The sequence below is a fragment of the Rhinichthys klamathensis genome, unplaced genomic scaffold, assembly GCF_029890125.1.
Source record: "Rhinichthys klamathensis goyatoka isolate OS25496 unplaced genomic scaffold, OSU_Roscu_1.1 h1tg000157l_1, whole genome shotgun sequence".
NCBI classification, from domain to species: domain Eukaryota; kingdom Metazoa; phylum Chordata; class Actinopteri; order Cypriniformes; family Leuciscidae; genus Rhinichthys; species Rhinichthys klamathensis.
In genome coordinates this window covers 5,567,996-5,640,084 of record NW_026606692.1, presented here as the reverse complement: position 1 = coordinate 5,640,084, position 72,089 = coordinate 5,567,996, and the positions used below count along the sequence as shown (strand labels likewise).

The 72,089-nt window shown below is 38.9% G+C and overlaps 2 protein-coding genes across 2 annotated transcripts; one reads left to right on the top strand and one right to left on the bottom strand.

Annotated features, from left to right (window-relative positions):
- Positions 1–13,812: 13,812 nt before the first annotated feature.
- On the bottom strand, positions 13,813–59,456 carry LOC130090965 (interferon-induced protein 44-like). The gene is made up of 7 exons (XM_056258610.1): positions 59,402–59,456; positions 59,176–59,209; positions 15,103–15,307; positions 14,806–14,952; positions 14,543–14,714; positions 14,178–14,278; positions 13,813–14,048 (listed from the first exon to the last, which is right to left on the bottom strand). The coding sequence occupies exons 1-7, from the start codon at positions 59,454–59,456 to the stop codon at positions 13,878–13,880; spliced, it is 885 nt and encodes a 294-aa protein (XP_056114585.1). The 3' UTR covers positions 13,813–13,877.
- Positions 59,457–62,704: 3,248 nt separating this feature from the next.
- Positions 62,705–71,253, top strand: LOC130091055 (F-box/LRR-repeat protein 18-like). The gene is made up of 5 exons (XM_056258742.1): positions 62,705–62,979; positions 63,525–63,722; positions 64,779–66,355; positions 70,595–70,813; positions 71,044–71,253. Exons 1-5 carry the CDS (start codon positions 62,959–62,961, stop codon positions 71,198–71,200), a joined length of 2,172 nt encoding a protein of 723 aa, XP_056114717.1. The 5' UTR covers positions 62,705–62,958; the 3' UTR covers positions 71,201–71,253.
- The last annotated feature ends 836 nt before the right edge of the window (positions 71,254–72,089 follow it).

Genomic DNA, 72,089 nt, shown 5'->3' with positions numbered 1-72,089 from the left:
CTCTTTGTTAAATTGCAGCCATGTGCTAAAATCATTTAAGTTCATTTTTTCCTTATTGTACACACAGCACCCCATATTGACAGAAAAACACAGAATTGTTGACATTTTTGCACATTTATTAAAAAAGAAAAACTGAAATATCACATGGTCCTAAGTATTCAGACCCTTTGCTCAGTATTTAGTAAAAGCACCATTTTGATCTAATACAGCCATGAGTCTTTTTGGGAAAGATGCAACAAGTTTTTCACATCTGGATTTTGGTATTGTCACGGTACACACACACAAACAGGTAAGTTCCAATAGCAGTAATTTATTTGGATAATCCATACTCACAACAGTTCAGGCAGGGGGTCAAAGTCCATAATATCAATCCAAGACAGAACAAAACAGAAACAGGCAGACTACTAGGTGGTGTGACGAATAACAATGACTCCGTAACAAACACTAAACAGGCAGGGTATATATACACACAGACCATGACAATCATGATGGGGAACAGCTGGGTGCAATGAACAATGATGAGAACAGACAAGGATTGTGGGAAATGCAATTTCTAATGTGACTGACACCGTGGGAGAAGGGGACCTCTAGTGGTGAACCAGGGAAACACAAACCCATACTGTGATAGGTATCCTCTGCCATTCCTCCTTGCAGATCCTCTCCAGTTCTGTCAGGTTGGATGGTAAACGTTGGTGGACAGCCATTTTCAGGTCTCTCCAGAGATGCTCAATTGGGTTTAAGTCAGGCCTCTGGCTGGGCCATTCAAGGACAGTAACGGAGTTGTTGTGAAGCCACTCCTTCGTTATTTAAGCGGTGTGCTTAGGGTCATTGTCTTGTTGGAAGGTGAATCTTCGGCCCAGTCTGAGGTCCAGAGCACTCTGGAGAAGGTTTTCGTCCAGGATATCCCTGTACTTGGCCGCATTCATCTTTCCCTCGATTGCAACCAGTCATCCTGTCCCTGCAGCTGAAAAACACCCCCACAGCATGAGGTTGCCACCACCATGCTTCACTGTTGAGACTGTATTGGACAGGTGATGAGCAGTGCCTGGTTTTCTCCACACATACCGCTTAGAATTAAGGCCTAAAAGTTCTATCTTGGTCTCATCAGACCAGAGAATCTTATTTATCACCATCTTGGAGTCCTTCAGGTGTTTTTTTAGCAAACTCCATGCGGGCTTTCATGTGTCTTGCACTGAGGAGAGGCTTCCGTCGGGCCACTCTGCCATAAAGCCCAGACTGGTGGATGGCTGCAGTGATGGTTGACTTACTACAACTTTCTCCCATCTCCCGACTGCATCTCTGGAGCTCAGCCACAGTGATCTTCTCCCCCGATAGCTCAGTTTGGCCGGACAGCCAGCTCTAGGAAGGGTTCTGGTCGTCCCAAACGTCTTCCATTTAAGGATTATGGTGGCCACTGTGCTCTTAGGAACCTTAAGTGCAGCAGAAATTTTTTTTGTAACCTTGGCCAGATCTGTGCCTTGCCACAATTCTGTCTCTGAGCTCTTCAAATGAACATTAGTAAAAGCATTTTTTTTTTTCAGAATTATATTATCCATTTCGGGTCAGAGTGATTCGCTGATTGTATATCCTTGCGTTGACTTAGAGCTTCAATCAAGTTGATTAAAAGCTGCTAGTTCACCAACCGGACCAAACCGGATTTTTTACCTCAGTCACTTCATCTGTTGCAGACAAGGGGGTAATCCATCAGCCGGAAACTGAAGCCTCCTGGGTGCCGCCATTGTAGCAGACCATCACCTGCTGTTAGCATTCCATTGACTCCCATTCATTTTGGCGTCACTTTGACAGCGAATAACTTTACATCTGAGGCATCCAAAGACTTAATTTGTCCATTATTTATTTCTAAAGAAACACGACAATGTATAAAAGGCTCCATTACTTTGTATCTTACGTTATGGCCCCGTAGAAGCCGTTTTTGTAAAAATAGGCTAACGATTGTGTCACAACCACGCGACTATCTTTCGCATAGTAGAGAAATTACCATATAGACAGGAGGAGAAGCTCGCAGGCAATCTTTTCTATCTATGAGGCAATTGGGGGGACATAGAGGCATAAAGTCAAGGGAGAAGCCCATAGATAGAGAGTCCATAAAAGCAACAGGACAAATATATTTCAACAACGTTTTTGAGGAATTAGGTGATTCAGATTTGTCTTGGCACAGCTACTAGAAGATTTACAACTGTCAGACAGGTTGCTCATGTCACATCTACGTCGTCAAGCTCAGTTTGAGCCTGTGCAGTACCCTCAGCCATCAGGAAGTGAGTGCATCTAATCGGGCTTCACATTTCTCCGTTGAAATCAAGGGGGTCGCTGTGTCCATTTATTTTACTGTCTATGGTTGCTGAGCGCCAGATATTCGTTCGGGTCACATGACGTCAATGTAGCTTTGCGTCGGCATCTTGGCTGCAACAACAGCCGAAAGAGGAACCCCGAACTGGTATTTTATTCTATACCAAAAGAAAAGGATATGAACAAAGAAGTGGTTAGCTGTCATTCGAAGAGATCATTGGACACCCACGTCTCATTGTATCATGTCTAGGGGTGTAACGATTCACTCGTTTTCTCGATGCATCGATTACAAATCCTGACGATGCATATGCATCGATCTTGAAACATGTATTTTGAATCGTGACCGTTTATTTCGGTCAATAATCGATTTAAAATGCTAAGAATCGAATAATTTGCGATTCTATAGCGATTCAGTGCTTTACAATATATAAACATTAAATGACTATGCGCAAATTAATGGAAGTGTTGAGCGGCGTCATTTGGCATCCTCACAGCTCTCCTTCACAGATACTCGCTGCACTCTTTATCATCTTTCACATTTCGCTCGCGCTCGGTCCGATATAGCTCACATCTACAGCTTTTTGAGCAGTCCATGTTTGAGCTCTCCTCAGGACAGCCACTGATGTTCACATGAGCAGATGACAGCTCTCTATCGAGAAAGCAAGTCTTGAGTCAAACCGCTCAAGCCATTGATAAAGCTCAGCTGCCATGTCGTTGCGCGGGCACTGCTATGAAACAACGCGTTCGTTGCGTGGAAACATCGCCGTTATTTTCTTTAAAATAAGATAGGCCTACTGAAGTTTTACGGAAATGGGTCATACCCGTCCTGAGCAGTTGAAGTAAAACCCCACTTATTCAAGGGTGCGCATTTATTACATGGAAAGAGCAAACACATAACAGACCTAAAATGCACACGCTTCCTATGAATCATGAATGATGAATGAAATGAAACTTTATGTCGTTAAACTGAATGTACGAAGGAAACTGCTGAAATAACTACAATATTAATTACACTAAAAATAAAAGCGCGTGGTTTATCCATCAATCAGATGCGCATTAAAGTTCGCATTTGTAATCGTTACTAGCCTATAGCAAAAGTAGACACCCGGCGCGTTTCCTTTCAGAATCATAGGAAAATATTCAGTATAAAGAGAACAAAGAGTATTCCATGAGCAATACTTACTATTCCAAGAGGAAAAGTTAGTTAAGGTTTAGATTTTAGTCTCACAATGGAAGGATGTACCAGGAACACTTTAAGGTTGTGTATCCATTAACATATCCTACAAAATAGTTAGCATGATGAACTAACAATACTTTTAAAGCCTTTTTTAAATCTTGGCTTACATTTCTACAAATGCTAATTTATAGGCTTTTGAAATATTTTTAATAACAATATAGATTCATTAAAAACTAGCATTAACTAACATTAACAATAGACAAAATGTCGTTTTTTTTTTTTTGTCCCCACTCTCTGACCCCCGAAGGCCGCTGTGTAATTCACACCCTGACTTAGACCCATTTGGGGAAGAATTTAAATAATCCTACAAATGCATAGAAAAAATGAAGAATCGAATCGAATTAATCGAATCGCATCGAATTTTAATGTGAATCGCATCAAATCGAATCTTTCTGAATTTCCAAAATCGTTCTTGAATTGAATTGAAAACCTATGAATCGTGAATCGAATCGATTCGCTGCCTACCCAAAGATTCAAAGCCCTAATCATGTCTCATCTTTCTGTGCGCACACACCCGACCCGAAGCGTGCAGCCATAGACCCCTATACAGCGCGCGAGTAATGAATTGAGCTCTGTTTCGTGTCTGAATGGACAAATACACACAACATTATGTTTAAATGTCCGTTTTGGAGAGTATTCACTTAAAATATGTCGGTAATGTCTTAAACAAAGTTGTCATCCAGTCTCTTTGGTAGAGAGAGAGAGAGAGAGAGAGAGAGAGAGAGAGAGAGAGAGAGAGAGAGAGAGAGAGAGAGACGAGGAAAACAAACAAGCATGCAAATGGAAATTATCGTGGCCGGAAAAATTATCAAGCTAATTTTTTTCATCATGTGATTAATTGATTTATTGACTATCACGACAGGCCTAATCCAGATTAGTGACAGCTAGCCATGAGCCGTGGCTAACAGCTGGTTTTTGAGCCGTATTCATTCTGTATTATTTTATCCCATCCTCATCTAGCTTCACAAAGAAATATGTGAAATGCTTATAGACCATTAAAGTATATTTTCATAATGACACATCCCAATAGCATTGAAAAAAACAACAACAAAATTTGTGTGTCTGTGTGTGTGTGTTTGTAAGCATAATGTCTACATATGAGTGCAAAAGCACCTGTGAAAACTTTTTATTACCGTATTTTCCGCACTATACGGCGCACCGGATTATAAGGCGCACCTTCAATGAATGACCTATTTTAGAACATTTTTCATATATAAGGCGCACCGGATTATAAGGCGCATAAGATACTGCAGTCAAACATTTGACTGGGTTTGCGTTATGCATCCACTAGATGTCAACAAATATCAACAAAACAGTCAGATAAAGTCTAACTTTATTAAGCTTTCTGACAACTCTGTTCACTCCCATGGTAACGTTGTTCAAACGTTAAAGGAAAACTCCGGTCAATTTTAACATTGAGCTCATTTTTTTGTACATTTGGAGTGCTGTCAGTACAGATAACAACGACAAAACCGGTGTTGTCTACACCGTGTTATCCTCTTTTTAAAATTTGCACCCTGTTGACTTAAACGGGACAAGTTTTAAACCTGCTTTTAGCCTCTTAACAACCTTAATGTGTCATTACAAGTGCACAGCCATGTGAGTGAACACGGTGAATCTGACTGCACATACCCGTATTTTCTTCCTGTTTTCGGTCGAAGTCCACAGTAGGCGATTGTCGAGTGCGCGCGCGCGATCATTGGTAACTAAGCAACAGTGGAGACTCATGGTGCGTTCACACCGGACGCGAATAGCGCGTCAGGCGCGAGTGATTTCAATGTTAAGTCAATGCAAAGACGCGTTACGCGCGTAAAAAATTCCTGCGGCGCGAATGAGGCGTAGAGCGCGGCGCGGTAGACGCGAATACGCCTCATTCGCGCGTCAAGTTCGCGCGAATGGCGCGAATTGAGCGTCTGGCGCGTTAAGCGCGAATGATTTAGTTAGTGCTATTTGTGCATTCACGCGTTTGACGCGAATTCGCGTCTGCCGCCCGAGTTGAAAAATCTGAACTTCTGCGTCAATTCGCGCCGCGTTAACCAATCAGGAGCCTAGCTGCTTGCTGCTGTCACGTGGTGAAGTATCTGGATGCTTCAATAAATTATTTTGTAATATATGACTGTGGTTCTAATGCACAACAAAGCAAATATTTTATCACATAAAACTTGATTTCAATATATGAGACATATTCATTTTGCATTGAATGCTATTTATTCCATATCTAGATTATATGAAATATTATTATAATGTAAAGACAACCAACATATAAGTTCGTGTCTGGACAGTGATGTGTGAGAGAGAGAGAAAAATCACAGGACAGATTAATCACTTTTGGAGGCTGGCTTCATTTATTATCAAAACAAAAATAAATGACAGATTAGGTGGATGCGGGCGAGGGTGAACCTCGCGCCGGGCTGTAGAGAGCGGGCTCGACAGGCATAGCTAGACCACTCGAGGCCGAGGGCTTATACGGCCTACGCTGTCCTCGTCGGCGTCCTCACCATTAGGTCCACCAAACCTGGCTCCTGGAGCAAATTGTGAAACTCCTGAAACCCTCCGGAGGTTCTGGTGGACCCGAGTACAGCGACGATGTCCCCTACGGAGCTGCTTCTGCTCTCCAGAGCATATACGAGCGGTGACTCTCTCGAATAATGCTAATGCTAATGCTCGATAAACATCTAAAAAGATGGCCGCCAACGGGTTTCGAAACTTTCGCCTCCGGATTTCGCCTCTGACGCGCGTAAATTTCGCTTCAAACTTTTGTTTTTACGCGCGTCAATTTCGCCATTGACACGCGAATTAACACAAAGTGGTCAAGCGTCAAACTAGACGCGGTAGACGCGAATTTGACGCGCTATTCGCGTCCGGTGTGAACGCACAGTCAGACTGTCAGCCGATGACGGTGCTGTGTGGTGTTCAGAGAATATCAGCTCAAATGGATAGTTCATCCGAATCAGATGTTGAACACACGGAGGAGGTTTGATCGCGCGCGCGCGCGCGAACTCGACAATCAACTACTGTGGACTTCGGCCGAAAACAGGAAGTAAATACGGGTATGTGAGCCGGCTGAATAAATAGATTATTCCTGCCTTCGTGAAAGCTCCGATCACAGTTGAGACTGATATATCAGCCCAGGCATCCACGATCCATTGGCAGATAGTGGCGTTAGTCGCCCGGCGCTGTCTCCCCGTCTTGGTGAGCGCGTGTTCACCATCCATATATAAGGCGCTCTGGATTATAAGGCGCACTGTCGTTTTTTGAGAAAATTAAAGGCTTTTAAGTGCGCCTTATAGTGCGGAAAATACGGTAATAAGTATAATGGCCAGCAGAGGGCAGTAGAAGACCACTTATTGGCTCACTTTCATTTTGACAGACCTGATTTTCACCAGTATTCTGCACTAAAGCAAACCAATTTTCCCATGTTAACTATTATAAGACAATAATTTTTATCAAAGTGTATCAATTCATTGCTATTGACACTTCACATCAATGCTAGCAATGTGGTAAATCACGATAGAAACATGGCAAATCATAGTAAATAATACTATTACATGGTGTATCATGGCAAATAATGCTAGCAATGTGTAGCCTGGTCCCACCAAACTCTCGTACATTTCATTTTGAGTCTGGCACCGCTCCATTGACAAGCGTTAACTTCCTTGTAGGCGGGTACTCTATTGAAGTCTAAAACTATTGGATCTGCCCAGAGTCACTCTATCTGCAATAACCAATCGCTAACGTCTGGTCGTGACGTATGCCTAGCGTTCGCCTTAGCCAACTCATTCACCACTAACGGAGCGAGCTGGAAAATCAAACTTTTCCCGAACTCTGTGGGGAGGAGGGCCACAACATCATGGCCACCAACAAAACTAAGCAAAGATTGTTCTTGCTCCGGCTTTAACTTCTTGATATTCGGCAGCGTTGCCATAACGGACCGAATGGCTTCGCTTGCAACTTTCTCAAACTGCCATTACTGAACTACAACTCAAAATAACGCACGACATCAACGTCATCGTTCTCAGCCACTCCCTCTGTTCGCTGATTGGCCCGGTAAAAAATTGATCGGAGAAAACCATAGACGGTAAAAGAAATGGACACAGCGACCCCATTGATTTTGTCACAGGTCGGGGTGAGCGCCAGCGGACAGCCCCAAGGAGCAGACCGTGGAAACACATGAGGCAGACAGGAGGTTAAAATAAATCACAATGTTTCTTTATTGGATTATAAAAAGTCTTAAAAGTTGGCTCCGTGGTTCTTTCCTGGCGACAGAGACGGCTCAATGGTTCCTCCATTCCTGGCGACAGAGAGGGCTCAATGGTTCCTCCATTCCTGGCGACAGAGACGGCTCAATGGTTCCTCCAGCTCTGAACATCAGAGGGTCAGTAACAGCTCATAGCTTCTCATTCGCTCACCGGCTCAGTGATTCTTCATTCCTGGTGACAGAGACTGAACAACAGAGGATCAGCAACAGCTCTTAGCTTCTCATTCGCTCACCAGCTCAGTGGTTCCTCCAGCTCTGAACATCAGAGGGTCAGTAACAGCTCTTAGCTTCACATTCGCTCACCAGCTCAGTGGTTCCTCCAGCTCTGAACATCAGAGGGTCAGTAACAGCTCCCAACTTCACATTCGCTCACCGGCTCAATGGTTCTTCATTCCGGCTCAGTGATTCTTCATTCCGGCTCAATGGTTCCTCCAGCTCTGAACATCAGAGGGTCAGTAACAGCTCACAACTTCACATTCGCTCACTGGCTCAATGGTTCTTCATTTCTGGCGACAGAGACTGAACAACAGAGGATCAGCAACAGCTCTTAGCTTCACATTCGCTCACTGGCTCAATGGTTCTTCATTCCTGGCGACAGAGACTGAACAACAGAGGATCAGCAACAGCTCTTAGCTTCTCATTTGCTCACCGGCTCAATGGTTCCTCCAGCTCTGAACATCAGAGGGTCAGTAACAGCTCATAGCTTCTCATTCGCTCACCAGCTCAGTGATTCTTCATTTCTGGCAACAGAGACTGAACAGAGGATCAGCAACAGCTCTTAGCTTCTCATTTGCTCACCGGCTCAGTGGTTCCTCCAGCTCTGAACATCAGAGGGTCAGTAACAGCTCATACACTGTAAAAAAAATCCCGTTGTTTTTACGGAAAAAAACTGGCAGCTGTGGTTACCAGAACTTTACCGTCAAAAATACGGTATCAACGTTTTTGGTTTTACAGACTTAACGTAAAATTTACAGTATTAAACCGTAATTCATTTTCTGATATAATGATAAGTTACCAACCTATTGAAGTATTAATATCTGCTTTTTACCATTGTAATACACTGACAACCATCAACCATCACAGCAGTGATGAGTCACATGATAAATCAAAGCTCATCACAAGCAATCTTCATCAAGAAAGTTAATACTATTATAATGAAGCTGCACAGTGTTATTCGCACAAACATTAAACACCAAAATGGTAACACACATGAAATTTAAAAAATACAATAAACATTAATTTAACAACATTAAATGTAACATAAAACCCTAATGTACAACTGATTAGAAAAGAACTAAGAAAGCTAAGAAGAAACATAGTTATTTCAACAAAAATAAATTAAATGTGAAGTGTCACGCAGGGAATTGTGGGAATGTCAATTTACGTTTTTTCACTGTAAATTATACAATGAGTTGTTCTTTTCACTTTCAAAGACTGTAAATTTAACGGTATTTTACAGTAAAATTACATTAAATGTACCGTTAGATCTATCACAGTTATTTACCGTATATAGTAAGGAAACTTTCTGTTAACCAATTAACAGTTTTGCACTGTAGCATTTTTACAGTCTTTTACCGTTAAAATCACGATCATTTTTTACAGTGTAGCTTATCATTCGCTCACCGGCTTGGTGATTCTTCATTCCTGGCGACAGAGACTGAACAGCAGAGGATCAGTAACAGCTGACACTACGAGTGGAAGTAGAATTTAGACTTTACCGCACTCGTGCAATCAGTAAAACACTCGAGACTTCAAACGTGCTTGTTTCCACACTAGACACTGCAATCCACAATACCTCCCAGTGAATTAAGCCTCCACTCATATCTCCACCGGGTTCCTTCATGCCGCTGGCTTGGGGTTCTCCAGACTTTGTGAGGAATAAACATACCACAAATTCTTTTCATTCGCGGCTTCCCTCCGCTGCCTTTGTGCCTCTCTCCCTGTGTCTTCACTCGACGTGTCTCTGCCTGTCTCTCCTCAAAATGGCCCTTTTTTTATACTCCACTTTGGGAGCATGTGTCCCAATCACCACTCCCTCCACACCTGCCGCTCATTTACTCAATCACCCGGTGACAATTTCAACGGAGAAAACTGAAGTCCGATTATTGCACTTCCTGTCTGATGGCTGAGCGACTGCGCAGGCTCAAACTGAGCGTGACGACAGTCTGACAGTTGTACATCTTCTAGTAGCGCTGGCAAGACAAATCTGAATCACCTAATTCCTCAAAAACGCTGTTGAAATATTTTGTCCCGTTGTTTTCATGGACTCTCTATCTATGGGCTTCTCCCTTGACTTTATGCCTCCATGTCCCCCCGATTGCCTCATTGACAGTAAAAGATTGCCTGCGAGCTTCTCCTCCTGTCTATACGGTAATGTCTCTATTGTGCGACATAAAGTCGCTTGGTTATGACGCAATCGTTAGCCTGTTTTGAACAAAAATGGCTTCTACGGGGTCATAACGTGAGATACAAAGTAATGGAGCCTTTCATACATTGTCGTGTTTATTTAGAAATAAATAATTGACAAATGAAGTCTTTGGACGCCTCAGATGTAAAGTTATTCGCTGTCAAAGTGACGCCAAAATGAATGGGAGTCAATGGAATGCTAACAGCAGGTGAAGTTCTGCTACAATGACGGCTCCCGCGAGGCTTCAACTTCCGGCTGATGGATTACCCCCTTGGAGAAAACCTAGTGCTGTAGACTACAGCACTATCCCAGACCTAGTACTGAAGGAAAATGAAAATTGAGCGGAAGTACGTAGGAGGGCGGAGCCAGGCTAAGCAATGTGATGAAACATGGTAAATCATACTACAATCCTGGTAAATCATTCTAGAATGTGGTATATCATGATAAATCATCCTATAACATGGTAAATCATGGTAAACTGGTAAATCATGCTAGAATCATATTAAATCATACTGGAATGTGTTCAATTGTGGTAAACCATGCTAGAACGCAGAGGGTAAATCATGGTGAATCATACTGGAACTTGGTAGGCTATATCATGGTAAACTATGGTAAATTATGCTAGATTCATAGTAAATCATACTGGAACATGGTATATCATGCTAAAACATGGTCTATTCCATCTATGATGTCAGTGGTTAAATGCTTGCTACATAAAACTTAATGTCTTTTGATGCTTGTGTGGTTAAAAATCTTAAATGCCTTAACTGCTTGAACACCGCTAAATGCTGCTTGCAGCTTTAATTTTATTTTTATCATTGTATAAAGAACTACTTCAGCTCTATGAAAATGTATGGTGTTTATATATATATATATATATACTGTATATATATAATTTTGTATTTATGTATATTAGCTAAAACTATGTTTAAATTAACATATTTGTTATTATTCATTGAATTATATATTTTATTTATAATCATTTTATTTAAAAATAGTGATTAGTTAATTTTATGGAACCAACTCTGTGTTTGTGAGTGTGCGTGCAAAAGAGCTTAGAAATTGTATTCAATGATTTATTTTTATTTATTTATTTTTGAAAATGTAAAAATGCCGTTTTCTGTGATGGTCGTGTTTAGGTGACCTTATAAGCATCCCATCAACGGGGGCGGCCTGAGGCATCACAGGTTCTAAATGTTTCATTGTTGCTCTCTCTCTCTCTCTCTCTCTCTCTCTTTGAAAACAGGCCTATATTTAAATGCACCCTTATTAATAAAAAATATACTTCAAGTTTAAGTCAAGTTTTTTTTAAGTCAAGTCAAAAACAAGCTCAAAATCTTCAAAAATGAATCAAAGGGCATACTCTCCCCTGGAGGTCATAGGCAGCATTGGCATTCCAATTTTCCAATGGTCATAGGTCATTTTCATCCCTGGAGGATAATCAGGGTCAAAGGTGACACCGGCCTGGGTGGTCAAGGTCAGTAGGGCACAACTTGGGTGATTCGGTGGGGGAGGGGAATTGGGCGTGGCAAGGTCAAGAGGTCACCACCAATAATTTTTGCATTCTGTGGACCTTAATAACTATGCTCATTCTGTGCAATATATAGTTTGTGTCAACTCAATATTTTGTCAAATCGTCAGCAAAAAATAGATTCGATGCCAAAATAGACAACACTGAAACGCTTTATTATTATTTTTTTCGTGCTCAACTGACAAACTTCACATAGGCTGAAAGTAGCAAGCTATCGTCAACTGTGGGGCTGCTGCTCTGTATAATAGTTTTTAAGAACATTGTGTAAATTGGTAAACTATTTAGCCTAGGCTACTAAAACGAACACCAAAACTTAACATGAACTGTTAAAAATTATAGCAATTTATGCAAAAATATATGGAAAGCTTGTAGCCTGCACATTTTTTACCTTGACCCCCTTCTTCTATATGGATCAAATTTCTGTTCTGATCTTAACGAGTCTGGGCAAACTAGTGTAACAGACACCAGCCCGTTACTTAGTTTAAACTGCAAGTACACTCCTCACCACTAGGGGTAGTAGGTAAACTCTGTGCTTAGATAAAGAAGCAGGTGAGCAGTAGAAGAAATTAGAAAATTAAAAATGATCGGAATAGCAGGTAGGATATATAATTGGATTAAGGAATTCTTGTTTAAGAGAATTATACATTGGGACAGCTGTATCAGGAAGATATATGGTAGAGAATGGTACTCCTCAGGGCAGTGTCATTAGTGCCCTACTCTTTTCCATTATGATTAATGATGTTTTTTCTCAAGTTCAGAGGGATATCAGACAGTCACTATTTGCTGATGACGGAGCCTTGTGGAAAAGGGGAAAGAACATTATTCATATTAAATTTAAAATACAAGAGGCAATTAATGTGGTGGAAAGATGGTCAATTGCATGGGGATTCAAGTTTGCAATTGAAACAACTAAGACAGTAGTCTTCACTAAAAAGAGAGGGGTCAATGCTCAGGTAAAGACGTATGGACAAAAGATAGAGCAAGTAAAAGTCTTTAGGTTTTTGGGTATGTGGTTTGATGAAAAGTTAACATGGAACGAACATATCAGTAAGATGAATACCAAGTGTAAAAGCACAAAAAGAACTACAAAATTCGACTGCTTTTTGGCATACATAGTTTTTCTTCGTTTGTGAAGTCTTTCATAAAATCATGCATCATACTCTACCTTGTCTGTGGCCATTGTTGATTCCAAAGCCGGTGCTGGATAAACAGCGAGCGTGCGCGTTCGACAGTAGGCTGTGGTAGGCTAAATTATTTACGACAGCGGTAATGGACAATTCCGCTTCCAACCTGTAGGGCGACCGCAGAGGAAAAGTTCCTTGGTGTTGCTTTAAAGAAGTTGGAGGTGGTGCAAGCTCAAGTCTTGAGACTCTGCTGTGGGACTGTAAAAACAACTCCTGTGTTTGCTCTTCAGGTTGAGGTGGGGGAAATGCCACTGCATATTAGATGTAAACAGTTAATGATGCACTACTGGGTAAATCTACAAGGGCATTCTGAGGATCGACATCACAACAAAGATACTTCTCCAATGTTGGGAGAGTGAAAGGACCAAACGGGGGTGCTTTGCATGGAAATGTGAGGAAATAGCTGGAGACATGACATTAAAGGGATACTTCAGCTCTGGGAAGATGAATGTGTACTTAATAGTGGTCATTTATATAGTAGAAATGTGAAATTATTTTTGAAATTGAAGCATTCTAGACTGAGAAAAGGCAGAAAATGTATTTTTACTCATGTGGCTGAAAGACAACAACTCCCAGAATGCACTTGCTTTGCTGCCCTTACGAGGCCAAGCCACTCCCTAACCACACCTACCGGTTACAGGCGGCAGTATCCGAAAAATTTCTCCACACATTCTCTAGGCTAATACATACTCTAGCAACAGTAAAGGTTTATAAAAAGAACCACAACCAATGTGAGTTATAACTTTTAATTAAACACAAAACATAATCCTCTATAGTGATTTTAATCCACAATGCAGCGTATGCAGATAGCTGCTGATAATACTGAAAGAGCTTATATGAATACAGTGGTATGCTTCGTATCCCTATAGGTAGACGTGGATCAGCTGAGAGTCAGCTGATGTGAGCTTGACTACCATGACTAGCCAGAACTGATGCTATACGCTTGATTTTTGTCAGTAGCTTTCATTGTCCACCAATCTATCATTGGCATTATAAACAATCTGTTCAAGTGCCTTTAGTATCAGAGCATCAATGTCATCCTCTGTGTCAATCTCATCATGGTAGTTCTTCACTGGGAAGATGTTTGTCAATGGCACACCAATTTTTTCACTGCACATATGAATCTGGACAGGAACAGAATGTTAGGTCAGAAAATTAGATGTGGCTATTAGACAGAATCAGATCAACATGGGCAATATATAGTTGCAATATATAAAATTGAAATGTGTATGTCTTTGGATGACATCACATACCTTCTCTTTGATCTTCTTGCTAGTGTAGATCTTCCTTAGATCCTTGTTGACCAGTGGACATGCTTCATCCACTTTGGTCATGACAATCACTTGAGGAATCCCTACAGCAAATGCAGAGGCAATACAGGTTCTAAAACAAGTTTTTGTCCTCAAAAAATTGAGTACATGGCAATTTGTTGTACATATATACATAACTGACCCACATATATTGTCTGGGTCATAAAAATAATTAAGCAGGATTTTGTCCACCTACGCATTGAAAAAAAAAAAAACACAAACCCCAACCCACTTTATGCCCACTTCTCTCTCATGTATGTGAACTCATGAATGAAAATCATAATCGAATATTCAGGGGTCAGATTTACCCTTATCACTGATTGCCTGGCGGATGATCTTCAACTTGTCAATAAGTTTATCATCTGTGAATTGGACTGCATTTGCGGCTACGACGTACACCAGGCAGAAAATCTGATCGGAGAGGGTAGGGTTATCGGTGTAATGTTGATCCTTATGAGTGAGTGCCTGCTCCTCATTGAACTAAGATTGGAAATTCAGCAAAATATGTTAAGCGTCAAACCTATTGCACACACACAAATTTTGTTAAAATGTTAATGTAGTGGTTTATTACTTTATAGCCGTCATTCACGTGGCCAAATACAGCATTGATGATGTCCTCTGTTTTTGACCCAGCCAATGCATCAGCTTCTAAGCCCATTACGTCCTTGAAGACGAACGGCAAAGATTTTGTCTCATTTCTGATGGTGAATCCTTTGAGCTAGTGAAAACCAAAAATATAGAGGCATAAATATTTGTAAACAATTTCCAAGAAATCCTAATTTGATTAACTAAAATGTTCAATGCTCAAGAGTAGGTCAATTTACATTTTTAGATCTTTTAGAAAACCGTATAGATGACAAATGCTTACATTTCTTGTGAAACTATGACTACCACCAGCAGATGAATTCACTAGCGCTCTAGCGGAGATCCGTCCTTGAAAGGCACTATTGATGGAGTTAATAAAGCTGGACTTTCCTGCTCCAATTTGTCCAGCTACCAGAATCTTGATGTCCTTTACATCTTGAGATCTCGGTGAGAAGTTTTCCAGCTTTTCTTTTAGGGCTTCTTTTTGTCTGTCAAATCAAAACAAAAATTTACAGAACTTCACATAAAGCTTCTGTCACCCCACGTTATTTTGCCATAGTTATGGACACCATTCCTAGTGGAGCTATTGCACTTCTAAGTAAAAAAGTTGCACTTCTAGTCTTCCCTAGTAAAAAAAAAGTATACTTTATTGTATTTGAAATATATTCCATTTTTCAATAGTACATTGCACTATACTAACACAATTTTTTACTATCTTTAAATATATTAAAATTATGTTGGCATCATGCTTTTACCTATTTTCACAATACAACTTTTAACACACTTTAAAATAATTGTACTTTAGTATATTTTCTAAAAATATACTTGAAGTGAAAATAGTTTGTTTATTAGAAATAGTTTATAGCCACTTTATTAAAAATATATTTCAGGTATATTTTAACTGTGTTCTGGAAATGATCATTGTAACAATGCATTGAAAGTATACTTTCAAAATACATTATAGTATACAATAGTGTTTTGTACAAAGTATAGCTAAGTATTATTTGTTTATTAATGTGCATTTGTTATTGAAGACAAAGGTTGCAATTTGTAGTATTTGGAATAAGATGAGGACAGAGACGTGAATAATACATTGATTGTCTTTTTATATATTGTTTGTTATATTGCTTGTTAAATTGATTTTTTTTTTGATTGAAATGAGGTTGAATTGAATTATGTTCTGTGGTGATGTCAGAACATCATATGTTGACCTGATAAGGAAACTGATCCTACTCTCTTCCATTGACCAAAGGTCTTGCCAGCCCATCTTGCGTTGTTCCACACTCTCCCATTTCATCCACTCTCCCTGCTTGGCCTGGGAAATGGCCTTTATACACCTCATCCTCTCCTCCTGCTTTCACACCTCGTTGACTACGAGCTTCCTCCTTTGAGCTGGGGCCTGCCTTGTGCCATTTAGGAGGAGCTAAACTGAGCCCAAAACCCCCTCTTCCATGCTGTACCTGTCCCACGATATCACCAATTTGAAGGGCAGCCTTTGCATCTTCCACAGATTTCTTTGCTGACCACTTTCTACAGTTTTTAACACAGGTGCTACCTCCCTTACACATTTGTCGCGTGACTCAACTAAGGTAATTTCCAGTCTGACCTTGGCGCACTTGACTGGCAGCTGCAATATTCCTTTACTATAAAGTCCCACTCTGCTGAGGCAGCGTGGAACTCCCAACCATTTTCTGATGTATGAACTTCCAGCTTCCAGCTTATCCACTGTTGTCAAAGAAACCTCGTACACAGTCAGTGGCCACAGCAACCTCGGCAGTAGACCAAACTGAAAGCACCAGAGTTTTAGTTTGCCAGGTAGAGCGCAGCTGTTTATGCTCTTCAACCCTTCCACTGCCTGTCGTCTAACAACTTCTCCCACTCGAACTGTGTCCTTTAGATCCTCATCGTACCATCCCCCAAGACTCTTCACTGGCTTCTCAGAAACTGTTGGTATTGCCTCACCATTAATGAAGAATGTTTTATCTACTACTTTGCCTTTAATTATCGAGATGCTCCTTGATTTAGAGGGCTTAAATTGCATTCGTGCCCATTCAATGTTATCGGTTAATTTACCCAATAACCGATTAGTGCAGGCTACTGTTGTAGTTATGGTTGTCATGTCATCCATGTATGCTCTGATTGGTGGTAGTCGCATCCCAGAAGCCAAGCACTCTCCTCCTACTACCCATTTTGATGCCCAAATGATTACTTCCATTGCCATGGTAAAAGCCAGTGGAGAAATGAATGCCTTTCTGAATGCCCTTGCCTTTCTCACAGCCTGCTCTACCTCTTTCCACTTAGGTGCACAGACCTCCATTTGGTATTCTGGTGGATTGATAGGTGGGATGTCTGACGGAATTGACATAAAGGCTCATGCGTTTTTTCATCTGTATGTGTTTCCTCCAAATATCTCTCCAGCTCAACCCTAGATGCTTTTAACGTGCCAATCTTCTCACTGGTGAATAACTTCTTTATGCATTTGAATGGGTCTTTATAGAAATTAGCCCTCGCACGTTCCTTCTTTTTGTAGCGTTTCCGTAGGCGCTCAGCTCTGCGTAATGTTGCAAGCTTATCTTTTATGGCCCTTTGTAAGAGATTGAGTCCCTCCTTCTGACTTTGTTCTGCTCTTTTCCATTGCTTCCTCAGCTGTCTCCTTTCTCTAACTAACCCTTCAATTTTCTGCTGCCGTCTAGACTTTCCAGGAGTAGTTTGTACTTTTTCCTTCCTTTTTTCCACACCAAACTTCTCACTTCCATATGCGTAAATGATGTCCCCAAATTTATCCAGCTTCTTTTCAACTGTACCAGTTAATCTTTCCAATGCAAAGCATAGATCTGTGTTTACCGTGTCCCATGCAGTTTTCTCACAAGCTGTTGGCCATCTAACTCCAGGCCTATGCCCGTTGAGGTTCTTTTCTCTCTTATGCTGGTTAGTCTGACCGGGTTCACAAGTATCAATATGTTCATCACTAACTGTGCAAACCCTCCTCTCCTCTATGACAGGGGTGCTGATATCCTGCAAACTGTGGTTTGCTTCCTGTCGCTGGATTTCATTCGACTGACTTGACTGACTTCGTAAGAAGTACTGATCAATGCGAGGCCCTTGTCCCTTCTCCCTCAAGCATTTCATTTTCCCTTGATGAATCTTCAAACCCCTGACCGTTGTCGCCTTGCTCCAGCCACAGACACAAGCTTGGAGTTTAATGTCTTTGCTAACTGCAGATCCTGAACTAGTCTTTTGTGAAGTACTCTCCATACTCATATCCGTTTCCATTCCAAAGTCGTTAACCATGTTGTCCAACATTGAGTCATCTTCCGCCCCCGCTCTCGCAGACTCTAGGGGGGTATTTAATTTCTTTAATTTCTCAGAAGCCTTGGGCGGGTGTCTCCAGCATCCTGTAAAAACAGAGCTGGATACTGCCGACAAGGGTAGCTAACCCTTACCAGCCCCATTGGAGTCTCCTTCCTCCTGTCAGCTGTCTCTCCAGTCTGTCACAAGGTCTTTCCCTTGTTGCCAGCAGCACTATTCACCGCAGTCACTGGACATATCCAGATCTTCTTCTTTTCCATTACACGAGAGTAGATGTTAAAACTTCATGCTGATTTGTACTCTGCTTTCGCCAAGATAAGCTCCAACTAAGACGTAGCTTTACAGCAGCCTATGCTTCTCCATCCATTTACACTTCTTTCCATATGGTGATGTGAATCTCCTTCTGTCTGGTGTTAATGGCTGCAATGTATTTGCATTTGTACAATGTGACTTTGAATATAATTTAGTGCTCCCAGCTTTGTAGCTGTAAAAGCAACAAAACCTTTTTATGTGGTTGGTCAACTTTGACTGCGAACAGCCAAGAAGTGACTTTTTTTATTGACCACTTAGACTCATCAAATGAAATCCAGTTTTTATTTTTCAGATTGCATATATAAAATATTATTGAATCACTCAAAATGAGGAAACCATTTTTATAAGCATATTCATTATTTATTATGCAAGTATGTTCGTGAATTACTCTGTTAAAAAAAAAATTGTAACTGTTAAATCAACATTAGGCATGGCCAAACTGAATTAATGGATTGATATGGTAAATGGACTGCATTTATATAGCATTTTCAACAGACCCATGGTCACCAAAGCGCTTTACATATTGCCTCACATTCACCCATTCATTCATCCATTCATTCACTCATTCATACACCAACGGCGGTGTCAGCCATGCAAGGCGCCATCCAGCTCATCGGGAGCAGCTGGGGTTGGGTGTCTTGCTCATGGACACCTCGACACTTCAGGTGGAACCGGGGATGGAACCACCAACCTTCCGGTTTGTAGACCCAAGGTTATTATAGTTTTGCTTTTTTAAATTAGTTTTTATTTCAATAAAATTTTCAATTTTAGTTAGTTTTAGTTAGTTTCATTAATGGTATTGTTAGTTTCAGTTTAGTTTTTATTTTGCAAACACATTTCTATTTAGTTTTTATTTTATTTAGTTTCAGTTTTAGTTTTAGTAGTTATAGTTTAGCAGAGCAAACAGAACACTTCCAGTGTAGACCAAAGCAAGACAAAGTTCAGCAAAGTTTAATGTTTGCCCAGATTACAGTTAACTCTTGTGCAGACATCTTAATAATAAAAAAAAATAATGGTTTAAGATTGAACAAAGCACCAAATAAATGGAACTTAAAAGTAGACAAGAAAAAAAAAATGAAAAATTCAGAAAAACTAATTAAGATGAAATCTTGTTAAACATGCCTAGTTTACTTTTTTCAGCTGTACAATGTAGCAGATTGATCACTGGTACATAAAAAAACAGCTTAATTCATCTGACTACAGCCAACACAACCTGCTGTGAAGCCAGTGTGATTAAATAATGAAGTATCTATGCAATGTGTGAGTGTGTACCATAGACTGTAAAAAATATGGACAAAGCGTCTGTGACGTCACCCATAGACTTTCTGAAGAACGGTTTTGAAGCCGTTTATGGGGGGTATGGGCGGCGCCATCTTGGGAAATCCTAACCCCGCCCACCTTCTGGCCAACCCATATGAGTTTCGTGCCTGCTTGGGGCTGTACAAATCGCCACACAATTGAAAACAAGTCTTGATGAATTATCTTTCACAAGCAAGACTGAACATTTGTTTCTGGTTGTATTTGGTCATGATATAAATAGTAATCGTAACGTTCAGAGGAGAAAAGCCGCGAAATTTAAAAATACTACTGTTATTGTGTCACGAAATGTAGTTTTAATAGTTTTTAAGTCGACAATGTAGTTGTTTAAAGCCAAAATCTGTGGTTTATTTATAAAGATAGCGCCTATTTAAAAATTTGATCTGACGTTTTCGGAGTTGAGATCCAGGGATCAGCGCGCGCTCAGCGCTCATGTACCCCCCCTGGAACAGCCTGCCCTCCATCGGCTAGAGCTTCTGACGTGTGCCGCTGGCTCTGATGTCTCTAGTCTAGTGGTTGAACATGAGATATAATTCGTCTTGTGTATATCTAACGGGCGATCTTTGGTCTCACAAAAAGAGACGGGTTGTGACATTTTATTTTATAAAGCCTATGTAGGAATATTTTAAATGTTATGTTACATTTATTCATTTGGCAGACGCATTTACAGTGTTACCTCGGACGCTATCTTATCTGAGGCGATTTAATGCTAACTGTTGCAGTGCCACTGCCCACAAACATTGACGCTAAATAGTGCTAACTACGTGAAATAGTAGTGGAATGTCACTTAATGTACCGGAAAAAATGAAGCGAAGTCCTCCTACAGTGTCAGTTAGTGTAGTTTATAGCAGAGCAACCAATTTTGTGTACGATATTTCAATACAAATGTTAGAAAGGATACAGAGGTGGTATGATGTGTTGTGTCAGATCATGGCCGAGACATCAAATTTCAGGAATTCCACTAAGCGCAGCACGTTATCAGCTGTCAATCAAGCTGTCAATCAAAGTTAACCACGCCCTTATTTGTCATACATTTTATATCTAAATACGATCTAAACTAACGAGTTAGAAAAAAATTCACCCCCCTCACAGTTGTCAGGCACTCGGAACCTATCGAAAAATACAATAAAAGTCCATGGGACCAACCTGTAAAAACATGAATTTATGCTGTGAAAACTGACATTTTAACATGGAGTCTATGGACATTTGCTCCCTTTTGGCACCTGCCCCTAGCGGATTTTCGGTGTATTGCAGTTTTTCGCACTTCCGGGTAGGCTTCATTTTTCAGATTAGAATGTTGCCGCTTGGTGTGTACATGTTTTTCTATCCCGGTGGGGACTTAAACCTGAATGCACACGTGTGTGTGTGTGTGTGTGTGTGTGTATGTAAATGAGCGTGATTTTTGGTGTGTCATGTCCTGGTATTCCCTAGAATCCCCTACATCCCCTAGAATCCCTACATTGTCAACCTTCATGAAAACATGATATCTCAAACATACAGTAGTACATTAATTTATTTTTTTTGCTTGACGGACTTGCGTAGTACGGAGCCCGGGAAGTCACCTGTGAGATAAAAAAAAAACAATCAGTGGCGACGGTTTTGCAATGCGTCCGCTCAGTTTATAATCCGTACTCACAAATTCTCAAACTGTTCACCCTCGGTTTAACAAATCGTGCCCATGGATTAATAAACCGTACCCATGGGTTCCTAATCCGTGCTCTCAGATTTGTAAACCGTGCCTTCCGTTTTTGTAATCTGTACCCGGGCAATTCATAGACTATGGGCGCTTTCATGTCCTTTGATCATATTTTATAAAAAACATTACATTTTGAAAAATTCACACTTTCATAGTTAACTTTACAATGAAAGTACTTTAGGAACTTTTTACCGGTAGTCTACGATGATTTTTTCACCTTTTTAAACATCATTATAGATGCAAATATTGCTGTTTTGTGTTTGTCCCACACCCAGACTTCTGATCTTCAATAATGAAAAAGAAGTGTAAAAAAATTATTTATCTTTTTTTTTTTTTTTTATATGACTGAATAAAGTATCAGTAAAATAATCAAAACATATTTGTGGTATTTAAGGTAAGACCAATATTAATGTGACTTTATATACAAAATGCAGTTGTCCCACAGTATTGCCGTCATTTCCACCACAACGCTGTAATGTCCCTTTTAAAAAGTTGTTTTGAAAGATTGTTTGGGTAGTTTCTATGCAGTTGAACAATGACATCACAGCACATGTCTGACATGGAGGAGATTTTGAATTTCTTCACCAACTTGGAGAAGAAAACTCAAGGTAAATATTGCTTGAAATGAAAATATTTGTATTGTATGTCATTTCCAAACATGGCGTAACATCAATTGAGTTTGTAAATAAATAGATTTCTTAACATAAATAGATGCATTTTGCATGCATGCAATGCTAGCTACCAATTCATAGCTAATCTGTAATACTAGCTTGGATTTTTTTTACAAAATACTGCAGGATTGTCATTTCCACCACCATCATTTCCAACACATTACCTTCTTGGGTGGAAAAGACAAAGGTGAGGTGGAAACAACATTTATGCTTACAAGGTGCAATTGATAGATTGTGTAGCTACATATATTTTATTTATTGAAATGTACAATGCTAATGTATTTATTCAAATATATATATTTGTTGAAATGCCTTTTCATCTATTTTTAAGATACCGCGGAAGTCAACTGCAGAAAGGTCTCAGTCCTATAGGGCCAGACTAAAAGTGGACCCTGTCAAATATAAAGAGCGACTGAAGAGAGACAGGGAGAGATACATGATGAAAAAAGAAAGAGGGGTTGTAAAGCCAATTGCAGATTTGTCAAAGCGAGAAAAACGCAAAATAAAGAGACAATGGAGAACCAATCAAAGGAATTATCAGGAGATATATCCAAACCATGGATATAGGCCTCATCCATGAGCCTGTACTACCAGTGACAAAACGGCACAAGGAGATTAAGACGGAAGTTTGGAAAGAAATCTGCAAGATTTGGCCTTGAATCACATTGCCCCTCTCTCTCTCTCTCTCTTTCTCTCTCTCATGCATGCACAGCCATCATGATCAGGATGCTTTACAGTTCATGTTATGTTTAAGGTGTCTTTTAAATGTTCTCTTCAGAACAGTGTTCATCTAAGAGATCGATTAGAATTTTACAATACCAAACTCACTCACACACAGCGTGTGCATGCTCAAGATGCTTTATAGTTCATGTTAGAATGCATTGACATGACTAAAGTTTAGGTGTTTTTTTAAGTATTCCAAAATTCAAAACAGTGTTCATCTAACCAAGAATGTTACAATTTTACAATCACAATTTATGCGTAACTTACATTTTTCATGTAACTATTTGTGGTCAAAGTTGTTTACAGTAAGACTGTAACTTATGGAACCAAACTGACTAATGACTAATGAGACTAATGATTTGTTAAATGGAATTGTCTGCTTCAGAAGGTTTCAAATAAATGTCTTCTGTTTTTCTACATGGACGTCCATTCATTGTCATTTCCACAACACCCAGTCATTTCCACTCCCTCATAACTTTTTAAAAAATATTTACAAAATTCTAATCACTCATTAAAAACTTCTGCATAGTTTATGGGATAATGGTCAACTTAATGTAATAACACAAGTAGTTATTTTTCTGAAATGTATCTAACCAATCCAATATTATATTTCAGGTTGTGTGTGGCCTCTCTCTCTCTCTCTCTCTCTCTCTCTCTCTCTCTCTCTCTCTGTCTAGTGACTCTAATAAAGATGATTCCTATCAGCTGCAAGTCGCCTCATCTCAAACACGTTGTGTCTTTTAGGAGACATGTACACATGATTCTTAAAAAGAGAAATGAAGAGTTAAATCTAATGTTTAAGTTTAAGGTTGATGACTTTGACTACACTGTGCATGTAACATCAGAGACGATGAAATGCTTTGGGTGTGGGACTGTAGGGCATCTGATTCGCTCGTGCCCAGAGAGAGCAGGGGAGACGCGCGCTGTTAACACAGCGGATCCGCCGCCCATTCGGGCCGAAAGCGGGGCCTCTTTACCTGGCGAACCGCAGAGAACTGTGCAGGAAGAAAACCGAGATGTTAGCGATCAGGAGAATGAGCAGACAGAAAATGTAGCGAGTGATCAAAACGCACAAAATGGTTTAAACGAGGATCTAAATGTTGGTCAAACCGCGACTAGAGTAGCTGAGTCAGTGTTGTTTAATGAGGAAGATGTTTTGTTGGATGCTGAAATCTCCAAACTGTCAACCAAGAGGAAAAATCCAGAAATTAAATCAATCACTGAACAAACTGCTAAAGTGACAAAAACGAATCCAATGAGCTTTTCTTCTCAGTCAGATGATGTGTTGATGAACACGCAAGAGTCTGAAAGTGATGTTAGTGGAGACACACAAATGGATGTGGAGAGTGCTTACTCTTTCACAAAAATTCAGTCCTTTTTACAAAGAACCAAAGGTTTGAGATTGAATCAATGAACAACTTTAAATCTGGGAAAAACTCATCAATTTTAACCAGTCAAATTGTTCATGAAAAATACAGAAAACCCTGGCCAACTGACCTTTACAGATCAAGTAATTTTTCGTTTAAAAAAAAATTTCTTATAAAAGCGAGAGCACAATTAGTTAATGATGGTTAAGTGTCTTTTGTTTTTCTTTTTCTTTGTTTGTGTTAACCTCTCTGTTCTGTTTAAATGCAACTTAGCATTTACTATGTGTGACATAAAGTTGGGTTCTTTAAACGTTAATGGCGCCAGAGAGGATGTGAAGAGAGTTTCTCTCATTAGTTTGTTTAAAGTTAAAAAACTAAATGTAATTTTTTTACAAGACACACATAGCACAGCTGAAAATGAAATCGTGTGGAAGAAAGATTGGGATGGGGAAGTTTTTCTCAGTCATAAGTGTAGCAACAGTGGTGGAGTGGGTATCTTGTTTTCTAGAGATTTTTTACCTATCTCTTGTGTTACTGAGGAAATCATTGCAGGTCGCTTGTTAAAAATACAAGCTGTATTTGGAAGTGTAAAAATGACTTTCATCAATGTTTATGCTCCTACTGTAGGCCCAGAAAGGGTGGTCTTTTTAAACATTCTTAAACGATGTAATAAGCAACTGTAGCACTGATGGATACATGTTCCTGGGAGGGGATTTTAACTGCACTGAGAATGCAGCTCTAGACAGAAACCACCCAGAACCACATGGAGCCAGTAAGAATTGTCTTGTAAAAGTAATTGAGATGAATGATTTATGTGATGTTTGGAGGTTTTTTCATACCACTCAGCGTCAGTATACTTGGACTTCTGTTAAAGGATAATTCCGGTATTTAACACGTTGAGTCTATTTTGTAGTTTGTTTTGGATGAACTAGAGTGGTGGACTTAGAAATTTTGACGATGGGTCCTGTCTCGACTTTTTGACTATTTTAGAATCGCCTCTGAGTGCTTCAGAGTGGATGTCTATGGGCATGCTTAAACATGTCCTTAAAACAACCCTTAACGCTCGTTTTCAAAACTGTGCAACTCACAGAGTGGTTAGTGGTGTTCGTTGATGTTCCAAAACAAGTAGCGTAGCGAAATACAGTTTCTGTCGTGTTTTTATTTGCCATTTTTTAAAATCGCATTGATGTCTGCTGGAGGTCTCAGTGCTCGTTGATATTACTGCGCTACCGGAAACGGAAAGGGGTCTGTTTACATTTGGTTGTAGTCTTTTCGCTCGGTTCTCCGTCTCTCAGAAGGCTAGCGTGAGCTGAGCAACTGCGGCAAAGTGGTTGTCGCCATCAAGTGGTCGGGAGTGTGTTAACGCTTCAGACTCAAATATCGAGCGGAAGTTTATATGCGGGTGTGAGGTATCTGAAAAAATAGTTCCACTATAGCAAATAACACGGATTGAAAGCATACATTGCGCCGATATATTTGTTTCTAATCATCAACAAACACCACTAACCACTCGGTGAGTTGCACAGTTTTGAAAACGAACGTTAAGGGTTGTTTTAAGGACATGTTTGAGCATGCCCATAGACATCCACTCTGAAGCGGTCAGAGGCGATTCTAAAATAGTCAAAAAAAGTCGAGACAGGACCCATCGTCAATTTCTAAGTCCACCACTCTAGTTCATCCAAAACAAACTACAAAATAGACTCAAAGTGTTAAATACCGGAATTATCCTTTAAAGATAATTCTTTGTCTTTGGCTAGGCTTGATAGAGTTTACTGTTTCAAACATCAGAGTAATGTTCTTAAAGGTTGTTCAATACACCCAATTGGTATTTCAGATCATTGCCTCGTACAAGTTGCTATCTTTGTTAAGGATGTGAAATGTAAAAGTGCCTATTGGCATTTTAATATATCCTTGCTTTCTGATAACACTTTTAAAGATGCTTTTAAGTATTTCTGGAGTGGTTACACAAAAGAAAAATCTGAATACAATTCATTACAACAGTGGTGGGACATAGGGAAGGTCAATATAAAACAGCTGTGCCTACAGTATACTCTCAATGTCACAAAGGACATGACTAGATCTATGAAAACTTTGGAGAGTGAAATAGAGAAGCTGCAAGATTTGGCAGACTCAACAAGAGAAGGAGAACATTTTAAAGTTCTGAAAACGAAAAAGTCAGCTCTATCTAACCTGTTGGGTTTCTCTGCTCAAGGTGCTCTGGTTGGCTCACGTTATCAAAATATTGCCAAAATGGATGCACCTTCTCATTTCTTTTTTGGCCTTGAACGAAAAAATGGACAAAAGAGGCTTATGCACTCTCTGCGGTCCAGCACTGGACAATTGCTGCAAGAGTCTGTGGACATTCGTAAATCTGCAGTTGATTTTTATGAGAATCTCTTCAAGATTGAGTTTCAAGAGAGACCAGTGGTGGCGCAGTCTTTCTATGAAGGCTTACCTAAGGTTTTTGAGGAGGCTAACATGGAGTTGGATGCACCGATCTCCGCTGACAAACTATATTCTGCGTTGCAGAGTCTAGAAAGCGGTAAATCTCCAGGCATTGATGGACTTCCTGTGGATTTTTATAAAGTTTTCTGGCCTGTGATTGGCAAAGACTTGTTGCTTGTTCTCAGAGACAGTTTAAGAAAAGAACATTTACCTTTGAGTTGCAGGAGAGCAATCCTCACTCTTCTCCCCAAAAAAGGGGATTTACAAGAGATAAAGAACTGGAGGCCGGTTGCTCTGCTCTGCACGGATTACAAACTTTTGTCAAAGGTTTTGGCAATGAGACTGAAAAACGTTATGGAGAATGTCATTCATGTTGACCAGACTTATTGTATACCCAATAGGTTGATATCTGATAATATTATTTTAATTCGTGATGTTTTAGACCTCTCAGATTCATTGGGTTGCGAAATTTGTCTGATTTCAATTGACCAAGAAAAGGCATTTGACAGAGTCGAACACCAGTATTTGTGGCAAACGTTAGATGCGTTTGGGTTCAGCTCTGGCCTAGTAAACATGGTTCGAGACTTGTATAGTGACATTGAGAGTATTTTAAAGATCAACGGTGGTTTGAGTGCTCCTTTTAAAGTTCATAGGGGGGTCAGACAAGGATGTTCATTATCTGGCATGTTGTACTCCTTAGCCATAGAGCCTCTTTTGCACAAATTAAGAAAATCTCTTGTCGGTGTAAACCTTCCTGGATGTGAAACCATTTTTAAATTATCTGCTTATGCCGATGATGTTGTTGTCATTGTAAAAAACAGGAAGATATAGAAACCCTTGTAGAAAATATTAATGGTTTTGGCGTATTGTCATCTGCCAAAATTAACTGGGGAAAAAGTGAAGCTGTGACAATCAGTAACGAGTTAAGCAGAAAACTTGCTTTACCTGCCGGGTTAATTTGGAACAAGGGTGGTTTAAATATCTTGGTGTTTATCTTGGAGATGATACTTTTCTGTGTAAAAATTGGGACAATATTTTAGAAAAAGTTGAAGGACGTCTCAAGAAATGGAAATGGATCTTGCCACACATGTCTTTTAGGGGTCGAACACTTGTGATCAACAATTTAGTGTCATCAATGCTGTGGCACCGTATATCATGTGTAGACCCTCCTGCACAACTGCTGGCCAAGATACAGGCAGTGTTGGTGGACTTTTTCTGGGAGTGTACTGTTTTTGCCAAAGGAGGAAGGAGGGCAGGGACTCATTCATCTCGCCAGTAGGGGCGCCGCTTTCCGACTCCGTTTCATCCAGAGACTTCTTGTTGGGCCTGCAAACCTTGTCTGGAGACCCTTAGCCAGAACCATATTGATCCGAGGCGGGAATTTGGGTCTTGCTGAGCCTTTGTTTTTAATGGACCTGAGTGCTAAAAAACTGTGTAACCTTCCAAAGTTTTACCATGGACTGTTCACTGTGTGGGGGATGTTCTATAAAAAGAGAGTGGCAAGCTGCGAGTCCCTGTCATGGCTGTTGAATGAGCCAGTGGTGAATGGCATTCGTTTCAACGTGGAACACATAACAGGACCCTTCGTTATGCAGTTGTTCTGTTCAGCTGGGGTTGTTACACTGAGACATGTGGTTGATCTGTGTGGACCAAATTTGATCGACACTGCAGGTCTAGCCTCTCATGTTGGAATCAGATCGATAAGGATCATAGATCAAATGCTCAGCAATTGGAAGCGTGAACTCACAAAGACTGAATTATCCTTGATAAAAGACTACTGTAATGGACAATGTCAACCAGTTGTTGATGATTCTTTTCCAGCATTGACTCTTTTTCCTGATTTTAAAGACTGCACTGGTCTACTGTTAGAGTCCAGAGAGACTCACACAAATGAATTTGATGACATGGGAGGAAAAATTATGTATAAAATGTTTGTAAAAATTGTGAATAAAGGTAAACTAAGTGGGCGGCCTGACACTCCTTGGAGAGCTCATCTGGGGCTTGACAATGAGGTCAGATCGGTGTGGAGAGCAATATACAAACCACCGTTGACCAAAAGGGTAGGGGACCTACAGTGGAGAATCCTTCACGGTAGTGTGGCTGTCAATGCTTTCATTTCCATCATCAATCCTAATGTAAGTGAGGAATGCCCTTTTTGTTTGCAGAGGGAAACAGTTTACCACTGCTTTTTGGATTGTAGCAGACTGTGCTCTTTTTTTCAGTTGTTGCAACAAATGTTCATGATGTTTGGAGAGAATTTTTCACAGCATCTATTTATTCTTGGTTTCAGTTACAGTCAGAAAAGGAGGTTGAAATGTCATTTGTTTAACTTTGTATTTGGTCAAGCAAAAATGGCTATCTACCTAAGTAGAATGAATAAGATCGAAGAGTCCTTAGATTTTGACATAAACACTGTTTTTGTTAGAATGGTGAAAGCTAGATTGAAAGTTGATTTTGATTTCTACAGTTCCACAAATAATGTAGAGGAGTTCATAAACATTTGGTGTTAAAAATGTTTTATGTTCTGTTGTGGAGAATGTCTTGTGCTTTGGGACTGTTTTGAGTTAAATCATGTTCTTTTCTTTTTTGTTTTGGAAATTGTTTTTTTGTGTGTTGTACAGAACTCTGTTTTGAAAAATAAAGAGTTTCTGAAAAGTCAAAAATCTCTCTCTCTCTCTCTCACACACACACACACACACACTACCTCACTTTCATGCACATTATCTCTCACACACATACTCTCTCTCTGTCTCTCTCTCTCTCTCTCTCTCTCTCTCTCTCTCTCTCGTACGCATGTGCGTGTTTGGCGTGGTGAGGAGTGTGAGGTGTTTGATTGATCTTTAATTTCTCTCTTTTTTTCCATACTTTATGGGTTTTTTTCTCACCTTAGTCTTAAATAAATCGTGAAGTGGTAAGAACTTGGTTTTTATTTTGGTTGCATCCATTCGTGGATGATAAACATGGCCTCGCCTTCTAATGAGGGAACGCCGGTTTTCTCTATTGGAAATGGATGCAAATGTTTTCCCGATCAAATTTGTACAGTGGAGGATGTACTTTTGGCTATGGGAAGTGTTGTTGGCCATGATAAGATTGTTTCGGCGTCTAGGATAAACAAGGCTGTTGTTGTGTTTTTAGAAGAAGAGAAATTTGTGAACGTGCTTGTGGAGAGTGGAATTTAAATGTCGGATACTTTTGTGCAGGTGCAACATGACATCATGACTTTGCGTAAACATACACGCCACTTTCAAGTCAAGTGGCGTGTTATCTATACGCATTTTGAGCTATCGCGTGTATGTCCACGCCGAAATCTTTTGCGTGTATGTCTACGCCAGCCTTTCTCAAACTTTTTTCAGTCGGGGCACCTTTCAAAAGTGCATAAAATCTCAAGGCACCCCAGTGTAAAATATAAATTAAAAATACTGCATAACCCAAATGTAAATGCAAATGTCCTGTTTATTTAGACAGAACAGTAATGAACAGAGCATAATACGAACTGTAAATAACAATAAAAATAATAATAACAACTTTACAGGGCTATCGCTTTTGTGAAAAAATCCTGATCGATTTTTGAGACATAAACGTTCATTGAATCGATTGTAAAATCGATTTTCCATGTCTAAAGACGTTTCCATTTTCAGCGCCAAATATAGGCAAATCCACGGACAACTAACAGGCATTAGCACGAGCGTAAAGAGTGCGCTTGAGACGCGCACAAGTCAGCAATATTTCTGATGATTTATTGGCATGAAGTTTCGTGCACAATGACAAACAGGAGTGCAAGATTCTCGAAAAACAATAAGCAGAGTGGACTGCCATAACATCAATGAAAAACATTACTGCAGGCTTCAACATGGCTGTGTTTACGATTAGAAATGTCAAACAAATTTCGCCTACGTAGGCCGGATCTGTATCTGTATGCATGGGACTGTCTGAATACCGGCAGAATTCACATTTTTGTTGTAAAAAGAGACACGTTATGCAGAAGTATAGTATAGTTTGTATGTGTGTTTGTCAGAGCCTGCAGTTGCTGTGTGACGCGCGTTCGCGCGGTCGGTGTTGTTGCTATAACGCGTTGCTATGGGTTGCGTCACTTGCGTCAAGTTGTGTGTGTGTCTTGCTTCGGTCTTGTGAGACGGATTTTTATGGTTAATTATATATATATATATTTATCTAAAATGAATTTACAATTTTATTAATACGTTCATATGTTTAAAAAGAAGAAGAATGTATTTATGTAAATTCAAATATATATATATATATATATATATATATATATATATATATATATATATATATATTTTTTTAGCCTACGTAATTTTTTGGCGGCACCCCTGACAAAGTCAGGGGGCACCCCAGTGTGCCGCGGCACCCACTTTGAGAAAGGCTGGTCTACGCCATTAAATGTCCGAGTGATTCCGCGTGTATGTGTACGCCGTTAAATGTCCGAGCGAAACGAAGCAAAATCTATACATCTGTGGAGCGATATTTCTTTTCCTAGGATGGTAGGAGAAGACTCATAAATGGAATTAACCCCAGTGACTGGTAGGTTTAGGGACGGGGTTGGGGTAGGTCATATATTTATACATAATACAGTAATATAACGTTAAGTCAAAGGCGTTGATAAACACGCTGAAAAGCGATTATGCGTGTTGATAGCACGCCAAAAATGTAAATACGAATTGGCGTGTCATACATACGCCATTTCATGAGATCAGTCTGGCAGGTGACACCTTTGCGTTCCCCTGCGACGCGTGTCATAATTTCGAATGCGCCCCCGTTCATAAAAAACTAAGCGATTATAAAAGAACTATGTCGTTTTGGAAAATTTTCGAGTACAATTAGAGCTGTTTCGCTCGGCTGTAAGAACGAGGCACTGAAGCACGTAACGTCTTTTCGGAGACAGGTTTTCATGTTTTTGCAAGCACCGACAAAGTTTTTGGAAGTTTCTTTCCGTATACAACACGGTGAAAGCTCTTACATGATTTTCGCAACAACGGAAAGTATGAGATGTTTTGAATGTGGGGACTTAGGCCATAAGAAATTGTTTTGTCCTCATAGAAAACAAAACGAGGAGAAAAGCGCAGAGACTGAAAACAATGAAATGAGAATTCAGTCGGATCGCGGTAAAACTGACAAAACCGAAAAAAGACCCACGCTGGTAAAAGAGACGTCTGCGCAATTGAAAAATAAAAAACAAAAAGTACAAACCGAAAAACAACAGCTTCCAGAAGGGCAGGTTGAGTCAGATAAGGAGCCAATATCAAGATCAGAGAGAGCAGAGGTGAGTGACTCTTCTTTTTCTATAGTGCTTGGTGTTTCAGAAGGAGCTGATCAGAGTATTATATGTGGCAAGGATATGGAAATTGAAAAGGCTAGTGGAAGTGGTTTACAGTTTGATAAGAATGATGATGATGATGATGTGTGTGTAGATGAATCAAGATGTGATAGTGACAGTTGTTCAGAAGTTTCTGAGTTTGAGTTGAGTCAACCATTTGGGGATTTGTATACTGTGGAAGAAGTTAATGATTTTCTGGATCAAAAGGACAGAAAGTTGATGTCCTGAAGTTTTTTCCTGATGCTGCCAAATTCTTGAGGTCAGTTATGAGTGTTCAGAAAAGTGTAGGTAGTGACATCATATCAAAACAAAAAAGATTTCGTTTGAAGAAACTGGCTACAGTAGTTCGCAAAAGTTTAAAAGGAAAGAGAAAGAATAAATAGGTTCACATGGTTATGGGTTCTGCTCTTATATATTTCCTTCTCTGTCTCTTTTCTTTCTTGTGTCTCTTCTCCTCCTTTGACATGCAAATCCTAAGAGTTAGTTCTTTGAACGTTAATGGAGCGAGGAATAGAGAAAAGCGAGGTTTATTAACGGAGTTTCTTAAGCTTAAAGAATCGCATGTTACCTTTTTACAAGAAACTCACAGTGATGAGAGCAATGAGACAGATTGGGGATTGTGTTGGGAGGGCAGTTACTCTTTAAGCCTTGGAACAAATCTAAGTGCTGGGGTAGCCATACTTTTTTCACCTTACCTCAATGTTGATATCTTGTCAAGCATAGAATTAGAAAAAGGTCGCCTTCTTGTTGTAAAAACAAAAATTGATAAACATAATTTCATATTCGTTAATATTTATGCTCCAAACAGAAGTGCAGATAGAATAATTCTATTTAAAATACTGAGTGAATATTTGAGAAATGTGAATGCAGATGATTTCCTAATATTAGGAGGTGACTGGAATAGTACAGTGGATTTTACATTGGATAGGAATAATACTGAACCAGATTTTGAATCGCCTGCTTTGTTAAAAATTTTTATCTTTCAAAACAATTTGTTGGATGTGTGGAGAGAGAGGAATTCGAAAGTAAAAAAAATATACTTGGGTAAAAATTTCACAAGGGAGAATAAGTGCAGCTAGATTAGACAGATTATATGTTTGTAAGAAAACTAATAACAGGATTGTGGCTGTGAACATTGTACCATGTAGTTTTTCAGACCATCATTTTGTTTCTTTTAATTTTACTTTGTCACAGACTCAGTGCAAAAGTCCTTACTGGAAATTGAATGTACGTTTGTTACAGGAGAAAGACTTTATTGAGAAATTTAATTGTTTTTGGGGTTTTTGGGTTTCTCAGAAAAGTGAATATGAAAATTTAATTCAGTGGTGGGAATTGGGAAAAACACAAATTAGGATTTTTTGTCAACAGTTTTCTTCTTTCTCTACAACACAGATTAAGAGAAAAATCAACGATTTAGAAAAGGAAATAGTACAGATTACTTCGAATTTGGTGCTGCAACCAGATACTGTGATGACTGAGAACTTATGTGAGAGAAAGAATACTCTTACCTCTCTATTACAAGTGCAAGCTAAGGGGGCACTTATAAGGTCACGTTTTTTGTCAGTACGTGATATGGATGCACCAACTACATATTTTTTTAATCTTGAAAAAGTCTCAAAAAAGCAGAGTGTAATGCATTGTCTGACATTCCCAGATGGGTCTAAAACGTCTGACCCAAAGAAGATGAGGAAAATTGCTGTGGACTTTTATTCAGAACTCTTTAGAGCTGAAAACTGTGATTCACAGAGTACATCGGACTTGGTTGATCAACTTCCTACTCTTGATGAAAAACAACGTGAAAGTTTGGACAGTGTTTTTTCTTTTCAAGAATTGACTGAAGCAGTACAACAGTTGAAGCCTGGTCGTGCACCAGGTATTGATGGTCTGCCGGGGGAATTCTATAAAGCCATGTGGGGAATCATAGGTAAAGACTTCTATGCAGTTTTACAGGAATGTTATGAGGAACAATATCTTCCCAGGAGCTGTCAGAGGGCTGTTCTTGTTCTTATTCCCAAAAAAGGAGACATAAGCCTCATGAAGAACTGGAGACCCGTTTCCCTCCTCACTACTGACTATAAAATTCTGGCAAAAAAATTTTTCAATAGATTGAAGTGTGTTTTGGGTAATATCATTCCGGATAGAACTATTTATGATAACATTTTTCTAGTGAGGGATTTACTGGATTATTGTAAATTAAATGGTATCAATTTAGGTCTTCTATCATTAGATCAAGAGAAGGCGTTTGATCGTGTAGACCATGAGTATTTATTCAGAACATTAAAAGCTTTTGGTTGTGGGGATGGTTTTTTATCCTGGATTAAGATTTTGTATACAAACGCTTCGTGTTTAGTAGGCCTGTAGCGGCGCGTCGATGACGTCGACGCTTCGACGTCAAAAATTCGTCGACGTCATATTTTTTTGTCGACGCTTCTTTATTTATTTATGTATATATATTTTTTTTGCACCGTTCCCGGCGGTACAGCTCGCCACACACACGTGGGAGACCGAAACATTGCAGAATCGAGGACGAAACAGCAACCTCTTCACAGAATTCACAACAAAGCCATGCAAAAGTCCCAACAAAAGAAAAAGTCCTAAAAAACCCCAGCTCCCACTAAATCATCGAAGGTATAGGAATACTTCAAATTTAGTCCCAAACGTAAAGGTGTCGTTATTTGCGCTCTTTGTCAAATGGAGTTGACATCCCAAGTCTCCCGCATAGTGATAGCGGCTCCCTGATGACCGCAAATTAGTTAAAATCTCCCGGAATCTAGAGCTCGCGAGCTCCAAACCGTGTAGCGCGCGCAGCGAGGGAGAGAGCGAGAGACCTTGCCCGTGTGTGTGCAAATGTGCGTGTGTGCCTTATGAAGCGCATGTAAACCCCACCCCCCGTCAACAAAACCGAAAAATCAGTCTGGATGTTTTTTATGAGCACTGAAAACATTAAAATGAGCACCACATCCAAGTGTGATAGGGCTCATTTGAGTAGCCTACCAAACATTTTACAGTGTAGATACTCTGTAAGAATCAGATCAAAATTGTTGTGCATTGAATGTGCACTCCTGCAATTTCCATGTTACAAAAAAGAATCGTTCAATTAGTCATTAGATTAGTCGACTAATCGATAAAATAATCGACAGACTAATCGTTTAATTAATAATCGTTTACCCCAGCCCTAGTGTTTAGTGAAAATTGGAGGAGATTTAAGTTCACCAATTCAAATGCAAAGGGGAATCAGACAGGGATGTCCTTTGTCTGGTCAGTTGTATGCATTAGCAGTTGAACCTTTGTTGTGTTTATTTAGGAGAAATGTGTCTGGTATATGTATAGGAAATAGTATTCATAATGAAATTAAGCTAACCGCATACGCAGATGATATTACTGTATTTGTTAAGAATCAGGAAGATGTTAATACAATTAGTAAGTGTCTATGTTTATTTGAAAAGGCATCATCTGCAAAATTAAATTGGAGTAAAATGGAAGCTTTGTGGTGTCTTGAACATTCAACAGAAGTCTTACCAGTTATTCCTGAAAATGTAAAATGGGGAAAAATAGGGTTTAAGTTTTTAGGGATTTATTTAGGAAGTGAAGAGTTTAAAAAAAAAAAATTGGGAGAATGTAAAGGATAAAGTATGTGCTAAGTTGTCTAAATGGAACTGGTTGCTGCCTCAGCTATCGTATAGGGGAAGAGTGCTGGTTATCAACAATTTAGTGGCATCCACCCTGTGGCACAGGCTAACTGTTCTGGACCCACCAATGGACTTTTTTGTGGATATCCAGAGAGTTCTCGTTAATTTTTTCTGGACTGTAAAGCACTGGGTGAAAGAGGCAGTCTTGTATCTACCAGTTCATGAAGGAGGACAAGGCCTAATTGAGTTAAAATCCAGGTATGCGGCTTTTCGTCTTAAGACTGTCCAACGGTTTCTTTACTACCAAGATCAGAACTGGATGGAAGTGGCGTGTGCCCTCTTGAGGAGCGTTGGTCGTCTGGGTCTGGACAGACATCTGTTCTTAATGAACGTGAAGAATATGGACCTGAGCGGACTCACATCTTTTTATGCTTCAGCTTTGCAAGTGTGGCAGATTTTTTCTGTGGAAAGAGTTAATGTCTGGACTTTGGAAGAACCTTTGTTTTTTAATGGACTTTTGTCTACTGAACTACTGAATTCAGGCACTCTACGTAATAATCTGATAAAAGCTGGCATTTGCAAAATTGGACATTTAAAGATTAACAACCAGTGGATTACAGTAGAAGAACTGCATCTTAAAACAGACATTCGGTCTCTTCGAGTTCTTCAAAGATTTCTGGAGGAAATAAAGAGTCTTTTGGATCTTCGGATATTACATTTAGAGAACTTTGATGGATTATTCCCTGAAATACGTGTGTCTGCAGAAGTGGGAGATTGGGAAGAGACTGAAGGGAGTCTATTGACTTTTAGAACACCTGAACTTGGAAACTTTGAACTTCTTTCCAAGAAAGCCCTGTATATGATTTGTGTTAAAGCTCTTAATCTAAGAGCTCTGGACAAAGTGATCGAGTCAAAATGGAATGGAGTGGCTGAGCAAGGATCTTCCCCGAAAGGTAGTTGGAGGTCCCTGTACAAGAAGCCCACTGAGAAAAGATTGGGTGATTTTCAGTGGCGGATTGTACATTGGGCAATAGCCACAAACAGGTACAAAGCACATCTGGATCCTTTGCATAGTGTAGAGTGTAGTTTTTGTGGTGAATCTGAAACTGTTAATCATCTTTTTGTTGAATGTTTAAAGCAACACCATGTGATTTTTCCTCAGCGGTCGCCCTACAGTTTGGAAGAATAAAAGGTCGCTTGACGCTGGAGTTTGCTTATTATGAAATGATCATTGATATTAAAACCTTTTTTTTGATGTGGGGAACTGAAGGTGTGTTGTGTAAGCCCAGTGAAGGGAAAGGTTATCAGATAAGTTTTGGAGTGTTATAAAAGAGAAGTTGCGTTGTATTGTTTTCTTTTTTATTATTATTATTTTTTATTTGATTTTTTTATTATTATTATTTTATTTTTTGTCTTCCCTAAAATTTTTAAGGTGTTTGAAAATGTTTTATGGCGCTAAAAATAATAATTTTTTTGATTATGTTTTGGAAAAATGAATGTAAAATAAATCAGATTTTAAAGGTCTCTCTCTCTCTCTCGCTCTCTCTCTCTCTCTCTCTCTCTCTCTCTCTCTCTCTCTCTCTCTCTCTCTCTCTCTCTCTCTCTCTCTCTCTCTCTCTCTCTCTCTCTCTCTCATGCACGCACAGCCATCATGATCAGGATGCTTTACAGTTCATGTTATGTTTAAGGTGTCTTTTAAATGTTCTCTTCAGAACAGTGTTCATCTAAGAGATCGATTAGAATTTTACAATACCAAACTCACTCACACACAGCGTGTGCATGCTCAAGATGCTTTATAGTTCATGTTAGAATGCATTGACATGACTAAAGTTTAGGTGTTTTTTTAAGTATTCCAAAATTCAAAACAGTGTTCATCTAACCAAGAATGTTACAATTTTACAATCACAATTTATGCGTAACTTACATTTTTCATGTAACTATTTGTGGTTAAAGTTGTTTACTAGGGGTGGAACGGTACACAGAAGTCACGGTTTGGTTCATACCTCGGTTCAGACATCACGGTTCGGTACGATTTCGGTACAATGGAGGAAAAAGCAAAACAAAAATGCAGAAGGCATTGTATTTTTTAAATTAGCTTTATTAATAAAGGCATAGAACCAGTTTATTTGTGCACTGTGACAATAGTTTTATATAATTAGTTTATTAATTAAATTAATAAAAAGACAAAAAGACCTTGCGATATGTTTGGTAATTGTACTATTAATTTAAAATGATTTTGCTATATTTCAGATCAATATATTTGTTTTCCTTAATTTTAATTAACATTATTAATTGACAATGTAACATTATTCTCATCTGAATGATAAATAATTGATTTCTGTATAAAATAATACTACCATTAAAAACATTCGATTTTCTTTTTTTAATCAATGTTGAATGTGTAAGATTAGTGCTCCGAGGACAAGAAATGGAAACCAATGCAATATGACGAATGTCCAAAAGATGGGACCCACAGACTATTTTGAAATGGAGTTGGATAAATATGTTTTGCTTTTAAAACAGTGAGTGTGTGTGTGTGTGTGTGTGTGTGTGTGTGTGTGTGTGTGTGTGTGTGTGTGTGTGTGTGTGTGTGTGTGTGTGTGTGTGTGTGTGTGTGTGTGTGTGTGTGTGTGTGTGTGTGTGTGTGTGTGTGTGTGTGTGTGTGTGTGTGTGTGTGTGTGATTTTGGTTGGGTAACAGTTGTTACAGTTTGACAAGAGTTTACAGTGTGACAAAAGCACAATGTTGTATTTTATTGCGAGTGTTTGCAGGTTTAATGATCTGTATGAACAAAATGACTGAGTATGTTCTCTCTCTCTCTCTCTCTCTCTCTCTCTCTCTCTCTCTCTCTCTCTCTCTCTCTCTCTCTCTCTCTCACACACAGAGAGAGTTCGATCGCACCCGCGCGCCTCTCTCGATCTCTCTCTCTCACACACACACACACACACACACACTCCAGCATTACAATCTTGACATCGCAGCCTGTTCATTATGCGGTCACGGTCACACCAAAAGCGAATAGAGCGTCAAATTCGCGTCTAGTTCGACGCTAGTCCAAAGCGAATAGGACGCAAAGTTTGAAGTGAACGTTCAGAGCTAAACCGATGGTACAGATTATGTGTCCCTATACCCGCGCATCTAACAGTAGTTCCGCATTACATTAATTAATTTGCACGCGAGTTTTATTTATTTTTATACCGTGTATTCTCCGTGTAAATTCGTGCACCGAACCGTGACGCCCGTACCGTTTCGGTTCCAGACGAATACATGTACCGTTCCACCCCTATTGTTTACAGTAAGACTGTAACTTATGGAACCAAACTGACTAATGACTAATGAGACTAATGATTTGTTAAATGGAATTGTCTGCTTCAGAAGGTTTCAAATAAATGTCTTCTGTTTTTCTACATGGACGTCCATTCATTGTCATTTCCACAACACCGTCATTTCCACTCCCTCATAACTTTTTAAAAAATATTTACAAAATTCTAATCACTCATTAAAAACTTCTGCATAGTTTATGGGATAATGGTCAACTTAATGTAATAACACAAGTAGTTATTTTTCTGAAATGTATCTAACCAATCCAATATTATATTTCATTTTGTGGTGGATGTAAGCTTTGTGTTTGTGCCTCACGATGACAATTAATTTACTTAAAGGGATAGTTCACTTTGAAATTAATTTTTGATGTTTTAGCTTACCTCAAGGGCATCCAAGATGTAGGTGTCTTTGTGTCCACAATATTTTCAATTTTGATATTTTTAGGTCAAACCGTTCTTGTCTGTCAGTCATATAATGCAGGTCTATGGGGTCCACCTCAAAGAGCATGCACAGAGAAATCCAAATTAAACATGATTTAATGACTTGTAAATGTAAGTACACATTGATGGCCTTAGACACGAAACGAGCGGTTTGTGTGAGAAAACGAACAGTATTTATATCGTTTTTACCTCTTGTAAACACAGCCACGTCCAAGTGATATGAGGTCGCGGGCGCTTCGGTCTTTTCCGGAAAGCACCGGAAGTGATCTCTCGCGCGTGTAAGTCACTCATTAGCTGCGTCCCAATGTGCATACTATGCCCTAAATAGTATTGAAAATTACTAATGTCACATACCATTTAGGATGTTTAGTATGCACATTGGGACGCAGCTATTGTTTACACAGAACAGAGATTGTAGGTAAGACGGCTAATTAAAATGGTACTAATTTGCGCTTATCCGGGATGTTTAAACCGTCGTAAAAGAAAACAATTTAAAAAAAATAAAAAAATTGTATGAGTGACGTACACGTGCGAGAGATCACTTCCGGCGCTTGCCGGCAAAGACCGAATCGCCCGCGCCCTCAGAACACTTGGACGTGGCTGTGTTTACAAGAGGTAAAAACGATATAATACTGTTCGTTTTCTCACACAAATCGCTCATTTCGTGTCTTAGGTCATCAATGTGTACTTACATTTACGAGTCATTAAATCATGTTTAATTTGGACTTCTCTGTGCATGCTCTTTGAGGTGGACCCCATACTGTAGAAGTGCAGTTCATTATTAGTTCATGTGAACTAATGTAGTTAAATAATGTATGAAACCTTATTGTAAAGTGAATTACAACTGGACAATTTGCGAGATGGTCTCGAATGAAGGGATTAAGGGACTGTCCGAGGTGCTGAAATAAACAACAGTGAACGTGAAACCGAGAGTTGTTTTTCTTTTCTTGTTTCAAAAATACTTCTGAGGCATAAAACCCCAGCCGACAGAAACAATCTCATTATGTCAAATCCCCCCACCACGACCATTTTAATGAAAAGTTTCATGTTCTCATAGCAAAACTGTCTGTTTTCTTTATTTCTTCTTTTTTTTTTTTACCTAAATGCTAAATACTGGATTATAATAACTCACCTATTATAATCGTTAAGAACGTGCGCTTTTATGGTAAATTTTGGCTGTCGAAACGCACGCTTTTGACGGGTCAGTGTGCAATCAGACGCCTGACCAGGCGTTTATGAACACTTTGGCTTGCCATAATGTGTTCTACGTTACGGTCCTTCATTAAGCGCGTCACAGCTGGACATTGCCTCAGCACCTTCACACGCTTGAAGCGCCATATACAGGCATTTCCCTAAACAGCCACAGGTCAGATTTTCCGCCAAAGTAAAGATCTTATTAATTACGAAAACGATTATTTATTTTTGCTAATTATTATTTTATTTCAGTTAGTTTTTCAGTAACTGTTGTTAGTTTCGTTTAGTTTTACATTTATTATGAATTTTTTATTTTATTTCAGTTTACGAAAATGTTTTTTTTTTACCAATAGTTTTAGTCTTAGTTTCAGTTTTACATGAACCACTGAGCTACTGCCGCCACATATCAGGTATTGTTACCAAATCACTTATCTGACAGTTTTAATGGTAATATTGCCATTAATGATATACACTTCTGAGGATAAAATGGGTAATTTTTCTACTTTTTGTCATTTTACCAAGTAAAATGTTGGATACATTTCCATGCTAAAATAACTAATACAATTATTAATGTTATAATATCATGTTAAAAAGAGAACTTGAGCAGAATTATTTCAGATATGTTATGCACAAGATTGTGGTCCTTCCTAAGACAACAAATAATTTTAGTTGGTAAAATGTTTGGGGAGAGATACCAATAATATTTTACAGGGAAATAAATTCTTACCTTCCACAGTATTTGCAGTTTTATCTAAACAGATCAGTGTTTTGACTGCTTTGCACAAAGACATAGCCTGCACATAAAAACGAAATAAAGTAGGCTACTGGGGCCGTATTCACAAAGAATTTTATTTTACCACTAGGAGTAGGCTACTCCTAAATCACACTAAAATATTTTAGCTAGGAGTTTTCTCTTAAAATGTTATTCACAACGCCTTTCAGACCTACTCTTAGTAAGGAAAAATGACAACTCCTAAACTAAGAGTGAGTCTTCGTTGCTATGGATGACGTCAATTCTCATGCACGATTTTCCTCGCAATGATCACGGTGATTGGTTATTAGATGACAGGGCCATCATGCGGAACATAACACAGACGCAACAAATCATGGAATTACGACATCTAAATATGTCTGTGTCCTACACAAAATAATAATAGTAATGTCATCAAAATGCATATATAATGACATGTTTGTGCAGGCCCCAGTGAAGTGTAATTCTAAAAAGGCAGAGAGAGAAAAGTTGTGAATTCAATTAAATTAAATCAAGGTAGCCTAATACCCTAATGAAACCGCCACTTGCCTAATAATGAAAAACGACACTTGCATTAACACTTGCTTGGTTAATTGACATCCTATTAGTATGGAAGCTTGTTTCCGCCACTGAATAAAAAATATTTAAAAAAAAAAAAAAATTATTTAACCTTTATTTAACCAGAAAAGCTCTCTGAGATTAAAAATCTCTTTCACAGGAGTGTCCTGGCCAAAATGTGCAGCAGTACAATCAGTTCCATCACAGATAAACATCACACAGACAGACATTTAAAAACAATTGCATAATGTTAGATCAGCTTCTATTCGCCGGATAACTGATTTTAAAACGGTCTAGAGTCAGCAGATTTTCTAATTTTAATTTAGATTGGAGGAGATTCCAATCAAACGGCGCTGTCTACATAAAAGACTTCTTACCTAACTCAGTTCGAGTAAAAGGAACAGAGAGAGTATAAAAGTTTTGCGAACGAAGAGAATAATTCTTGATCATTTTCTGCTGCATAAAACAACAGAGATAAGAAGGCAACAAACCCAAGATAGCTTTGTAAATAATTAAGTACCAGTGTGTTTTTCTTCTGGTAGACAGAGAAGGCCAACCTACTCTATGGTACAAGGTGCAATGATGGGTTGAAGATTTACAATTTGATATAAACCTTAAAGCACCATGATAAACGGCATCTAAGGAAGAAAGAAGATAAGAAGGTGCAAACTGATATACAACATCACCATAATCAAGGACAGGGAGAAAAGTAGCAGAGACTAATTTCTTTTTTACATTAAAAGAGAGGCAAAACTTGTTCCTGTAATAAAACCCAAGCTTAATTTTCAGTTTATTCTTCAGTTGAGTAATATGAGAACTAAAAGATAAGGCATCATCAACTATGATGCCTAGATATTTGTACTCTTTTACTAAATCAATCGCTGTACCTTGAAAGGTCTGCAGAGATACTGAATTATTTTCAGGTTTTTTTGATTTGGAAAATAACATATACTTGGTTTTATCGGTATTCAGAACCAGTTTTAAGCTGTGGAGCCTTAACTGAATAATATTAAAGGCTGACTGAAGCTTAGACAAGGCTTGCTGTCCAGAGGAAGCGCTGCTGTACACGACAGAATCGTCAGCATAAAATTGAAAGTTCGCATCCTGAATGTCATAATCAAGGCTGTTTATGTAAATGGTGAATAAAAGGGGGCCCAGCACCGATCCTTGGGGAACACCTTTTGAAATCTCTAGTGAATCAGATTGTTTACCTTCGGCTTGAACACACTGGGTTCTTCCACTCAGATAATTTTTAAACCAAGGAATAGCGTGACTTGATAAGCCAACAACCTTCAATCTGTGCAGCAAAATACCATGATCCACTGTATCGAAAGCCTTAGATAAATCGACGAAAAGCGAGGCACAAGATTCACCATTATCCATTGACCCCACAATGTCATTTAAAACTTTCAAAATAGCCGTTGTAGTACTATGTTTTTTGCGAAACCCAGATTGATTGATAGACAATACCCCATTTGCATTTAAATAGCATGTCAACTGTTCACCAATAAGGCCTTCTAATATCTTAGATAAAACGCAGAGCTTTGAAATAGGTCTGTAATTATTCATTATAGTGGGATCCCCGCCCCTTTTAATAAAGGAACAACAAGTGCTGATTTCCAAATTTCTGGAATAACAACAGTATTTAAAGAAAGATTAAAAATATAAGTTAAAGCAGATGTAATATAATCTGCTGACTGCTGCTAGTTTCAAATACACAGGCTCCACACAATCAGAACCTGGAGATTTGCTTATGTCAAGCAGACAGAGTGCTTTATAAACGTCAGTGCTCTTAATTTGTTTAAATCTAAACTCTTCCTTTTCTAGAAGACTTTCTGCATTAATAAAATCAGAATCAGAACCTGTAAGATTTAGTGGTTCAAATAGAAACCCAGAGGCAACAAAATGCTTATTAAAACAATTGAGCATATGTTCTTTATCTGATATGCTAGTGGAGTCCATTTTTATACATGATGGAAAACTAGACTTGTTTTTACTACCTGATATCAGTTTTATATTCTGCCAAAATGTCTTTGTGTTGTTTGAGTTAATAGTGTTTTTTTCAATAAAATAATCAGCCTTTGCTTTTCTAATAGCGACTGTGCATTTATTCCGGAGCTGCCTAAAACGGATCCAATCGGAGCCAACATCAGATTGTCTGGCTTTTGCCCATGCCACATCCCGCTCACGGATTTGAACAGAAAGGGCTTCAGAAAACCAGGGATTATCCCTACCTTTAACACGGAATTTTTTGAAAGGTGCATGCCTGTTGATGATTGATAGAAATCCATCATAAAAGTAATACCAGGCAGACTCAGCATCAGGAATAAGACAAATCCTGTCCCAATCATAGCGTGCTACATCGAAAAGAAAGGCTTGTTCATTAAAATATCGTGTACAACGTTTAGTGATAATACGTGGTTTATGCTTGGGTAATTTGATATCTCTGACTATGGCAACGACGCAGTGATCGCTAACATCATTAGCATATAAAGAGGCCAAAGTATACTTGTGAGGCAAATTACTAAAAATAAGATCAATTAATGTGGACTTTTTGTAATCCTTCGAGTTTGGTCTAGTAGGTGTCTCAACTAGCTGAAAGAGATTTAAAGTAGGGGTGTGCAAAAAAATCGATTCACATTTGAATCGCGATTCAATCTTTACCGATTCAGAATCGATTCATAGAATTCCAAAAATCGATTCATATATTTTTTTTAATGGCGTGCACGGGCGGAGTGGCAATCGGGTGAGTCAGGACTTTTACCGGTGGTCCGGTATTGTTTCGAGGCCGCGAGGGCCGGTCTGATAGTTACATTGCAAGTTCTTGCCGCCCGCTGGTCAAACTGCAGCCTCTCTGCTCAACCCGTAAATAAATGCATCGATCCGCAGATCTGTAGATCTGTACAGAGTTCTGTAGATCTTTTGCCAAGCGTGTCAGAGGTTACGGGTTCTAAGCCGCACTCGTATAGTTTTTTCTCTCTCTCATCAAAACCCAATATGTTCATCACGTTTGTGTGCATTTTATTTTGTGATTGCACCGGAGTCTCCACAACAGCGATAGATTAGATTGAAGATTAGCGATAGATTGAAGCGCGTGTCCGAGTGAAGACTGCGCGAGCCACAGAGAACACTGTATCCATGACACTGATAGCAGCGGAAAACGAGCGCGCAGCTTGATTTAAAAAAAAAACAGATCTCTTATTTAATAGCGAACTGAATGAATGCTCTGCTAACTGGAGATACCCGCAAATTACGCCTATGAACGACTTCACTGGATCTAAACAAATCAATCTAACCATAGATGTTACCAGTAGCGGTGGCTTTTTAAAATCTATTTAAAATAATCTCGCAAGGGTTCTATGACATTAGTATATATTTTTAGGAAGTTCAATGTGCCCAGGCGAGTTCACATTTCAACAGTCAGCCTGGTAGCTGAAGTAGTCCTTAAACCACATTTAGCATAATTGTTTGATCTGACTACAGCACTTTAAAGCTAAATGTAAAAGCTTTTTATTTAAGTTTTATTTTTTCTTTTAAATTGTGTCTACTGCAATCAATCACATAGGAAAAAGTAAACTACATTTATATACTGCGAATCGTTTTTTGAATCGAGAATCGTTTTTGAATCGAAAATCGATTTTGAATCGAATCTTGAGACAAAAAATCGGTATCGAATCGTAACATTTTCTGAATCGTGCACCCCTAATTTAAAGAGTCACAAATTGCTTTGAAATAATCAGATACTGACTGTAGCCAGTTCACATTAAAATCACCAAGAAGAACGAGCTCCTTGTAATTCAAAGAAGTCACGAGTGCATCAGAGAGGAAATGGCATCAGTACTAGCTGATGGGGGTCTGTAGCAACCAACTACAGTAAGATGACAGAGGTGTCAAAAGTATTCACATTTGTTACTCAAGTAGAAGTATAGATACTAGAGCCCGACCGATATGTATTTTTGGGGGCCGATGCCGATACCGATATTAGGGAGTAAAAAAAGCCCGATACCGATATATCGGCCGATGTTATTTATTTGTATATTATAATACAGTAGCAATATTATTTATGTGTATTATAGTACAGTATACCAGTCAAAAGTTTGGACACTTTCCTATTGGTGTGTACAAACTTTTGATGGGTACTTTACACAGTAGCTATAAACAGAATAAATATATTTTATAAACACGTTTTGCAATGATCACTCAAATGTGGTAATCAAACACTTGTGTGACACAGATATGTAATGGAGGCAGGGGGAATGATAGAATGAGAATTATACAGCTGAGCTGTAACCAAACTAGTTTGCATTGCATGTTATATTATATTATATTCTAAATACTGTTGCATAATCTTCACTAACGACGACTTTGTCTTTTAATTTAGTCATAACTTGTATCAATAAATATATAAAAAGTGTCACTGACAAAACCTTATCTTCTATTTTTACTCTTAATTCCTCTAATCTCTACCAGTGGAGGAATAACTCACATCTTTTTACTAAAGTAAAATGAATAATATCATAATGAAAACGTTTTTAATTACATATGTACAGTACTTTTATACTATTTTAAATAATTAGTAAGCAAAATGTACTAAACGTGAAACTAGGCTACTCTTAATGCAAAATGGCCCTATATAAAGTGTTATAATTATATACATTTTTGGAATATTGCTTGATGTTGAAACGTAGCGTTATCAGGTAGAATAAGCTTTAACACTGTGTCTACACCGGACGCGGCCGTTATTGCTCGCGTCGCAACAGTTTACCCTACACTGTAAAAAAAATCCCCGTAAAAAAACGGAAATATTCCGGCAGCTGGGGTGCCAGAAAAAATCCGTAAAATTACAGTAATTTTCCTTTATTTAAATCCCCGTAAAAAAACGGTAAAATTCCGGCAGCTGGGGTGCCGGAAAAAACCCGTCAAATTACAGAAAATAACCAACACGTAAAATTACAGTAATTTTCCTTTATTCAAAAAGCAGTTTTCATACAATTTTCTGTATTTTCTTGAGCTCTCACACATCCCTTTTAAATGTTTATTTCAACAATATACCACTATAACAATTAGTATAACTCTAAATACAGTTTTTACATAACATTCTGTATTTTCTTGAGCTCTCACACATCCTTTTTAATTCAACAATATAACCATTAAGTATAACTCGTTCTAGTTCATAACTACAACAATACACAAATATAAAAATTTGTCAACAGATAAGATTAGAAAAAAAAATAATAATAATAATTACAGTTTTTTTCAGTCGCTAACAAGCATTTGTCCAACCAGTAGTCACATTTTCAAAACTCTAAACACAATTAGCACAGCATCGGTCTATTGTGGCCATACCATTCACACATTTCATGTCGTTTTCACACAATATGCAGTCAGTGAACACATTTTCACAATGCTTACATTTTCTTAACAGACAAGTTATACCTCCCAACAAAATTATGGATTGTTTTTGTAGTATTTGCGAATGTTAACACACACCATCCCACAATAGCAAACACAATATTCCAAACCTTAGATACAGTATAAAAACCTCTGCTCCTGCAATGATATCAGTTCAAAAACAATATATCTCAGCAAAATAATAAACAAATAATTGAATAATTGACACACAGCTGATTTATGTTGGGTAATTTGGGCCAACCCAAAATTACCCAATTTTTTTCTATTACATTGACACTTATACAGTAAAATTAGGACTTTGAGGGTTAGGGTTAGGAAAAACACAAACACTGTAATGTCTGGACGAGGAAGAGTAAGAGCAAGGAGCCCAGGGAGAAGAGCAGGAACAGTGAGAGATGCAGTGAGAGGTGCAGGAGCAGTGAGAGATGCAGTGAGAGGTGCAGTGAGAGATGCAGTGAGAGATGCAGTGAGAGGTGCAGTGAGAGAGATGCAGTGAGAGATGCAGTGAGAGGTGCAGTGAGAGAGATGCAGTGAGAGAGATGCAGTGAGAGAGATGCAGTGAGAGGTGCAGTGAGAGGTGCAGTGAGAGGTGCAGTGAGTGATGCAGTGAGAGGTGCAGTGAGAGATGCAGTGAGAGATGCAGTGAGAGATGCAGTGAGAGATGCAGTGAGAGGTGCAGTGAGAGAGATGCAGTGAGAGATGCAGTGAGAGAGATGCAGTGAGAGATGCAGTGAGAGATGCAGTGAGAGGTGCAGTGAGAGGTGCAGTGAGAGATGCAGTGAGAGGTGCAGTGAGAGATGCAGTGAGAGGTGCAGTGAGAGATGCAGTGAGAGGTGCAGTGAGAGGTGCAGTGAGAGATGCAGTGAGAGATGCAGTGAGAGGTGCAGTGAGAGGTGCAGTGAGAGATGCAGTGAGAGGTGCAGTGAGAGATGCAGTGAGAGGTGCAGTGAGAGATGCAGTGAGAGATGCAGTGAGAGGTGCAGTGAGAGATGCAGTGAGAGAGATGCAGTGAGAGGTGTAGTGAGAGATGCAGTGAGAGATGCAGTGAGAGGTGCAGTGAGAGATGCAGTGAGAGAGATGCAGTGAGAGGTGTAGTGAGAGATGCAGTGAGAGATGCAGTGAGAGATGCAGTGAGAGATGCAGTGAGAGGTGCAGGAGCAGTGAGAGATGCAGTGAGAGGTGCAGTGAGAGATGCAGTGAGAGATGCAGTGAGAGATGCAGTGAGAGGTGCAGGAGCAGTGAGAGATGCAGTGAGAGATGCAGTGAGAGGTGCAGTGAGAGAGATGCAGTGAGAGATGCAGTGAGAGATGCAGTGAGAGATGCAGTGAGAGAGATGCAGTGAGAGATGCAGTGAGAGAGATGCAGTGAGAGAGATGCAGTGAGAGAGATGCAGTGAGAGATGCAGTGAGAGAGATGCAGTGAGAGGTGCAGTGAGAGAGATGCAGTGAGAGGTGCAGTGAGAGAGATGCAGTGAGAGAGATGCAGTGAGAGATGCAGTGAGAGGTGCAGTGAGAGAGATGCAGTGAGAGATGCAGTGAGAGGTGCAGTGAGAGAGATGCAGTGAGAGGTGCAGTGAGAGGTGCAAAAGTGCAATATTTGATGAAAACATGTGGCCTAACCCTGAAGATCGCAGAGATTAGATACAGTAATTTTGTGCTTTTTTTGTAAGCAATACTGTAAAACTTTTTCTGTTCTATCATACCATGTTTCTACTGTACCTCCTGTAAACAGTATAAGGGAAAAAAAACTGATGTGCTTTTTACTAGAATGCTTTTGAATGTGAACATTACTGTACATGTGGACATACAGTTCCCAAACTAAGAAATTTAGTGTAAAAAGGTTGGATTGCATGTTTTTGCATGCAAATAACTGTAAAACTGAAACATAAAAGTCTATGCAGTTTTTGTAATGTCAACAATAGCCAGTATTTTGAAACCTGGTGTACTTTGATTGACTGCATGTACCGTGTGAAGTGAAAACAAGTGTTATTCTTTGACAGAATAATTTCATTTTGAGTCAGATGTCCAGTGTTTTGGTAAAACACTGTACACTGTAAAATGTTTTGGTGTTGTGTGTAAGAGTGAGCGTATGAGAGGATGTGGGTGAGGATGTGTGTGACAGAGTGAGTGTGAGGAAGTGTGTGTGAGTGAGCGTATGAGAGGATGTGGGTGAGTGTATGTGAGGATGTGTGTGACAGAGTGAGTGTGAGGAAGTGTGTGTGAGTGAGCGTAAGAGAGGATGTGGGTGAGAGAGTGAGGATGTGGGTAAGTGTATGTGAGGATGTGTGTGACAGATTGAGTGTATGAGATGATGTGGGTGAGAAATTGAGAGTGAGAATGTGTGAGAGAGTGTATGTGAGGATGTGTGTGAGAAAGTGAGTGTGAGGATGTGTGTGAGAGTATGTGAGGATGTGTGTGAAAGTGAGTGTGAGGATGTGTGTGAGTGAATGTATGAGAGGATGTCGGTGAGAGAGTTAGAGTGAGGATGTGTGAGAGTGAGTGTGAGGATGTGTGAGAGAGTGAGTGTGAGGATGTGTGTGAGTGAGTGTGAGGATGTGTGTTAGAGTGAGCATATGAGAGGATGTGGGTGAGAGAGTGAGAGGATTTGTGTGACAGAGTGAGTGTGAGGAAGTGTGTGTGAGTGAGCGTATGAGAGGATGTGGGTGAGAGAGTGAGGATGTGGGTGAGTGTATGTGAGGATGTGTGTGACAGAGTGAGTGTGAGGAAGTGTGTGAGAGTGAGCGTATGAGAGGATGTGGGTGAGAGAGTGAGGATGTGGGTGAGAGTGTATGTGAGGATGTGTGTGACAGAGTGAGTGTGAGGATGTGTGTGAGAGTGAGTGTATGAGATGATGTGGGTGAGAAATTGAGTGTGAGGATGTGTTCCTATGAGAGGATGTGGGTGAGAAATTGAGAGTGAGGATGTGTGAGAGAGTGTATGTGAGGATGTGTGTGAGAAAGTGAGTGTGAGGATGTGTGTGAGAGTATGTGAGGATGTGTGTGACAGTGAGTGTGAGGATGTGTGTGAGTGAGTGTATGAGAGGATGTCGGTGAGAGAGTTAGAGTGAGGATGTGTGAGAGTGAGTGTGAGGATGTGTGTGAGAGTGAGTGTGAGGATGTGTGTGGGAGTGAGCATATGAGAGGATGTGGGTGAGAGAGTGAGAGGATTTGTGTGACAGTGAGTGTGAGGATGTGTGTGAGAGTGAGCGTATGAGAGGATGTGGGTGAGAGAGTGAGGATGTGTGAGAGAGAGTGTATGTGAGGATGTGTGAGAAAGTGAGAGTGAGCGTATGAGAGGATGTGGGTGAGAGACTGAGGATGTGTGAGAGAGAGTGTATGTGAGGATGTGTGAGAAAGTGAGAGTGAGCGTATGAGAGGATGTGGGTGAGAGTGAGGATGTGTGAGAGAGAGTGTATGTGAGGATGCGTGAGTGATTGAGAGAGTGAGTGTGTGAATATCCATGTCATCTAGGGTTTTCAAAGCATCTTCAATTTCTGTCTCAGAGAGTTTAGTTTTTGCTCTAAGAGATACTTTAAGTTGATTCTTTGTGTACTGCTGGCACACTCCACTAAGTTTATTAATCTCTTCTACGATTAGCTGTACTGTTGAGGAAGGGATCAGGTGCTTTGCCTGCAACTTCATGAAAAACATGGACAGATTTCTCATGTATAAACTTTTCATTTGAGCAGGGTCCAGCATATCCTCCTCATGCCCATCGTCATCTGCCCCTTCATCTGAGTGGCTTTCAGTAACAGAGACTCACTAGGAACTGAAGGAAGACAGTATGCACCAGAGACATGCAAAGCTGTAGAGTATTTGTGCTTTCTAGATAGGTGGGACGTGAAAGATGATTTCACTGAAAATGAGCGATCACAGTTTTTGAAGGGGCAATGCACCTGATCTCTTTTTGAAATGTGAAATTTAAGGTGACCCAAAATATCTGAAAGATCAATCAACTGTTTCTGACAGTTTGTAACTTCACATGTGAAGGGTCCCTGCAGAGACTCACATTGTGACGTAGAAGATGACTGCCGATGATGACGGTAAACATGACATTTAAATGCGTTATAATTTCTGAAGCGTAACTTACAACCTGCCATGCAACATGCATATATGTAATGTGCCTCATTTTTGTGTAGCCCTTGATGTTGTACATAACCTTTTAGGGTTTTCACAGAAACACTACAACTATTACAAGTGTAATCTGCAAACATCTTTACATGGTGCAATGGTCACCTTTCCCCCCTGATCTTGATTTTAGCAGCTCACGCAACTTATCTGCAGGGAGAAACAAAAACAAGCATGTTAGTTGTTAATTATCTTAACATGTTAAGAAATCTACAAAAATTCAATGAAATATATTGATAAATGTATTATACATTTTATTGTATCTAAAGTAATTTAGCGTTTTAAGTAGTTAGCGTTTTTGATGAAAGATTACAAGGGCATATTAATATAGGAAAAAAATAATATTGTGCATGGATAACTCATTTATACTCATTCAGCACTGCAACATTCTGTAAAAAAGTTATAATTTTCACTTTTAATTTCATGGCTACTAAACTGACTAACTACTAGTGCATTCAACTGTTTGAATCAGATCATTTAAAAAAAACACCCCACAAACTCGAGTCGTTCGTTCATCACGTGACAGCCCCGGTGTTCCCGAGTCATATGAAAGATTCGTTCAAATTAAACGATTCGTTAATCACCGACCCATCACTAAGCTCCTCATGAGTTGGGGGTTGAAGTTAAGAGGTTTGACTGACAGGTCCAACGGAGTCAAGCAGTTTAGTCACAAGCTCTTTTTAATACTTTTCATTGGTTAAATAACGTTAACTTACTTGAAAACCCCATAGACAGAAGTAAAGGGTGACTGATGAACGTATCCAACCTCGCCTCGGAAAACGGCTATTTTTAGCTTTAAGACGACACATACGACTAATATAACTTTTAACGTTAACTTACTTGAAAACCCCATAGACAGAAGTAAAGGGTGACTGATGAACGTATCCAACCTCGCCTCGGAAAACGGCTATTTTTAGCTTTAAGACGACACATACGACTAATATATAACTTTAACGCTACATATTAGGCTACTGGGCAAGTGGAATATATACGTAGGCCTAATATCATCGAAAAAATAGCGGGATTCGTCGACGGCTGTTTGGCAAATAGCCTAACTTAGCCTACGTTACGTTTTACCTCAGGCCATCCTTAAAAATATTCTTGTTTGCCGTAACCCGACCGACCCTGTCAATTTAGGACCGACCCAATCCCCCCTCCCCCCTCCCCCTTTTAGTCCGACCGACTTGCCGGTTGTAAATTTGCATTAAGACCGACCGATTTTTTTTTACTCTTCAAACAACTAATACAAATGCAATACAATATAAATTATATTATAGTAAGCAGGCTACGTTCTTTCTTTTAAATAAAAACCCGTGGCGTCATCTATATGATGATTATGTTTACACCATTGGTTTACGCATGTCACACTATGGTCTGTGCGTTCGCTTCGTTTCATTCACGGTCAATGGTTCGCGCTCGGTGACAATGGCTGCGGCGCGGCTGCTTGTGAAATACGTCTGTATGAGCCTACATTTAGTCGCTCATTATTCGAAATTCTTAATGGTCAAATAGGGAATAGATGTTAACGGCCTTTTCTCGGAGCGCGTCCAGCAGCTCGTCACGATATGGCCGCCGCAAACGCGCGTCACACAGCAACGGCAGGCTCTGACAAACACACAAGTATGGGAAGCCAAACACACCGAAAGTGGGACGAAACGGCGGGGTGTTACAGAGTTCGCGCAGCGCGGACATGTAGCTAATCTGCGTGGCTCAATGGACCGAGACGCGCGACAGACTCGACAGCGCAGGGAGGAAGTGTTTGCTTGCGCGACCTAATCTCACCAGCGCCGCGCTGACCAATAAAACAGCACATCCCATACCGAAATGTACTAAATTACACTAAAGAAAATCGACCATTCCATAATATGTCAGGACTACTTAATATAGTTTCTACAATGCGCCTAGCCATTTGACCTCACTGATTTCCGTTAATAATAGCAGATGTTTATGGGTCCAATTTAAACCAATAGTGCCAAATGCGCTGTTTTATTGGTCGGCGCGGCGCTGGTGAGATTAGTCATTCATTTATTTGTTTCCCTCTGAAAATCCACTCTTTTTCCCCAAATGAATGCAGCTGGAATTAATGCAATAAACAAGTTTTTTGACAAAGATTTCAAATTGTTTGTTGTCTATAACCTGTATCAGAATGAGGTTCGCAATGGTGCGCCCGAAGGCATGGGTTGAAGACACTGTCAGTGACGTCACGATATGCAAATTTGTTTACATTCATACCGACGTAATCACCATGACCAAAATTGTCCTTTTTTTTTTCATTGAATTTAAAAAAAAATATATATATAGACCTACCTACCGACCCTTTTTTTTTTTTTTTGCTGTTACTGCAAACCAAAATATTTTTAAGGATGGCCTCAGGTGGAAAAATGATCCTAACGTTAACTTAGATGGTAATAAAATGCAACAAAAATCCTAAAAATTACAAAACTTTGAAGTAGAACTTGGCTAAAATCAAACAAAAAGAAGAAAAACGTAAAGTAACACGGTACCATCAACCAAGACCTGCATTTTAAACATTGTCAAGGTTTTAAATAATTAACGTTACCGGCCTGCGCCCAAGTTTAAAACACAGTCAACACTATAAACGGTAAAAAAATGTCAAAATATCTCACATATAGTAATGATGAAATTAGAAAACATGAATTTTACCTGCTTATCACTTCACATCCAAGATTGACGGTTAAGATGTCCAAGGTCGAGTGATTTCTGTGACCTGTCGCGCGCGTAGTTATCCCACCACTGTGTGCTTAGAAGGAATTGTATCCTTGCGCCAAGGCGGGAATTCCTTCAGTTCGAATTTTTTAAATCTCAATAGCTGTCATTTAAATATCAGCGTACTTAAAGAAATAATGTATTATTATATGATATTATATTATAATATTATGAGAATAAATGCGTAATAAACACTGAACGCAGCAGAACTACTTTGACAAGCGGAACAAGATGTCCGCTGCGAACAGTCGTAGAAGTGATGGACCTGATTCTTTCGGATAGGTCGTTAAAACGAACCGGTTCAAAAACTGATTCACCAGGCTCTTTTACACAGTCAATGACGTACAATGTTATAATCAAATAACCTAATAAATAAATAAATAACTAAAAATTGAATAAACTTGTCTTAATTAACAGAGCAATTTCATAAACAATGTTTATTTCTCTCTTTTCATTCCGGTAAAAGGTATATAAATGCTAATCTATTAATTAGTATGTAATATTATATAAATATAAAAACTTTTTTATATATATTTGTGAAGTATTTATACATTTGCATGTCTTCACAGTATTTTTTCTGTAAAAAAAACAAACAATAATAATGTTTTTAAAAAATCTATTTTTTTGTTATCAGGGCTCCAGACTAACTTTTCCACTGGTTGCACTGGTGCTACCAACTTTCTCAGTTGGTCGCACCAGCATATGATTTGGTCTCACCTTTTTTTTCTTTTCTTTTTGCTACATGCCATTAGCCTGGTTCTACCAGACTCTCGTACATTTCATTTGTACAGAGAGTCTGGTCTCGCTCCATTGAGAAACGTTAACTTCCTTGTAGGCGGGTTCTCTGTTAAAGTTCAAAACTATTGGATCTGCCCAGCGTCACTCAGGATCTGCCATAGCCAATCGCTAACGTGTGGTCGTGACGTATGTCATGCGCCGAAACCGGCTGGAAACAACAAGTCCAAATTCCATATTCATAAATCTAAATATCTAAATGCTAAACCTCTCTTTCTTATATTTGTGAAAGAATTTTAAAAATACCTCTTTTCAATTAAGTTGTCTGAGAACAAAAAAAGCCTAAAAAACATTATCTGTTTGTAATTATTTTCCTTTTTTCAGTGTCATGTAATTCTCTTAACTTGTTCATGTTTATTTTATATTATCCCCCTACTGTTTTATTTTTGTTTTGTTTTTATTATTATTTTTTGTTTGTTTTTGTATTATGTTTTCTGTTATTACTTGTGTATTGTTTTAAGCAATAAAAAAAAACAAGTCCGAATGATCAGAGGATTATGTTTAGAATAAGATGTCTGTCAACGAGAGCTGCATGTTTTGTTCATCGAATTTAAGAGTTCAAGGAACAATTCTAAATTCTAAATGTATATTTGACACTAAGGACAGTGATGTATTCAGTCAACTGTCGAAGCTGGGTGTAATCATTAAAGGAAAACTCCGGCGCAAAATGAACCTTTGGTCTAATTACACATTGTTACCTAGTCAACCGTTATCTGAGATTTGTTTTCATGATTATCGAATGTAAATAGTTTTATCTCTAAAAACAGTTTAGCCTATAAAGCTAGTATAACGCTAGTATATTGGGCATAGTGTAATGACAAATAAAAATCGCTTGTTAATACCACTAACAAGGCTGAAAATAGCCCCACACTAACACGGTAGCATAATGAGGGTCCCTACCTTCAAACCGAAGCATTGAGAACTTGGTAAGTGTACAGACAGTTTAATAAGAAGATATTTTAAACATACAGTCAACTTCGCGAATACAGGCAGGAGCCATCTTTGAAATACAGCCTTTACCAGTCGATCTACGAACGCCGATCCAAGCCTGCTGTTCGCGCTCACCTTATCACAACTTATAGCTCGTTCACATCTCACCAGCGCACTTGGATCGGCGTTCGTAGATCGACTGGTAAAGGCTGTATTTCAAAGATGGCTTCTGCCTGTATTCGCGAAGTTGACTGTATGTTTAAAATATCTTCTTATTAAACTGTCTGGACACTGACAAAGTTCTCAATGCTTCGGTTTGAAGGTAGGGACCCTCATTATGCTACCGTGTTAGTGTGGGGCTATTTTCAGCCTTGTAAGTGGTATTAACTAGCGATTTTTATTTGTCATTACACTATGCCCAATATACTAGCATTATACTAGCTTTATAGGCTAAACTGTTTTTAGAGATAAAACTATTTACATTCGATAATCATGAATACAAATCTCAGATAACGGTTGACTAGGTAACAATGTGTAATTAGACCAAAGGTTCATTTTTTTGCGCCGGAGTTCTCCTTTAACAATACGCCGCTGCGGTCGTTTCAGATCTGCCGCAAATGCTGTACAGTGATCATCGTGCACGCCGAGCTGCCCAGCACCAACTCCTAACCTTTCTGCCTCCCTCACTTGGTCCTCCATTAGTGCAACAAGAGGAGACGACAACAAATATCGGCTTTGCATCCTATCGTTCGCCTTAGCTAACTCATTCACCACTAGCGGAGTGAGCTGGAAAATTAAACTTTTCCCGAACCCCGTGGGGAGGAGGGCCACAACATCATGGCCACCAACAACACTTAGCAAACATTGATCTTGCTCCAGCTTTAACTTCTGGATATTCGGCAGTTTTGCAACAACGGACCGAATAGATTTTCTCACGTCTTTCTCCGCTGCCGTTACTGAACTCCAACTCAAACTGACGCGCTACATCAACGTCATCGTTCTCAGCCACTCCCTCTGTTCGCTGATTGGACCGGTAAAAAAATTATTTCTGGAAACCAAAGTCTACAGCACAATCCCAGACGTAGTACTGAAGGAAAATAAAATTGAGCGGAAGTGCGTAGGAGGGCGGAGCCAGGCTAACATGCCATGGGATTAATCAATGCATGCTGATGAATAGTGGTTTTAATGGACCAAGGCTAGCAAAGGCTTTCTGGGTTGCTGCAGAAATACCTGTAATATATTATATAAAAAAACATGTAATATATGGTAATTATCATTGCCAAATTTCAGGATTTTCATGGATTTTGGACAGTAATTTTAATCTGTAATTTTAAGCATTTTACATTTGAATTATATACAATCTATTTACATTTAAATCATATTCTATCTGTCTATCTATAATCATCTTTCTATCTTTTAAAAATCATTAAACATACATTTTAAAAGATTAGAGTAGCTATTATAATAAACTGATACAGATTTTTCATTATCAAAGTTTATAGTTGTAACAAAAAGCAGAAATCTCACACTCCAATTACCTTCTGCATTTTATAATAATTTCCTTATTATTTTGAATAAAATAACAAATAATGAATTTTTTCATGTTTTATGCGGACTATCCATAGACATAATGATTTTTATACTGTGCAAACTGTGTATTCTACCCCCCTACACTAACCCTATCACAGATAACTCTATGCATTTTCAAAAAACATCACTAGTCATCCCGACAAGGATTTCGGATATTGCCATCTTTATGGGGATATTTTGATCCTATAATGTAGGTTTACACACACACACACACACACACACACACACACACTCTCTCTCTCTCTCTCTCTCTCTCTCTCTCTCTCTCTCTCTCTCTCTCTCTCTCTCTCTCTCTCTCTCTCTCTCTCTCTCTCTCTCTCTCTCTCTCTCTCTCTCTCTCTCTCTCACACACACACTCTCTCGATTTTGTTTGCCACATATCCCGCGATTGTCTTACAGTACTATATTGTAAAAACGGCTGTCCCCAAATCAATATTTGACGCGATTTGCCCCGTATTCTTGAGCAGAAGACTGTTGATTTCTACCTCACTTACCGCATCTAGGTTTCCTAATTCCTTTGGATGAGTTTTGCCGCTTCGCACAACCAAATGTAACAGCCTCTCACAAGTTAGAAAGAAAACACAAAGCCAATCAGTTTAGCGATGTTCAGGAGGCGGGACTCAGATCTATTAAACGTTTGTGTAATTGGTCATTTTTTGAACGATGACAAGCCGAAATGAAAACAAGCCGAAATGAAATAGGAGTAACGAGGCTATTTTTAAAATGTAAGGAGTAGAAAGTATACAGATAATTGCGTGAAAATGTAAGGAGTAGAAGTAAAAAGTCGGCTGAAAAATAATTACTCAAGTAAAGCATATAAATTTCTACTTAAGTAAGGTAACGAAGTATTTGTACTTCGTTACTTGACACCTCTGTGATGTAAAGTCTTAGAAACGATACGATTTAAAGCTAATAATTCATACTTTTTAACTACTGACTCAGAGAGCAACACAGTAACTTCAAAGCTGTCCTTGACATAGATTGCTACCCCTCCCCTTTTTGGTCTGTCAGTCCCATAAACAGTAGGCTATAATCGTCAATATCTATGGCATTATCTGAAACTGTTTTTTTAAGCCATGTTTCAGATATCACTATAACATCAGCACTGGTATTTGCGACTTTTTATCTCACAATTGCGAGATATGAAGTCAGAATTGTGAGAAATAAAGTTGCAATTGCGAGATATAGGAAGTCGCAATTGTGAGATAAAAAGTCGCAATTACCTTTTTTATTTTTCATTCTGTGGTGGAAACAAGCTTCCATAGCCTAAATAGACTACTTAAAGCAAGGCAATGTTGCTCCTATTGAAGTAATAATAGTTGAATGACGGTGGATTATGAACTCGCCAAAACGGGAGAGGATTTGTTAGCAGATCAATGCAGCATTCCCGCTTGTGTCGCGGACCCTGGACGACTGTGAGAGGCGGTGGTATGCGCTACAATCCTTTGTGAATAGGTCTTAGTGAGTTAGGAGTCCTCTCGACTTCTTTTAAGCTGTCCCAGACTTAGGTGCTACTTTTAGGGCTAAAATGCTTCGTGAATTACTCTTAGTGAAAAAAATTAGGAGTCCTAAAGTTAGGAGTGACACGCCCATTATTTTTAGGAGTTGCTCCTAAATTCACCAGTTAGGAGCTACTTTTAGCCTTAAAATTCTTTGTGAATACGGCTCCTGGTCTGCATACAGAATAGCTTATTTGTATGACTTACCCCCAGTCAAATTTCCTCCATGGTTTATCCAGTTCTATGGAAAAACATATAGCAATTAAGTTTAACAATAATTTGGTAGTATCTCTCTATCCAGTTCTATGGAAAAACTTATAGCAATTAAGTTTAACATTAATTTGGTAGTATCTCTCTGAGAATGTATATAGCCTAGTGTGTGCATATGTGTTCTATATATGAAAAAAATAAGATGGAAGAAAGACCCTCTCACCTGGATTTGGTGTTGGTGCTGCTTGTTGCACTGGTTTTGAGCCTGATGATCCCATTTTGTTTTTTGTTTTTCACCCCCTTCAATATATTTATATCTGCTCTCTCCTAGAGTACAGTTGACTTGTATTAAGCAAGTGAAATCAGAACAGTTATATACTGTACATTTCAATTTCACTTTCATTTTTGCAAGCTTGTATAAAATGCCCACACCCATTCTTGTTTTTTTTAGTTGTCTATATTGACGTGCATGTTATTTCAAACATTAGAATCTTAGGGCAAATAGCTCCTAAGCCATGCAAAGCTGCTGATAATACTGAATGCACCTTGAATGCTGTGATAGGCATGCATTCCTATAGATAGACCTGGATCAGCTGAGAGTCAGCTAATGTGAGCATGACTGGCATGACCTGCCAGAACTAATGATATATGCCTGATTTAGCTGAATACTAATAGACTTGCAAATTTGCTTTTTTGTTTTTATTCTACAACTACTACTGACATTATACTTATTCTAAATAATTTTTGAGGACTTTTTACTTACTTTTGATAGCATATATTCCGCTGTGGTATTAAAACTGGTATCAAGAACTGAAATTTTGTTGGTGTCTAAAACTTTTTTCCAGCAAATATATACTTGATTTATATCATTATAGTTAAATTACTCATATAAGGTTTTGATCATATTATGGCCAGATCATGTTGTTAGCGGATTTACAGTTAATGGCCCAAGGACCAGATATGATTGATTAAGACCAGGAGTTAGAAGTGCTGTCAATTTAAGACAAGAGTCAGAATTATAATAAATTAATACATTTTACTGGAGATAGTTTGTAGTTTGACCGTGCAGAAGTCAGCTTCAAGACTCACAAGAAGTTTGTAAACCGCCCTGCTTACAGTTACAGTTATAGTCCACATCAACCTCTTAAGAAGCCTTGATACTGATTAAATCTTCAGAATTACTATCAGATCAAGGCACAAACTTTAAAGGTGGTGAAAGAGAGCTCCAAGTCATTCAAAACATTGGGTCCTACCCTGCAGATGGATCTGGCCAAACAGCAAACACAATTCAGATTTAATCCTCCCAGTAGTCCATTTTTGGAGGAGTTTGGGAACGTGAGATCAGATCCATCATGTCTTCCCTGTATGCCACTTTACAAGGGCAAAGTATGACTGAGGAGGTCCTGAATTCTGAATTCTAAACCTCTGGGATATATCTCCACAGATATTGCTTACCCAACCCGGTGACTCCAAATGTTCTTCTCATGGGGTGGTTTGACCCATCACTCCCAAGGACCTGCATCATGAAACGGAACTATAAAGTCACCGTAGATGGAGACACTCTCAAGAGCTTGCCGATCAGTTCTGGACACACTTCACAAAGTTCTACCTGCCCAACAAACCTGTGCCGGACACGATCGTTATGATTGTGGACCCACAGAGAGCCCTCTGGCCTCAAGGAAGGATCACTTACATGTTTTTCTCTGGACTGACGGACGAATCAGGAAAGCTGAAGTGAAAATTAAGGACAGAAAGTACATCAGACCCGTAGCGCACCTCATCAAACCACCAGCTCTCCCAGACATGGACAAAGTTTCAAGGCCCTTCTTAGAAAGGGCTCTGTATTCAGCATTTCAGGTAATAGATTTATATTAGTAGGGTTTTACTGAGAGTTGACATATTCAATGATTATGGACTGTTAACACCCTGTTGTGGAATCACAGAGAATGTGCAAAAGGGAATACCAATATGGGGACGTGGTGGCTTCACTTTTTATGATGTCAAATTTAAACTAATTATTTTTATAGTTTAAATTTTTGAACTATATAAACTTTTTTGCTCAGAATTGCAATGATTCGTCTACTATTAAAGCATGAATTTGATGTAAACAATAGGTCTACATAATATTCACATATGCAGTTCAAAGGAGACATATTGTATATAGTTACTGCATAATATAATTTTTAAAAACCTGTAACATTTTACATAGGTAACATTTAAACCTCAGGTAACAGGTAAACATATAAAGACTACATTAATATCAAATGAAACACTGAGAGCTTTTTCCTGTTGAAAGGTGAACATTTAGCCCTGTCTGAGCGTAATTAAAAAAGGAAAGGTAATGTGACAGTGATAATCATGCCTCTGTCCATCAAGTGTGCCATCAAAATCCAAATTTGTTTATATTTACAAAATGCAATTAAGTTGGTTAGTGAAAACATTGGAAATCTTTTCTTTGTATTTTTGTCAGTTAAATAAAGGTTCAAGAGAATATACAAATCACAGAATATTGCAAAATGTCCCAACTTTTCTGAAAATGATGTTGTAGATAAGATCAGGCGGCATTAACAGAAACAGAAACTGTCCATAACAAGTTTACAAGATCAGGCAGCATTTACCGTAAATAGAAACTGCAGCATTTACCGTAAATAGAAACTGAAAGTGATTTGGAAGTAAATCCTAAATTGGACATGACTTTACAAATTCCTGTCCCCTGCAGTTCATAAAATGTAGATGGGCTCACAAAATACAAAATAGTGTACATCACAATTCTGTAAAAAAAACCCTGCAAAATTTAAACTAATTATTTTTATAGTTGAAATTTTTAAACTATATAAACTTTTTTCCTCAGAATTGCAATGATTCGTCTACTATTAAAGCATGAATTTGATGTAAACAATAGGTCTACATAATATTCAAGTGTTTTAGTTGCATTACTATGACAATTTAAGCCCTGCCTGTGAAACCAGGTGAGGCCAAAATGTTTACAAAGGATTTTTTTTTAGCAGAATTTGGCTACTAGATAAAAAAATTTTTTACACTGTCACAAGTAAAACTTACAGGGAATGTTACGACTTTTTCATTAAGTTGTTGGACAAACAGCATGTACTTGAGAAAGATTTGGACCTTCAGGTATGGACAGTGAAACCTGAGCTTTTTTTAATTGACTCATGGTGGATTACTTACCTCAACACATGTTTATAATCTTAACTTCTATTATTCAGTTTACTGACTCTACCCAAATGCCTTTCATACATTTCTTGTCAACCCCATAAGTGAATTTACATTCTGTGGTCTTGGGGAGCTACTGTCCTGCGGAGTTTAGCTCCAACCCTAATAAAACACACCTGAAGCAGCTAATCAAGCTCTTTAGCATCGCTTAAAAATACAAAAGCTGGTGTGCTGAGGCAAAATGCCAAGAAAAACAACAGTGGCTTCCTAGGAGCAGAATCGAAGACCTCTGATTTACATTATTCTCCTAACTATTGTTAGATTTGATTGTAAATTGAATACGGACAAATTATAATAGAAAATATGTCAATTCGGTTTTCCAAATTTAGACCACACTCGGGGACCTTTTTACTAGTTGCTTTGTACCGGAAGTATGTACGTCTCCCAAAACGTTCCGAATGTGTTACATTTTGTTTCCGCTATGTGTGTGTGCCTACAGTGCCAAACACAGTTTTGTTCAATGGATGAATTATACATTTATTGAGATGGCAAGCATTTGTTTTTGTATATCATTTAAGTACATGTCCAAACACATTTCCCTAAAGCGGCATGGATAATCAAATTGAAACGGTAAGTTACAATAGAGGACTGTTCATTCATGCTAATAGTGATAGTTAGCTTCTACATTTTTTTGCATGCAAAGATGCATTTATTTATACAACAGTAATGTTTTCAAACTTCCCTTAAAAAATATATTTTTAATTATTTGGAACACGAATATGCAGGCTTCTTACGGGACAGATAAGCATGCAGATCTCTAAAATAACCCCTTGCTAAATGTCACCATGATTATTACCATAGTTTCTGTCATAATACTGTATTACCGACGTTTGTACTTCTGTAATATAGATTTAAATACCGTAAATTCTTACCAGCGTAAAAATAATGTAACTAACGGTCTGAAAGCTTTCTGTCATTTTTGACATTTGTTTTGACAGTAGTGGTTACTACAGTTGTATTGTAATAACATTGGAGATATTCCGAAACTGAGCATGATGGACTTTAATGTCACATTTAGTAAACAATGAACTCACCCTGTTTAAAAAACAAACAAACAAAAACTCAGGTCAAACTAGTGCTATGTTTAATGACTCTTTCTTCTTGCTGCTCTCCAGGCTCTGTGCTGCCTAGATAGCATTTCCCAAACTTCTGTCACCATCTCAGACTTCTCAGATGAGATTCTACTGAATATCCTGCGATTCATTCCTAGTCATGACCTGATGCTCAAAGTGAGTCAAGTGTGCCGGAAACTTCAAACTCTCTGTCTGGACAAGAGCTTGAGAGCCCATGTACACCTGCATAAAGAATATACGGTAAGCCTAAAAAACACACACTTTCTCTCATGAACTTTAGGGTATTTTTGACAAACACACTGGTTTAATTAGGGCAGATATAAGGGGCGTATTGTTCCAATACCATTATACTCTACTCTATTTAACGTTACAGAACTGTTCAACAATTAGCCATCTTGTCAATTGTGTATTATAGCGTTGTGATGCCTGATGAGGGTTCAGATATTTTCTCCTGCCATATTCACTGACCCAACACATACAAAATAAAATTAATAAAATTATTTTTGTGACTGTAATTGTATTATTTTTATGGAAAGCACATACCGTAATTATTTCTGTAAAACAAATTTTGAGCCCTTATAATTTTTAACCCAAGACATTAGCTTCCCCTCCCCTCGCAAAAACACATCTTCTTTTGTCTGATGATGTGTGAGCAGGCGTGAGGTCGGGACAATAATCTTTTCCCTCCAGCAACCTGTCACTCACATTAGACTGCAGCAATTAGCAAATGACAACGATCCACTCAATTCCTGATGGACAAAATCAAGTTCAGCCTTCCGCTTTTCTCATTTCTCAAGTCACTTTTACTGATAAAATCACAATAGGGATTAAAAGATGATCACAATTTCTGTTTCATGGTGACTTTAAATGTATATTTATTTTATGTATTATTTATTTATTTTAAAACTGCTACATTTTTCACATATAATTGAATTTTTTCTCATCAAATGTACATAGGGGGAAAACAGTTTACAAAGAAAAATTGCAATAACAGCAATAATTTTAATTTGCAATAATTATACAGGAAAGTTCAAGATTCCATTAGTTCATAAACACCCTTTCTTGGAAAATAATGTCAATTTCATCCCATTCATAGGCTACCAAGACTATTATTAAGTCACTTTTGCAATTTCAACAAAAACTCATCTATGTTTATGCCATCTATGATAATTTCACCTATCTAACAGGTTTTAAAAAGTTGACAAGCAGAATTTGCAACAAAATATAACAGAAAACCAAATGTTTAAGTATGAAATACATGAAAATATTACATTTTGAATTGCTTCTTATTCACAGGCAAATGACGATGCTGTGAAGCAGCTCTTGAAGAACCTCTCCGGTGACATCCAGACTTTAAACCTCAGTGGCTGCTACTGGTTGGCCGGCTCTACGGTGGATCAGGTCACCCGCTGTAAGGGTCTAGTCAGCCTGGACCTTTCAGGCTGCCGTTTGACGTCGATTCGGCTTTCGCATCTGCTGACCTCTCTCCGTTCTCTGTGCTCGCTGGCATTAGATGTGGGGCCGGGGTTCGACCTCCAGCAGCTGAGTGCAGAGGGTAAGTCAGCTTTGGCTCGCCTGCAGGAGCTCAAGCAGACATTGTTGACTCCCTCTTATGGGGTGGTGCCATGCTGCAGTGCCCTACGACGCCTTCACCTGTATCTGGAGGCCAGCGAGGGCTGGAGGGAAGCAGGCGGGTGTGCGCAGCTGATGGTGGGCCAGAGCAGCGTCCCGCACTATCAGAACCTGCGCTGGTTCTCCGCACGCCTCGCACCTGGTGAAGTCAATCGTACTCTGTTGGCGCTCTACTTGGCTGTTTTCAGTATGAGAGTGCCTGAGGGTCTTACAGGACTGGTACTCTCTGTGCCAGGAGTCGCACCGCCAAGGCCGGTTGCAATGACAGCGCTAATGGAGAGCATGGCGTCAACAGTGGGAAATAGCGTTAGCGCTCTCCAGTTTCCGCGTACATGGTTGGATGGTGCTATTCTAGGGCGAGTCCTAACGCACGGCTGCCCCGTTTACCTGAATGTCTCGCACTGTTCATCTCCAGGGTTTAACCCTCTGCATGTGCTGCTCAGTGCGGGTCGGGACCTCACACCCCTACGGAGTCTCAACCTGCGTGGCTGTGGCCGAGGACCTCTCGCCGAGAGCTGTGGAAAGAGCGAGGAAGAGATGGACACGGAGAGCATCAAAGCACTTACTGAATGTTGCCCGCATCTTATTCACCTTAATTTATCCGCCACGCACTACCACCATGCTTTTCCCACTGGGCAAGATGGACACTTGTGTGGCGCTTTAGGACGTCTTGCCTCCTTGTGCTCGCTGGCACTTCCGGTGTGTGCCTTGGCACAATCCTCTCCAACACCTGTGAACATTCAGGACTCCAACTCAGACCTCACACCAAGGTCACTACTTCTCGGCCTTAAAAAGAGCAGCCGTGTCGGTGTGCCCACATATCGACCCTCAACAGGGGTCATCGAGGGTCAGGGTGAAGAGCAGCAGGACAGAGGCTTCTGCATTCAGCCACTGCTTCAAGGCTGCCCGCATCTAGTGGAGCTGGAGCTGATTGGCGCAGGCTTTTCCTCTGCCATGCCACGGAATGAGCCGGCCATCCGCAAGGACCCCGTCGCATGCCCCTGGTCCTACAATGTCAGAGACAGTGAGTTAGCTGCTTTAGGAGGGATGAAAAATTTGCGCAAGCTCACCCTCGCTCACTTACCGGGCGTCCTGAAGGGGACAGGATTGATCGAGCTGCTTAAGGGGTGCAAGGACCTTCATTCGTTATCGCTGGCAAATCTCGGATCGTTAAAGACCATGAATTACACGCAGGCCCTGCTGGAGGCTCTTTCCCACTGCACACAACTCAGGGATTTAAGGTGAACGCACACGTCACTAAACACTCCATGCTCAAAATTAAGCAAAGACTCTAAATGTAGACTAGTCATAGCAAAAAGAAAATAACCAGCCATGCCACACATTTGTAAATATTACAACTGCAGCTCACCAGTAGGGGGCAGCGCCATACTGACAGGATTGCTATACATTATATTTTGTATTTCCTTACAATAAGTGTATTTGTGGCAAACTGTGCAGTTAGATGAATCTGGCTCATTAATCATAAAAAAAGTTATGTATTTATCTATATTAAGTATGGTGCATACATTTAACCCTCTGGGGTTCTTCGTTTTCCAGTCACACTCAGGACCTTCGCGGTCAAAAGTGACCGGACCCCTGAAATCAATGTTTTTTTTTTTTTCAGAAAAATCAATGAAATTTATTTTTGTTCAATAATATTTTTTCTTTTTTTTTTTTGGTGTTTTGAGAGAATTTTATGAAAATAATTAATATTTATGCAAAAATTATGATAAAATTTTTTCCCATTGAATATAATAGAAAATTTATATATATATATTATTTTTATTATTTTTTAATTAATGCTGTATTTCAGGTTAAAGTGGATCCTTGGCCTATAGAAAACATTTTTTTAAATCACATTGGAGCCATCTGGTGGATGTAGTGAGCATAATTATCATGCAATATCATATTTTAACCACTAGATGGATTTACAGCCTCTGTAGAAAGGCTTGTGAATTCTAGTTGTTTTTGCACATATTTGCCTATTTTTTTCAGGTTGTGGATTTTAATTTATAATAAGTTATTCTCAAAGACTATTTTTGTCAAGGTTTTTTTTTTTTTTTTTTTTTTTTTTTTAAATAAAATAAAAATTCTATTATTTTCGCATAGACATGAAAATCACTATCCAAACTTAAATGGTTGTAAGTCAAGAATGCTTTGGAATATAGACCTATGGTTGGTCTTGTTTTAAAGAAGACATTTGCCAGATTATTGTAGAAGTGAAAATAATTATGAAAGTGAAACAGAAAAAAAGTTATGTAAGTTTGAGTTAATGAAAATGAACAATGTAAAAATTTTATTATTTATATTTTATATAAAATATATATATTACAAAATATATTTTACTCTAAAACTGCAAGAAAATGAAAGCCAAAAATCTTAAGAAGTTGTGTTCCAAATTTTAGGTTGATATCTAAAAAAATAAGCTTTCAGTCAAGATTTTATTTTGGCGCATACCAAACTTTTTCACTAGATGGAAAGCCAAGCTTCCTTACTGACCATATAAGGGCACCTCCATTTTCATATATGTTTTGAGTGATCTGAACCATGTATTTCCATAATTTTCATACAATTTATGAAGTAGACATCCTATTCAGAAGTAGTATGGGTGGTTTGACAGTATTTGATTTGAATTAAACCTCTAATAAACGCATAAAAAGAGCACATATTGCTGCAATAGGCCTGGGCCCGTATTCCTAAAGAATCTTAATGCAAAAAGTAGCTCCTAGTGACAAAATTCTAAGAAAATTCTTAGAAATGTGGGCGTTTACTCCTAAAATTAAAGAAAAAATCCTAGTAAAGAAAAAAGTAATTCAGAAAGCATCTTAACCCTTAAAAGAGGTCTTAAGGTCAAAATTGTTAGGAGCACGGACGAGGACTTTTAAGAGGCTTAAGAGTTTTTTTTAGCAGAGGAGAAAATGGCAGAAAGACGAAGAGGGGGAAGAAATGCATTGCAGACAATAGATGACAGTGAGTTAATAAGACACTATAGATTAGATCGTGCAGGGATCATGTTTGTGACCGATTTTATTAGAGACACAATAACATCTCCGACACAGCGCAGGAATGGCATAGTGCCAGAAATGAAATCACTACTGTACATTAAGATATTTGGCATCTGGGAAAATGCATCAACGCAGCAGTGATGATTTGGGTCTGTCACAAACTTCTGTAAGCAGAGTGATCACAAACAATTACAGCACTTTCAGAACCTCTCATCGTGTCGCAGTTCATTTAGTTTCCACTGGACATTCCCACATTGCATGCTCAAAAAAATGCATTTATGAATATAGCAGGCTTCCGCACAAGGAGGGGGAATGAACCGTAAATAATTTATTATTAACCGCTATAAGCTCCCACGTCTGCTTCTGTGCTGTGACACCCGGCCTGATTTTCCTTTAAGGATGGCCTTGTGTTCATCCACTAACTGGGCTCACAGTAAACACTGTTCCTCTGTCCAGTTGAGCTTTCTTGTCCTTCTTGTTTTTTATTCCATGTTTGTTACATTAAAACCAACATTCAAACCACCACTTAAATAGACAGTGGAACAATTTTTATCATTCTAATCCAATCAAATACCTTATAGGAAATTAACAATATGGTAAATAAAAAAAAGGATTTATATACACAAATATAATGTGTGTGTGTGTATGAGAATGGTCAAATAGGAAAAATTACGCATGTAATTTCAAAGTGAAGGCTTAGAATAGACCCTATACTTAAAATCACTCTTTTTTTCCTTCTTGGACAACCAACCAATCACAGTCTTCAAAAGATTGTGTCATACATAGCAACGGGGTCAGCCCCGCCTCCTCACTAAGATAAAAGTTTTTGTCTTTTCCTTACTCAGAGTTGCTCTCAGATCGGTCCCGGAATACTCTTAAGCTAAGACTCCTACGTAAAAGTTTTTAAGCTAAATTAAGAGTTTTCTAAAAGGATTCTTAGATTCTTTAGGAATACGGGCCCTGGAGGTTACTAAGGAAGAATTCCATCGTTTGATCTTACACTGTGTGTGTGTGTGTGTGCGTGTGTTCAAGAGAGAGAGACATAGTGTGTGACCTTTGCATTTTGGACCCAATGTCTCCCCTTTATTTGATTCCTTGATTTTATTTAACATATTCTCACATTTCTCTGTTACAGTTTCACCAGTCTCATATTTCCCTATGTGTGTGTGTGTGTGTGTGTGTGTGTGTGTGTGTGCGTGTGTGTGTGTGTATTTTGCAACCTTGATTGTTTACAGTCTCATGCGTTCATTGCTGTGCACTTTATTTCTTACATTGATGAATAATTGCTTTTATTTCACACGTTTCCCAAAATTAGCTTTTGCAATGACACGCGTTAATTTGTGTACATGCGTGTGTTTTTGTGTGTATAAGTGTGTGTGTGTGTGAGTGTATTTGTCTGTTTTGCACTCTTGATGTTTTAGAGATTCCCCCCTTCACTGTTGTGTGCTTTTTTCCTGCATCGTGGCTGATTTGTAGATTGTACACACAAATAAACTCTGTATTTTCATATTTTTGCCAATTTCCCATTCATTTCCTATGGCCGGTCATTTTTGACCCGAAGGTCCTGAGTGTGACTATTTTTTTTATGACCACTTAGACTTTTCAAATCCTGTCCCCAATTTTTTTGTGTGTTCGTATACCAAGTACCATAAAAGTCACCAAGTTTCGTACCATTCCGACGAAGCTACGATTTTTAACATTTTGTTATTTAAAAAAATCCGGTCAGAAATGACCGAAGTACCCCAGAGGGTTAAAAATTATTAAATAAATAGGGATAGGGATTAATTAATTTCTTATGATGACACACTATGAAATCTTAAGCCCTTTTCAGATGTTAATTGTTTCTCATGGGGACATCAGCTGATTTAAACACTTACAAGAGTTAGTCTGTGGTTTATTGCTGTCTGAATCCAGAATGTCTGTTTCTTTTTCTCCCATCTAAAATTTCAAATATGTTTTGACTAAGTCTATGATTTACGCTTTGGTCGAATTTGAAAAGATCATGAGAACAACCTAAGAAAAATCTGCGGTTATGATACTTGCACCATTTATATTTTAGAGAGTTTCTTAGCTAAACGGCAGCTGTCACAATAACATCGTCCATTATTTTGTTTCTCATAATTTTATTTCGATGTGCATGAAAAAATAATGGCTCCATTAAAGTAAAATGTGACACGCAACAGTCACATAGCTTCTTTTTGGTAGACCATGTATCGTCTTGATGCACTTGCATTCATAAAATGGAATGTAATATTATTTTATAAGCGATGTTAACATGCATTATTTTTTTATTCCTAAAAATTTTATCTCTTAACTGGCTTGTAACTCATTCTGAATTTGCCGTTGGTGAGTTTTTTTATTGGACCTGGCTAGAATGAGAACCAGGATTACTTAATTATTAATATATTTTTTAGCATAATATTTTATTCCCTTAACTTCTGCATTCATTCACTGTCTGTATGTGTAAAACTGCAGGCTGGAGCAGCCCTACTTTAATGCAAACGCCGCATGTTTTGAAGAGCTCAGTCAGTGTCAGCAGCTGCGGCGTGTTTGTCTGGTTTCTCGACATGGGAGCTTCCAGCCTGCCGCTGTGACGGCCTTCATGCAGAGCTGCACTGATGTCATCATGTGCCACATGTTCATGGGAGGTACCCTGGTGGCATGTAAAACACTGCAGAAAACCCTGCTGGAAAGGTTAGTTGTTTTAAAGAATTCTTAATAATAAAGACTTAATGCCTGAATAATTTCCAGACAGCAACATAGTGTCGGCCCAGATTCGGCCCACATCTGATGTGTGTTGAATCCACATGTACCAGATGTGGGCCGGATCTGGGCCGACACTATGTTGCTGTCTGGGTTGTTGTACAGGAAGTAACCTGGTCTACATCAAATATTCATCTTGTTTGTTCTTTTCCCCCTTGCAGTTTCTCAATTTCTCGTCCAGCCCTTAGTGTGGTGATTTACCCTTTACTGCACGAGGACCTGGCCCATGTGATCAGAGGTATGCCACTTTGCCACCTGGACGAGATCACACTTTTCAAAAGCCGTGTCGCTGAAGAGCCTGTGAAACAGCAACTGTGACTGAAGCAATATAATAAAACAGAGAACATGTGGGGGATTAACCTGGGTAATGCTTACCCGTGCTATTTTGTGAGAGAGAAATGATGCATTGTAGGAACTCTCCCTTTGATAAGTAAATATTAGCAATCTGGAGGATTCCATAAAAAAAATCATTTGTTTTGACTTGAGAGATCATTGAGCTAAGAGGACAATCACAACTTTAAATGAGGTCATCATTTTCCATTAAAGAGCTGCTATGAACAAACTCATTAACAGGTCATCTTAAAACCTTAAAAATAAAGTATTGGTCAATACATTTTCTTAAGTGTTGTGGAACTTGCATCACATTATACATTTTTTAATCGAAACATCCAATTTATGGTAAATCACATGATACATTTTTGCTTCATGTTATATCATCAGTGCGTGGTCTGTGTCAAGAGTTCATTGAATCAGTGGCTGTGGTTTTATGCTCATAACATTTGCGAAAGTCTGATTGTGGGGAAAAAAGGAAGTTTAAGGGGTTTTCCTAGAAAAAGTAATTAAACATATTCTCTTACAAAATCTGGGAATATCCTCTCACAGGTCTTTTTTTCCCTTCCTTTTTTAATTTCGAAGAACCAGGTCTCTGAACCGGTTCAAGAAATGAAAACAAATATGGAATCAAACTAAATTTGAACAGGAACATAAAGTACAATTAAGTTTAATTGTTATGAACTATTATCAACAACATCATTTTATAGGTCTGTTTAATATTTTAATTTGGCTGTCAACCAATCATGAATTCGTGAATCTTGACATCCAATATGAGTGATATGCCCGTGCTCAGCTGGCAAGTCATATTTACCCAATGCCTCCAGTCTGCACCACAACACACTGGCATTCTACACACGATATGCTAGAGCGACAT

Coding starts and splice junctions, on each gene's coding strand:
- LOC130091055 (XM_056258742.1), top strand. CDS start 62,959: ATGGATAATCAAATTGAAACG. Junction 62,980..63,524: donor TGGATAATCAAATTGAAACG/GTAAGTTACAAT, acceptor GCTGCTCTCCAG/GCTCTGTGCTGCCTAGATAG. Junction 66,356..70,594: donor ACACAACTCAGGGATTTAAG/GTGAACGCACAC, acceptor GTAAAACTGCAG/GCTGGAGCAGCCCTACTTTA.
- LOC130090965 (XM_056258610.1), bottom strand. CDS start 59,456: ATGGGATCATCAGGCTCAAAACCAGTGCAACAAGCAGCACCAACACCA. Junction 59,210..59,401: donor AGCACCAACACCAAATCCAG/GTGAGAGGGTCT, acceptor GTTTTTCCATAG/AACTGGATAAACCATGGAGG. Junction 14,049..14,177: donor GCAAGAAGATCAAAGAGAAG/GTATGTGATGTC, acceptor GTTCCTGTCCAG/ATTCATATGTGCAGTGAAAA.